The sequence below is a fragment of the Nerophis lumbriciformis genome, linkage group LG18, assembly GCF_033978685.3.
Source record: "Nerophis lumbriciformis linkage group LG18, RoL_Nlum_v2.1, whole genome shotgun sequence".
NCBI lineage: Eukaryota > Metazoa > Chordata > Actinopteri > Syngnathiformes > Syngnathidae > Nerophis > Nerophis lumbriciformis.
Window position 1 is genome coordinate 27382501 of NC_084565.2, and position 54495 is coordinate 27436995.

Sequence of the window (54495 nt, forward strand, 5' to 3'; positions counted from 1 at the left end):
CAATTGAATGCACTACAAAGACAAGATATTTGATGTTCAAACTCATAAACTTTATTTATTTTTTTGCAAATAATAATTAACTTAGAATTTCATGGCTGCAACACGTGCTAAAGTAGTTGGGAAAGGGCATGTTCACCACTGTGTTACATGACTTTTCCTTTTAACAACACTCAGTAAACGTTTGGGAACTGAGGAGACACATTTTTTGAAGCTTCTCAGGTGGAATTATTTCCCATTCTTGCTTGATGTACAGCTTAAGTTGTTCAACAGTCCGGGGGTCTCCGTTGTGGTATTTTAGGCTTCATAATGCGCCACACATTTTCAATGGGAGACAGGTCTGGACTACAGGCAGGCCAGTCTAGTACCCGCACTCTTTTACTATGAAGCCACGTTGATGTAACACGTGGCTTGGCATTGTCTTGCTGAAATAAGCAGGGGCGTCCATGGTAACGTTGCTTGGATGGCAACATATGTTGCTCCAAAACCTGTATGTACCTTTCAGCATTAATGGTGCCTTCACAGATGTGTAGGTTACCCATGTCTTGGGCACTAATACACCCCCATACCATCACAGATGCTGGCTTTTCAACTTTGCGCCTATAACAATCCGGATGGTTCTTTTCCTCTTTGGTCCGGAGGACACGATGTCCACAGTTTCCAAAAACAATTTGAAATGTGGACTCGTCAGACCACAGAACACTTTTCCACTTTGTATCAGTCCATCTTAGATGAGCTCAGGCCCAGCGAAGCCGACGGCGTTTCTAAGTGTTGTTGATAAACGGTTTTCGCCTTGCATAGGAGAGTTTTAACTTGCACTTACAGATGTTACCAAGTGTAGTTACTGACAGTGGGTTTCTGAAGTGTTCCTGAGCCCATGTGGTGATATCCTTTACACACTGATGTCGCTTGTTGATGCAGTACAGCCTGAGGGATCGAAGGTCACGGGCTTAGCTCCTTACGTGCAGTGATTTCTCCAGATTCTCTGAACCCTTTGATGATATTACGGACCGTACATGGTGAAATCCCTAAATTCCTTGCAATAGCTGGTTGAGAAAGGTTTTTCTTAAACTGTTCAACAATTTGCTCACGCATTTGTTGACAAAGTGGTCTATCTAACACAATTTCCCAACTCCTATGGAAACAGGGTTTGTATATATACATATAAATAATAATTGAGACAATAACTTTTAAGCAAGTGGCAAACAGACACTTTAATGTTGAGTGATGACCGAAGTGTTTTAAAGTTAGTTTTAATTTACTGATTGGCTAGCCGCCTTCCGTCCGATTGTAGCTGAGATAGGCTCCAGCGCCCCCCGCGCCCCCGAAGGGAATAAGCGGTAGGAAATGGATGGATGGATGGATGGATGGCTATGAAATTCATTACAGTTAATGTATGCATATTAAAATACAGCATGCAGATAAACAATATTGTTAGTGCTGTTTTAATACAAAATGTGAGTTTTTGTTCATGTTCTGGGCAAAACAAGCTAAGATAAGCAGGCATGTGATTTTTCCGTCTAAAGTCGGAATTTCGTCTTTTAATCTCGGGAAGAAAAAAAAATTATCTCCCGTTTTTCCGGTTTTTTTTTCCGACCCTAAATCAAGATTCGAGACGTAGTTTATATTACGCCGTAGTTGATTGGTCGATATGTTCCTTGTGACCAATCAGGACATCTGTTATGAATGATGACATTAATAACATCATTCATAATGGTTATTACCGCCATTTTCCATATGTAAACGATGTCGGTTCTCGAGAGAAAGGACGCTTTACGAGTAAAAGAAATTGATAAACATGTCAAAAATAAGTTTTGATGGGACTGGATGGAAAGGGAAATCACTGATACTGTTGGGAAGAAGGAAGTTACGACTTTGTTCGGTGATTTTATTCGGAAAATCGATCGTCCCGGAAAGGTTTTGTGCACGTGGTGTCATGATAATATTGACTATGGATCACGAGGTTTCAAGGCTTTGGAAGTACATGCGAAACGCCAAAAACATATGAAACAACTTGAAGCAAGGAAAACAAACTTTTCACTAGCTGGTACTTTTGGATGTCAACCGAAAGTGAGCAAACCTTACGGACTTCATCCTTTGTTTACATCGACAACTGCCGTAGACATCAAGAGGAAAGATCCGTCCAAACAACCCACTTCAGTTGCAGACAGGGTTGTTAATAATGAGGTAAGCTAAAAAATATTTGCTTGCGAAATACGCATGTTTGTTTTAAATATTAACCAATTATTGCTTTGCGAAATATAAATGGTTTTTTCTAAAAAATAAAAAGCCACGTGAAAATATATTATGAAATTACAGAAATTCAAAGAGTTGCATTATTGATTCCAGTTAACAATTTATTTGAAATAAATTTGCATATAATACTATTTTGTAACATTAAGTTCTTATGTAGTCTCTTGAAACAATATTGTCAGTGGTGTAACAATCTTGAAGGTAAATATTTTCACACTTGTTTCATGCAATATGTCAGTGTCCTCACATTATTATTATTTCCTATTTTCAAATATGAGTAAACAATACTAAACATGTTTAATTATTTTCATAAATGTATATCCTATTTTGGCGAAAAGAATGAAATGTTTACATTTGGTATTTTGTTATATTTATAACTAAACTTGTAGGCAATTAGGCATATACATTAAAACTGTGAATTGTTATTAGTGGTTATGTATTTTACAATTTATGCTACTTTCTGATAGCATATATCATGTAATAGTCTTAATTTTAAAATATATTTTGTATAATAATAAATCTTGGCAAACCTGTTACACAACTGATAATTTTTTAGTGACTAAATACTGTTGGGACTGAACCATATACAGTGATTCATTAGGATAATTGGGTTATGTATGTTCTATTAATGATGTTTTCATGTCTTTAAACACTAAAATATTTTCTTCAAATGGTGCTGTCTTTGTTAATTTTAGCATGTTAAATTGGTGAAAAACCAGGAGCTTCGGGGGGCATCGCCCCCCCTCGCCCCCCAGACCCCCGGAATTTTTTTCAGTCTTTTTCATTGTGGTCAAATCACATGCCTGGATAAGTGAGGAGAATACAGGTTACTAAAATAAGTAGCTCTCAGCCATTTTTAGTTTGTCAAAGGAGCTTTTTAGAATAGAAAATGTTGGGGACCTCTGCTCTCGTGTCAATAAATAGTCTTGCAGCACCTTCTCTTGCTCCAGACAAGGATTTATGCTCTGGATGCACAGCGACAGCTGGTAATCAGGCAGGTGGTAAAAATGCACAATTTACCCATTAGAATGTCACAACATCATGCAGAATATAATAGCAGTTTGACTCTGGGGGGTACAGTTTAGTCTGCACTTCCAATCATTTAAGGTGTCACCAAGTTCTATGGTTCTCTTCGTGTGTGTGTGTGTGTGTGTGTGTGTGTGTGTGTGTGTGTGTGTGTGTGTGTGTGTGTGTGTGTGTGTGTGTGTGTGTGTGTGTGTGTGTGTGCGCCTCAAAAGGTTTTTGATGCACTCTTGCTTCCTCCCTGAAAAAGACACTCTGCATCTTTCTTACAACACCAAGGTTTAACTTCTCCCTTTTAACAGCACACCTGAGGCCGTGCATTACATTTACCGCCCTCGACAGAAAAATAAGGAATAAAAAAGGTGCTGCTGGTCCTTTAACAAGTCGCCTCCAGCTGGCTACAAAGAGTAGTGATAGAGGTCGATGCTCTCCCAAGGCTGCCTCAACCGTGCAGGCTACCCTTCAAAAACGCTTCAGACAGCCATCAAAGCCCCCCTGGAGACCACCAAGCTTCCAACACACACACACACACACACACACACACACACACGCACACACAGTTCACAACAGTGTGTGTGAGTAAGGTGGAAAGGTTGCACCTCAACGTCAGAAAATGACAAAACATCTGAGATGAATGAAGCAAGTCAAAAAGTTGCATTAGCCGGAAGTTAAGATAAATTCAACAAAATAAAACGTGATCTTAAATTACTAGTAGCTATACGAAGGTAAGAGTGTGACATAAACGCGGGTTACTTCGGTTTTACATCCACAGTTTGGTTAGTTTTGGTTACAGAAAAAGAAAATGCAGACCTTAAAACTAAGCTTGCGGTGTTAACCCTTTGGGGATTTATTAATACAGTTTTGCAGGTAACTCCATTAAAATAAGTGTAAAAAATATATATTCAAATTATTTTCATAATAATTTACAACAGGGGTCTCAGACTTTTTTCTGAGAGCTCCTTTCAGTAAACGAAGAAAATAAAGTTTTTGGGTTTTTTTTCTACTTTCTACTATGTATTTCAACACAAGCAAAAGATAGTAAGCTTCTTTTGCCAAATCATTGACAAAATGTTTGTACCTACAACTCACAGTTTGTATTAAAGTATGCATTTATTTCTAGTTTAGTTTGTTTTGTTTTGTTAAATACATCACAAGCTGCTAAAGGAGGAGATTTTGGGGGGTCACGATTCGATTATAAATCGAATTTTTTTTTTTTTTTCGATTCAACGCGATTCTTAAAAATGATATTTTTCAGATTAAAAACGATTCTCTATTCATTCAATACATAGGATTTCAGCAGGATCTACCCCAGTCTGCTGACATGCAAGCAGAGTAGTAGATTTTTGTAAAAAGCTTTTATAATTGTAAAGGACAATGTTTTTTCAACTGATTGCAATAATGTAAATTTGTTTCAACTATTAAATGAACCAAAAATATGACTTATTTTACCTTTGTGAAAATATTGGACACAGTGTGTTGTCAAGCTTTTGAGATGCGATGCAAGTGTAAGCCACTGACACAATTGTTCATTTTTATTTTTATTTATTTATTTTTTTTAATAAATCTCTAATGATAATGTCAATGAGGGATCTTTAATCACTGCTATGTTGAAATTGTAACTAATATTGATACTGTTAATATTCATTTTTTTTTCACTACTTTTGGTTTGTTCTGTGTCGTGTTTGTGTCACCTCTCAATTGCTCTGTTTATTGCTGTTCTGAGTGTTGCTGGGCCGGGTTTGGTTTTGGAATTGGATTGCATTGTTATGGTATTGCTGTGTATTGTTTTGTTGGATTGATTAATTAAAAAAAAAAAAAAAGATTTAAAAAAAAATGAGAATCGATACTGATTCACACACATATATATATATATATATATATATATATATATATATATATATATATATATATATATATAACATACATACATACATACATATATACACATGCATACTGTATGTATGTGTATATATAAATGTATATATATATATGTGTGTGTGTATATATATACACATACATATATATACATACATACACATGTATGTATACATGTGTATGTATATTTATATATATATATATATGTATGTATATATATGTATATATGTATGTGTATATATATATATGTATGTATGTGTATATATATATGTATGTATGTGTATATATATATGTATGTATGTATATATATATATATATATATGTGTGTGTATGTATGTATGTATATATATATATATATATGTATATGTATATACCGTATTTTCCGCACTATAAGGCGCACCTAAAAACCACAAATTTTCTCAAAAGCTGACAGTGCGCCTTATAACCCGGTGCGCTTTATATATGGATTAATATTAAGATTCATTTTCATAAAGTTTCGGTCTCGCAACTACGGTAAACAGCCGCCATCTTTTTTCCCCGTAGAAGAGGAAGTGCTTCTTCTTCTACGCAAGCAACCGCCAAGGTAAGCACCCACCCCCATAGAACAGGAAGCGCTTCTTCTACTGTAAGCAACCACCCGCCCGCGTAGAAGAAGAAGAAGCGCGCGGATATTACCGTACGTTTCATTTCCTTTGTGTGTTTACATCTGTAAAGACCACAAAATGGCTCCTACTAAGCGACAGGGATCCGGTTCATGAAAAGACGCAATCTCTCCATCCGCACACGGATTACTATTTCACAGCAACTGCCTAAAGACTTTCAAGAAAAGCTGGCTACTTTCCGTGCATATTGTAAAAACAAGATAGCTGAAAAAAAGATCCGGCCAGAGAACATTATCAACATGGACGAGGTTCCACTGACATTTGATATTCCTGTGAACCGCACTGTGGATACAACGGGAGCACGTACGGTGAATATTCGCACCACAGGGAATGAGAAGTCATCCTTCACTGTGGTTCTAGCTTGCCATGCTAATGGCCAGAAACTTCCACCCATGGTGATATTCAAAAGGAAGACCTTGCCAAAAGAGACCTTTCCAGCCGGCGTTATCATAAAAGCTAACTCGAAGGGATGGATGAAGAAAAGATGAGCGAGTGGTTAAGGTAAGTTTACGGGAAGAGGCCGGGTGGCTTTTTTCACGCAGCTCCGTCCATGTTGATATACGACTCCATGCGCGCCCACATCACGCTGGTTTTTAATATATTATTAAAGTTTGACTGACCTGACTGTTTTTTTGACATTCCTTTAGCGCAGTTAGATGCGGCTTATAACACGGGGCGTCTTATAGGTGGACAAAGTTTTGAAATATGCCGTTCATTGAAGGCGCGGCTTATAACCCAGGGCGCCTTATGGTGCGGAAAATACGGTATATATATACATATATATGTGTGGATGTGTGTATATACAGGTAAAAGCCAGTAAATTAGAATATTTTGAAAAACTTGATTTATTTCAGTAATTGCATTCAAAAGGTGTAACTTGTACATTATATTTATTCATTGCACACAGAGTGATGCATTCAAATGTTTATTTCATTTAATTTTGATGATTTGAAGTGGCAACAATTGCGTTGACCCTGGATCTCAGGAAACAGAGTGGACCGACACCAGCTGGAGTGCTGCTGAGTGGTCCAAAGTCATGTTTTCTGACGAAAGCAAATTTTGCATTTCCTTTGGAAATCGAGGTCCCAGAGTCTGGAAGAAGACAGGAGAGGGACAGGATCCACATTGCCTGAAGTCTAGTGTAAAGTTTCCACCATCAGTGATGGTTTGGGGTGCCATGTCATCTGCTGGTGTCGGTCCACTCTGTTTCCTGAGATCCAGGGTCAACGCAGCCGTCTACCAGCAAGTTTTAGAGCACTTCATGCTTCCTGCTGCTGACCTGCTCTATGGAGATGGAGATTTCAAGTTCCAACAGGACTTGGCGCCTGCACACAGCGCAAAATCTACCCGTGCCTGGTTTACGGACCATGGTATTTCTGTTCTAAATTGGCCCGCCAACTCCCCTGACCTTAGCCCCATAGAAAATCTGTGGGGTATTGTGAAAAGGAAGATGCAGAATGCCAGACCCAAAAACGCAGAAGAGTTGAAGGCCACTATCAGAGCAACCTGGGCTCTCATAACACCTGAGCAGTGCCAGAAACTCATCGACTCCATGCCACACCGCATTAACGCAGTAATTGAGGCAAAAGGAGCTCCAACCAAGTATTGAGTATTGTACATGCTCATATTTTTCATTTTCATACTTCTCAGTTGGCCAACATTTCTAAAAATCCCTTTTTTGTATTAGCCTTAAGTAATATTCTAATTTTGTGACACACGGAATTTTGGATTTTCATTTGTTGCCACTTCAAATCATCAAAATTAAATGAAATAAACATTTGAATGCATCAGTCTGTGTGCAATGAATAAATATAATGTACAAGTTACACCTTTTGAATGCAATTACTGAAATAAATCAAGTTTTTCAAAATATTCTAATTTACTGGCTTTTACCTGTATGTATATATATATATATATATATATATAAATAATCTTCCATACAACTTGTTAGTGGACAAGCCATGTGTACCTTAAGTAACATCCTCCACTGTCATTCAAGTGTCCAAAGTCACTGCATGAATTAAAATGTAATAAAAACCAGCAATTCAAGCAAAAACTATAAAGTGTCTACCTTTGCACTAAACTTGTGAAAAATTCCAGGAAGTTTACTAAGAGCATTGTGTGGAGCTGTGCTTCCTGGTTAAAGTAGTTTAAAAACGTTGCCAGTCGTGTGTGTAATTTAAATAATTTTTCGGACTATAAGTCGCAGTTTTTTTTTCATAGTTTGGCCTGGCTTCAGTGCGATTTATATATGGTTTTTTTTCCTTCTTTATTATGCATTTTCGGCAGGTGCGACTTATACTCTGAAAAATACGGTATATATATATATATATATATATATATATACACACACACTTTTTTTTTTGTGAATAGTATTTTTCTCGACACTATGAGCTTTGCAGTGAGAACCCATACTTTGGGGGTGGTAAGCTACATTTGTAGCCACTGCTGACCAGGTAAAGTACGTCGACTGCCTCTAACCGGCAAATAATTCCAGTGTGCACTGAAGTGTCTTGTCCAAGGACAATGGCAGAATCTGGATTTGTACCAGGAACCCTCAAGTTACTGGACGGCCGCGCTACCCTCTGAGCCACTTCCATGTATTAAAAGGATAAATCATGTTAGGCAGTGGCAGGGTTTGGCTCCACAAAGATCAAATCTTTCTTCTAGAAGATGACACCAGCAAGACTGCAAACTTCAGGAGCCCCAAAATAGCTCTGAGGTTAGAATAAGTTAAGGAGCTGCTAATTTCACAGGCTTAGTCGCACTCACGAGCTTGTGGAATTTTGGGAGAGGGAGGGGGTTCCTATTTAGCATGCTGGATTATAGCCGGTTCATTCCAAAGCTTCCCTCTGCCTCTCAAGTGTACATGTGTACATAAAGAGAAGGAAACGTGAAGGTAAAAGAACCAAGAGCTGCTCCATGACTGACGTACAAGTCAAAAGCAAATGATCCTGTGTGGGTTGGTGCTGATATAGCTGTCAAAGGGCACTAAAAGGGTACCTACATGTTACAAACACACCTCATACAGATTGCCTTGAGGTGTACAAAGAAAATGTCTGAAATGATTCCAAAAAGTCACATGGCAACATTAAAAACACAAGCAGTAAAGATGGATGCACAGATCAAGCACTTGAAACAAAGCCATGTTTGCTTCATCACTCTTGCTTAATGCTGCACCAATTTTTCAATGAAAAACTACACAAATTACTCAACACGTTTGAGACTTGCATATTTTCTAAATCCAAACAATTACTGCCATCTAGTGGCAGCAAAGTGAACATCAAACTGTTCAACTAGAATAGCCTTAGCTCAGCTGCAAACAGGTAAATACAACTTGTCATGAACGAGACATTACTACTTAAATTAAGTTTAGTCTGTTTAACAAACCAAAGTCCACATTTGCATTGGTTTTGTCAGAAACGAAGTAGAGCCACAAATTGTCAATTTCACCTAACGTTTCCTTAAGTAAAAAAATTAAGTTAAGTCCCACTAGGTGTGGTGAAATGATCCTCCACATTTCACCCATCCCCATGTTGACCCCCTGGGATGTGAGGGGAGCAGTGAGCAGCAGCGGTGGCCACGCTCAGGAACCATTTGGGGATTTAACCCCCAAAGATGCGGAGTACCAAACAGGGAGGCAATGGGTCCCATTGTTATAGTTTGGTATGACTCGGCGGGGTTTAAACTCACGACCTTCCAGTCTCAGGGCAGACACTCTAACCACAATGCCACTGAGCAGGTAAATATTGGGAAAACAACAGACTTGTGGCCCTACATTTCCTTTAAAAAGCAATTCAAAAGTGGAATCAAAAATATTGCGCGCGTGTGATGTGTTAAATTCAGTAAGTTTTATTGCAAATGATAAAACTTACATTATACAAAAAGACATGACTTCAAACATCAGGACAGGCTTAAGATGGCAGCAAAGCATCCTGCAAATGTAAACAAAAACGGCATAAGTCTTCAGTTGTATTTAACCGCAAACTACTTAAATGACACAAGTGTATCCAAGTAGATCTCACCGTGTTGACATCCTCAACCAAGACTAGGGTTTTGCCCTGAACCTCCAGGTCGCCCTCAGCGCTGTTGTGAGAGCTGTACTCCTCACTCACCGTCTCTACAGAACTGGGCTGGAAACATTTGAGGGATAGAAAGTGGAGGTTTGCACATGCGCTTGTTAAACGACAGTCTCACAGCCAACCTTGACTTCACTAGTAAAGTAACCATGCGGTAATTCGCTGATAGACTATTCAAGCATGACTTGCAATACGTTACACCGTTGCAGCCTGCTGGACATGTGCAATACGTTACCAAATATATTTAATAAAAATATGTATTTTTGCATGTTTAGCAGTCTTGTAGAGCTGAAACAATTCCTCAAGTAATTTGATTACAAAATATATTCCAGGAATATTCGCTGCCTCGAGGCGTCAGTGTTTTTTTGGGGTTTTTTTCTATGACATTTTGCCTCGTTTAGTGAACAGTAGTCAAAGCTCACGTTTCGCACGGACTGTTTAGATCAGTGCTTCTTAACCTGGGTTCGATGAAACCCTAGTGGTTCGGTGGAGGTCAAAACACACCCGACTCATCGTGTAAATACAAACTTCTCCCTATCGGCGTATTACGGATATGGCAACAGCAGAAGTCAGACTGATTTGCAGGTGTGTAATTTGTTGTGAGTTTATGCACTGTGTTGGTTTTGTTGTTTGAACAAGGTGATGTTCATGCACGGTTCATTTTGTGCTCCAGTAAAAAAAACCTGGTAACACTTTAGTATGGGGAACATATTCACCATTAATTAGTTGCTTATTAACATGCAAATTAGTAACATATTGGCTCTTAACTAGTCATTATTAAGTACTTATTAGGCATGGCCTTATAACCCTAACCCCCTAACCAAATAACTCTAAATTAAGTCTTTTTTACTTAGAATATGTTCTCCATACTAAAGTGTTACCAAAAACATAACTTTGTCTTGAATTTGAAAAAAACATTTTATTTTTCACTAAAGAAGGGTTCGGTGAATGCGCATATGATACTGGCGGGGTTCGGTACCTCCAACAAGGTTAAGAACCACTGCTTTAGATATTGCACAGTGTGTTTACGTCACAGATCATACGCCCCCGGCACTGCATAACACCGCTCTTTTAAATACGCTTGAGTTTAGAAACATTTTTCGCCGACATAACTCGCAATGGCAGACGCCGCAGAAAGCCAAGGACAAGAGCCACAGCAAAACGAGGGAATTAAGATGTGACAAAAGTTGTCTAAGGTGTGGGAACACTTCACACTAAAATCGCAGTAGTATGCAAACATAGCAAAGTGGAGCTCGCATACCACAATAGCACAAGTTCGATGCTGTAGCACTTGTCGAGAAAGCATCCGATTGAGGGACATCCGGAGGCGAGGTAAGTCATCTATTATGAAATGTAAATGCAAAAGTTGTCTTAGTAAAATAAATGCAATTCATTATGATAACCAAGATGTGTTCTTTCACTCCCGCGAAATCATCAAATGCAGCCAAAAGGTGTTGAAAACGCTATCCGAGCAGTCGTGTTCAATTAGCCTTTCATTAGTAACCACGCGAAAGTAGTCGTGCAAAGTTATTTGGTTATTCAAGTCATGCAACCACAGGCTACTTGGATAGCTCACACTTGCAGCCACTATAGTCTCTGTAGAATGTAAGAGTGCCAGGCCCTTGTTCAGTGTTCACACTTGTGTGCCAAGTTCCTGTCAGCCATATTGGTTCTGAATATGAAGTTGCACATTTCAAATTCAGTATTAAAGGCTCTACCTAATCCACTTTTAATGTTTGATATTATGAACGGTTCTTGTTTTATTTTTGATACTAATATAGTTTTATTTTAACTTTCTCAGGGAATAATTTGTGTTTTCATCTCAAAAATGTTATGATGGAAACATTTACATTGATTACTATTTTGCATGCAATGAACTGCATTGCATTCTTAAAAATTAAAACTGTTATTTTATATTGTTTATGTATTGGCAGGTTGAAAACAGCTCAGCGGATTTGCGTGGAGAAACCAACATTTAAACGGCACCGTATAATCATCAAAAACGCACAAGAGCCAAGAACTTCATTTATGCGGTCACACCACAGGGCTGTGAGCGCACACGAAAATGGCACAATCAACCACGGACGCATTTGAGCTGTGTGTGTCAGCCTTCAATAATGAAAACAGCCGTTTAGGAAATAAGACAATTAGGCCAAACGAAATAATTGAAGGCACTTCTTAACATGCATAATTAAACCTTAATTTAGCAAAAATATGATTTATTCGATTACTCAATCGATCAGGATATTCTATAGAATACTCGATTACTAAAATACTCGATAGCTGCAGCTCTACAGTCTTGCCACTGTTTTGTCTCTTGCGCTCTGGGTGGTGAGCGCCCCACCCAGCCCTTTGTTGCTATGCATAATGACAAAGCCCATTTAACAGTTTAGGATCTCAGAGAGCCCTAAAGTAAAGTGCAATTACTAACTTCATAGTCTGGATCCTCCTCAGAATCTTCATCAGTGAGCTCTTGAGAAAGCACCTCCACCCAGGTCTGATGTTCTTCCTCATCATCCAAATCTTCCTGCTTCCGCTTGCTGCCCTTCCCACACGGTTTAATGGGAGAGACGCTTTTTTCTGTTAAGGGAAAAAAGGCTTTAGGAATAATCAAAATGCATCCCTTTTGTCTAAATTAGACGCAGGTCGGCACTACTCACCTGGGGAGAGGGAGCGGCCGATGCCAGTCGAGAGAGGGTAACCCAGGGCGCCGTGCACCCAGCGTGGAAGGATCTTCAACAGCAGGCGGGTGACCTTGCGCAGACGCTTGCGACCGGTTAGGCTCTGCCGTGCAGGACTGGAGGTCAGGACTGTCTGTTGCTTAGGCTGCCTGTAGCCCAGCACCCACCAAAAACCACGCCAAGCATGGACCTACAAGAAAGCATCGACATGGTTTTATGATCCACTGATGCTTTAAAGGGGTTATTTTCCCCTACTCAAAACACTTCCTTGTGGTCTACATCAGTGGTCCCCAACCTTTTTGTAACTGCGGACCGGTCAACGCTTGAACATTTTTGTCCCACGGACTGGGGGGGGAATATGTTTTTTTTTTTTTGTCATAAAAAAAATACAATCATGCGTGCTTACGGACTGTATCCCTGCAGACTGTATTGATATACGTATAATGTAGGAACCAGAAATATTAACAGAAAGAAACAACCCTTTTGTGCGAATTAGTGTGAAAGTGTAAATGGGGGAGGGAGGTTTTTTGAGTTGATGCACTAATTGTAAGTGTATCTTGTGTTTATGTTGATTTAATAATTTTTTTTTTTTTTTTTTTTTTTAAGTTTCTTGTGCGGCCCGGTACCAATCAATCCACGAACCGGTACCGGGCCGCGGCTCGGTGGTTGGGGACCAATGGTCTACATAATGTAATGGTGGTCCTTTGGTCAAAATTGTGCATAAATTGTTTGCCAGACCATTTAAGCCACTTTGACCGTCTCATCAGAACGCGCCGTTCAGTGGGTATTCTTGAGGTGGCTCCACTGCGACAGTCTTATCCCCGCTATCTTTGTTTTTAAAAAAAACACTTCAATAGCAAGTCTACTGGCAGATTAAGTTAGAACAATACGCTACTTTGTATTGCAAATGGCAACAGCAGCGGATACATGTGCAAACCAATCTGCCCCACTTCAACAAGGTTAGCAAAAAAGGAGCCAATTGACGACATCATACGACTACAATGGCAGCCATGCGCAAAAGTTTCCTGGAAGTATGAAGGAAGGCACAATAGTTTATAAATATCTCCACTAGGGCTAGACAGATAAAACGATATGCATATGAAGATGCAATCGATAAAACATCCCATACATTTATATTTTTGGGTTGGAAAGGGAAAATTATGAAGCAATATTTATTGCATGAAGTCACTTGCCCTCTGGGAACCCAGCAAACATTAAATGTCACTGCAGTGGGAGGGACAAGCGAACAGCCAATCATGTAATAGAATCAACTACCAAGATTGTTTGCGCCATCTCTGTCTCGCTGTGGCAGTGTGGAATCTCTGCATGGAGAGTAGAGAAACCATAATATCTTGATGGATCAACCCAACATATATCTTTAGTTTTGTTGGTTTTAATACAGACAGTGTGGCAATTTAACCGGACACTTCCAATGTGTCGGTTAAATTAGTTGCTTCCAAACTACTGTGTAGTGTTTGATGGCTTATATACTACTGCCATCTAGTGTCTCAAAACTGAAACCAACTATAATCGACTGCATTTATTGTACTGTCGTAGCTGATTGATTGAGACTTTTATTAGTAGATTGCACAGTACAGTACATATTCCGCACAATTGACCACTAAATGGTAACACCCGAATAAGTTTTTCAACTATAAATATATACAGTACTATCACCATAATACAGTCATCACACAAGTTAATCATCAGAGTATATACTTTGAATTATTTACAATCCAGGGGGTGGGATGTGGAGGGGGTTGGTTGATATTAGCACTTCAGTCGTCAACAATTATATCATCTGAGAAATGGACATTGAAATAGCGTAGGTCTGACTTGGTAGGATATGTACAGCGAGCAGTGAGCTCAGAAAGCATAAGAACAAGTATATATACATTTCATTATTTACAATCCGAGGAGGTGGGATGTGGTGGGGGGAGGGTGTTAGTCTAGGGTTGTAGTTGCCTGGAGGTGTTCTTTTAGTGCGGTTTTGAAGGAGGGTAGAGATGCACTTTCTTTTACACCTGTTGGGAGCGCATTCCATATTGATCCTATCTTGCTACCAGACACCTTCTCCGCTGATAGCTAGCACACTTGGCAAGTAGGAAATTGCATTAACAGGCTTGAATAAGTCAAAAAAATATCAATTGTCGATATCGATCAATATAACAAAACGTGATACTGTTTTCAGCGACACTGCCTAGCTTTCATCTCCACAATCCGTCCATAGTGTGATTTCAAAATTTTAGGACACCAAATACACAACAGTAGGTACCAACGGGTAAGGAAATTTAGTTTTGCATAATAATAATTAAAAACCAATGTTCTGAAAATTACTCAACTTCACCAAAAAAGTAAATTAAACTATCAATCGGGAAAGTAAGTTTACACACACAAAAAAAACCTATCCGGCCTGTTGCCAAGTTTAGTGACGTCAGCAAGAACGCACTCAAAGCAGCATTTTAGCTCAGCTTTGTTTGTCAGCTGACCAGCAGCAGTTCACAGATAGCTCTATTGAATCTTTTCAGTCTCAGCACTAATTAATAGGAGACTGGATGTGCTTCGATGGCCATCTTGTGTCCTGTCCACAAATAGGGTATTATAGGGTTGAAAGCTTGTCACCTCAATAATTGATGTAGTTATTCCCACGTGGTAGAAGTGTGTGTATGTGTACATGTATGCTGTGTAATGTTGCCCCTTCCTATTTAATATAAAAGGTCATTTTCACGTGGTGCTGGTTGTTGCTTTCCTTAGTAAAGTTACTTCCTGCATTACCTTGTAGCGTTTTGGACGCCGTCTTGAGCTAGAACCACATCAAAAGTAGTGTGCCACATTACATCGAACGCATTGTGACGCATGTAAACGTAGCCATGCAAGGCGCTAACCACGACCCATCAGGAGCAAGGGTGAAGTGACTTGCTCAAGGATGCAATGGACTTGAATAGGATGGAGGAAGCTGGAACCCTAGGTCACGCATTTGGCCAACTAAGCATTTAGAGCAGGGGTCACCAACCTTTTTGAAACCAAGAGCTACTTCTTGGGTACTGATTAATGCGAAGGGCTACCAGTTTGATACACACTTAAATAAATTGCCAGAAATAGCCAATTTGCTCAATTTACCTTTAACTCTATGTTATTATTAATAATTAATTATATTTATCTTTGTGGAAACACTGATCATCTTAATGATTTCTCACAATAAATATATATAGAAACAGATAAATATCAATATGCAACACTTTATTTTTATATTTTCTCTAAGTGCACATTTTTCAAATTGAACATTTTCAAGACAGTCTTGTGAAATCACAATATCCCATTTTAACTAGCAAGCTACTAACATTTTTTAACAAATCATGAATTACTTTGCACCATGTTTGTACAAATAATAACTCATGTAAAATACAAATGTCAACTCTCAAATTTTTAAATAAATCATGTCACACTTTGAACTGGACACCAAATCTGTTATCTGTTTCTTGGTCAGTTAGTGAAGACCAAGTCTTTAAAATATTTTCTTGGATTTTCAAATTCTATTTGAGTTTTAACTCTCTTAGAATTAAAAATGTAGAGCAAAGCGAGACCAGCTTGCTAGTAAATAAATACAATTTAAAAAATAGAGGCAGCTCACTGGTAAGGGCTGCTATTTGAGCTATTTTTAGAACAGGCCAGCGGGCTACTCATCTGGTCCTTACGGGCGACCTGGTGCCCGCGGGCACCTCGTTGGTGACCCCTGATTTAGAGGTTTAAAGCAGTGCATGATTTGCTTACTGCTACGTTTTCTGACATCTGCAAACAAGAAGTATTGTACTGAAATATAGTTGTGCATGCTTTAAAAATTGCCATTTGGAATTCAATGAACTGAAAAGTAGTTATATTGAACGTGTGTAGCCTACATTTAGTCCAATATGTCAATCCGTATCAAAAACAGTTTAGTCTCATTATTTTGTGCAAAAATGGTGAATGGATTACACTTGTAAACAGTGGCACAGTTGAGTCGGTCCATAGGTTGCCTGTAGGGATTTTCAATGTCCAGCAGATGTCAGTATTTAATGATACAGTATCGACACAGTTTTGCAATGTGTCGAAAACGCTTCATGACGCCTCGTCAACCCATTACTAATATACACACACACACATATACATACATATATACACACACACACACATACATATATACACACACACACACATATATATACACACACACACACACACACACACACACACACATATATATAAATAAATGATAAATGGGTTGTACTTGTATAGCGCTTTTCTACCTTCAAGGTACTCAAAGCGCTTTGACACTACTTCCACATTTACCCATTCACACACTGATGGAGGGAGCTGCCATGCAAGGCGCTAACCAGCACCCATCAGGAGCAAGGGTGAAGTGTCCTGAGCAAGACACAACGGACATGACAAGTTGGTACTAGGTGGGGATTGAACCAGGGACCCTCGGGTCGCGCACGGCCACTCTACCACTGCGCCATATATATACATACACACACACACACACACACACACACACACACACACACATTTCTATATATACATACATATTAATTATCTTCAGTTATCAGGGGGCAAGTTGAAAAACTTATTCGGGTGTTACCATTTAGTGGTCAATTGTACGGAATATGTACTGTACTGTACTATCTACTAATAAACGTTTCAATCAATTCAATCAAAGCCATAATCTAATCTTCCTCTCAAAAAGTAGATATTAAGTAAACCAGCACACACTTCAGACGCGCATACAAAAGAATACAGACTTAAAAGATGCAGTTTGTGTTGAAGTTCGTAACAATTCAGCGGCACGTACCACGATGCCAAACGGCCAGAAGAGGCCCCGCAGCACGGCGCGAAGCACTCCATGTCTTCTCACCTCCACCGCGCCCTGTTTCAGAGGGCGGCAAACTAACAGTTAAAACCAGGCTTCCTCCTAAATAAGAAATATGTCGTTACCTCGGTGTTTTCGTCCTGCGCCATTGCTTCACCGCGGGGCTCAGCCGTCATTCTGTCGCCGTGTCAGAGGTGCGCTGGACCGAAGAGGCCTGCCGAATTGGGCCGAACGGACGCTTCTTTAATGGCGGCCTACCAACCCGCTCCAATGTACCCAGAAGCCCTCGGACAGCAGCCAATCACAGCACACACTCGCACCTGCTGCAATCAGCGCCAGCCAATCAGGAGGCGGAAACAATCAAGCAGGCAGCAACAAGCTATCACGTGACCAACGCCCCGCGTCATGCCCGGAAGTAGTGATTGTAAACAATTGGCGTACAGACCATAATAGTAAAAGTAAACAATAGTCTTGATAGATGGATGGATACAATACAAATATTTCAACACATTATCTTAAGTGGTATTAGAATGCCTTTATCTAACCTCGTAAGGTCCAAGCTGTTTGTTTACATGCTTTTTTTTTTTTTTTTCTCTTTGCTATTTGGGCTTATTGGACCCTAATAAGAATAAATAAACTAAGAATCATCTTTTTATATGATGTACTTAGTCCATAAGTAACAAACGTGTACTTCATGTTCAGTGACATGCTCATTTTTATTTTTACACTTTTTTTTTCCAAATTCCATTGTATGTTATACTCTTCAGAAACCACAAGATGGGAGTATAAGTGTCCACATAAGCACTTAAGACCCCAATTCAGTAGTGTACACAATTTTGGAAATAAGAGCTAAAAGGTGCTGTCCACGCATGTGGCCACTAAGCCTTTAGAGCAGGGGGTCCCCAAACTACGGCCAGCGGGCCGGATCCAGCCCCCCCAGCATCCAAAATCCAGCCCACGGGAAGTCCCAAGTTTAAAAAAAAAGTGTTTTAATTATTTATTTTTTTTAATCTTTCCTTTCTAATCCATTTTATACCGCGTGTTACACTCGGTGTCTCCTGGCCGCTCAGGCAAATCATATTGTCTAAAAATTAATTTTCCCATCGATAACGTGACAATGTTAAATGTTGATGAACATCAATGTTAATTGATGTTAAATGACAAAACGGATTAACTCGCTGGAATATAAAGACAATGTATATATATATATATATATATATATATATATATATATATATATATATATATATATATATATATATATATATAAACACTTCCACACTGACAATCTACAATGTAAATAGTCATGAAAATAAAGAAAACGCATTGAATGAGAAGGTATGTCCAAACTTTTGGCCTGTACTGTATATGAAACCTTAATGAAGTTGTTTGGCTGTTTTTTAAGTACTTAGAATAGAGCAGCTCCATTGTAAGCGGACTCTTGATCGCATTTATTCAATATTTAGAATGCATTAAAAAAAATGCATCCGTTGTATTGTCTTTCATAATGATTGTGAACAATAGGAAAACTCCCCCCAAAAAGTGCAGTTCCCCTTTATTGTGTATCAACTTGCCTGAAAAAAAATCCTTATTTAAACTACAAAATACATTTGACTGACTTGAGCCATTTGACACTGAAAAATAAACTCAATAAATAATGATGAATTCAAAATGATCAGCAACATCAATACAATATATACAGTCGTGGTCAAAAGTTTACATACACTTGTAAAGAACATAATGTCATGGCTGTCTTGAGTTTCCAATCATTTCTACAACTCTTGTTTTTTGTGATAGAGTGATTGGAGCACATACTTGTTGGTCACAAAAAACATTCATGAAGTTTGGTTCTTTTATGAATTTATTTCGGGTCTACTGAAAATGTGACCACAGAACTTTCCTCCAGAAGGTCTTATCTTTGTCCATGTAATGTCAGATGAAACAAAAATTTAGCTTTTTGGCCACAATACCCAGCAATATGTTTGGAGGAGAAAAGGTGAGGCTTATAATCCCAGGAACATCATTCCTACCGTCAAGCATGGTGGTGGTAGTATTATGCTCTGGGCCTGTTTTGCTGCCAATGGAACCGGTGCTTTATAGAGAGGAAATGGGACAATGAAAAAGGAGGATTACCTCCAAATTCTTCAGGACAACCTAAAATCATCAGCCCAGAGGTTGGGTCTTGGGCGCAGTTGGGTGTTCCAACAGGACAATGACCCCAAACACACGTCAAAAGTGGTAAAGGAAAGGCTAAATCAGGCTAGAATTAAAGTTTTAGAATGGCCTTCCCAAAGTCCTGACAATGCTGAAGAAACAAGTCCATGTCAGAAAACCAACAAATTTAGCTGAACTGCACCAATCTTGTCAAGAAGAGTGGTCAACAATTCAACCAGAAGCTTGTGGATGGCTACCAAAAGCGCCTTATTGCAGTGAAACTTGCCAAAGGACATGTAACCAAATATTAACATTGCTGTATGTATACTTTTGACCCAGCAGATTTGGTCACATTTTCAGTAGACCCATAATAAATTCAGAAAAGAACCAAACTTCATGAATGTTTTTTGTGACCAACAAGTATGTGCTCCAATCACTCTATCACAAAAACATAAGAGTTGTAGAAAGTATTGGAAACTCAAGACAGCCATGACATTATGTTCTTTACAAGTGTATGTAAACTTTTGACCACGACTGTACAACTTTAACCTAAAAAATTAATGAATGCAACAACTTGTGCTGATATTTTCCGAATAAAAATGAGGAAGCTTTGAGCACGTTTTGTAGTGCACAGCTTTTTGAAGCAAGGTTTGATACCCTCCCCCCTCCACATCCCACCTCCCCGGATTGTAAATAATCAAATGTAAATAATCAAATGTAGATACTTTTTCTTATGCTTTCTGAACTCGCTATGTTCACTGCTCGCTGTACATATCCTACCAAGTCAGACCTACACTGTTTCAATGTCCATTTCTCAGATGATGCAATTGTTGATGACTGAAGTGCTGAGTCCATGGTTCTCACCCGGAAAAGGGTGGAATGCCATCTCCGGGTTGGGGAGGAGATCTTGCCCCAAGTGGAGGAGTTCAAGTACCTCGGAGTCTTGTTCACGAGTGAGGGAAGAGTGGATCGTGAGATCGACAGGCGGCGTCTTCAGTAATGCGGACGCTGCATCGATCCGTTGTGGTGAAGAAGGAGCTGAGCCGGAAGGCAAAGCTCTCAATTTACCGGTCGATCTACGTTCCCATCCTTACCTATGCTCATGAGCTTTGGGTTATGACCGAAAGGACAAGATCACGGGTACAAGCGGCCGAAATGAGTTTCCTCCGCCGGGTGGCAGGGCTCTCCCTTAGAGATAGGGTGAGAAGCTCTGTCATCCGAGGTGAGCTCAAAGTAAAGCCGCTACTCCTCCACATCGAGAGGAGCCAGATGAGGTGGTTCGGGCATCTGGTCAGGATGCCACCCGAACGCCTCCCTAGGGAGGTGTTTAGGGCACGTCCGACCGGTAGGAGGCCACGGGGAAGACCCAGGACACGTTGGGAAGACTATGTCTCCCGGCTGGCCTGGGAAGGCCTCGGGATCCCCCGGGAAGAGCTGGACGAGGTGGCTGGGAAGAGGGAAGTCTGGGCTTTTCTGCTTAGGCTGCTGCCCCCGCAACCCGACCTCGGATAAGCGGAAGAAGATGGATGATGGATGGATGAAGTGCTGATATCAACCAAACCTAACCCCCACCCACGCCCCAACCTCCCACCCCCCGGATTGTAAATAATGTAAGTAATTCAATGTATATACTCTGATGATTAACTTGTGTGATGACTGTATTATGCTGATAGTATATATTTGTACTATGAATTGATTTACGTTAAACAAGTTGAAAAACTTATTCGGGTGTTACCATTTAGTGGTCAATTGTACGTAATATGTAGTTTTCAGTCCATGCATGCATGATACTGATAAAGCATGTTTCCCCCACCCTCCACTATTTGGGAAAGACTGGCGTAATCTAAGTTGTCATGTTTGCGTCATATGAGCGCTTATTTTTAGAACGCTGTATTTCCGCAGCACGACGGAGGAACATTCTCAGTGGCGATTGGCTGCTGTCCCTCATGCTTGGAAGCTTCATTCATGCAACACTCTTATTAACATATGAAGAGGGGAAGGCCATTATACGTCCATTGTCCGCAGCCCCCTTAACAGATGACGATTTCCGCCTCTTGCTTTGGTCACAGTCACGTGTCCGTGGAGGGCAACGTGCGCCGCGTGGACGAGTATTTAAGCCGGCACACGCAACTATTTCTAAGGCAGAGATGGCGAGGAACGCAGTCACAAGGACCGTCAGCCACGGGGCCATCAGCAGCGTCCGAGCAGACGATTACGCCGTGGAGCGCAGGCACAGCAGCGCAGGCCTCCGTGCACTTTTGTGGGCCACCAGCAAATCCTTCGGATGTTCCCTGGGGTCCAGCCGGGAGAGCAGCTTCCCGAACATCCTCACCCCTGACAGCATCCCTCAGTTCACCATCCCCAGTCTGCTGGTGCAGAACGCCTTCAGGTCTCAGGAGAGCGACGGGGAACCGTCGGACGGATCGGAGAGTTCCGGGAACGAGTCGTCCGCGTCCTCTTCTTCTTTGAGGTCCGGGTTGGAGGTGTCGGAGCGCAAGGCCGAGCGCAGCGTCTCGGCCCCACTGACCCAGAGGAGAGGGAGCCGCCTCCAGAGGGAGATGTCGGACCCGTGGCCGGACGCCGGGGCCCAGCACCGCTTCGACCCGGCCAGCAGGGCGGCGCTCTCCCTGCCGCACTTAACCAAGGTGACCACCCCGTACGGCTTCATCACCTTAGGTCAGAGCCCGCAGATGGCCAACGAGGAGGAGCTGCTCTGCCAACATCGGCGGGCGAACTTGGACGAGGCGAGTACTCGCGACGCCTCGGAGGACGTCAAAGCCAGCGGGAGTCAAAGCCAGGACTCAGAAACCGACAGGACGTCGTCTTCTCGCAGACAATCCGACAGCAAGCTGAAACGGCGCCTCCGTGTGGCCATAAAGAAACACATGCCCTTCTGCCACTAACTACTTCTTGTTGCTAAGGAAACCGAGTGTGTTCTTGTGTGGCGTCCGAAATAAACCAGCATTGCATTGTTGCGGCCTCTCTTCTCACATTCACACTATTTATACTTGTAATATTTGACTTCATAAAGCTATTTTCAGCGCATTATTGGAACACCATTTTAATTTCAATTAAGTTTAGAATTTTGTATTTGCTAAATCATCCAACTGACTCTTTAAATTGCAGCAAAGTTTGGGACAAGTGTTTTAACCCTTTTTTTTTTAGCCCAGAAACATGCATGTAAAAATGTTGGATTTTACTCCTACTAACTTTTTACAGGACAGGAAGTCCCTTTTCGTTTGCAATCCGTTCCGATAAAGACTGAATTGTACAATAACAGAATAAATGTAAATCTGATGAATACGTTACAGACACCAAAAATTATGAACACAAACACTTAATATATAATAATTATAGTTTTACATGCAGAAAAAAAATGCACAATATGCACTTTTACCTTTATTGAAGACTCTACCTGCTGAAGACGTGCGTATTTCGTGCTTTGCGACAAGTTATATTTTGGAATTCAATAGTGTTTGTCCCCTTCTTTACTCAAGTGCTGGCACTCGCAACTTTTTTTTGGCCCCATGGTGGCTTTTGCAGTAATAATAAATAAATAAATACATTGAAAGCACACAGCAGTTTAGAGTCCAGGGGGGGTTAATATTAAGCCCCCCTAAATAATTGCATGTTTTTAAAAAATATGAACAAAAAATATGTTTAAAAAAAAAATAAAAGTGATGAAAAATGCAATATAAAGTGGCCACAGTATGAGTCAAAATAAATATTACATAAATACAGTATGGTTATAAAGATTTGGTTTTAATTTTGATTCTTGGGGTGATGATTTGATTCAGAATCAATTCTCGCATCACAGCATTTTTCGATTGAAACTGGTTTTCGTAATAGATTATTTGGTTGGTAAATATGATAATACAACTTTATTTAAAACAAGTTGTCGTTTACAAAAGCTCTACTTGGCTGCTGGCGTACGATGTATATATGCATCTATTAAGATGCATGCATACGAATTTACACATTTTAAAAATTGATTCTTAATAAAAATGTTATTAATTTTTTTTCAAATTATGAATTGATTTTCACTTGCAATAAATGAGAATCTTGTTTCGGATGTGAATCAATTTTTGTACATGGGTGCTTTTGTAAATTTGAAAATGTATTTTTGGTTCGTGTACGGTCCGTGATCTATTTCCAATTCTGAAACGCAAATCAAAAAATAAAATTAGGGCCGTTTTTCGATTTTTATTTTATATGGCAGATTTTAAAACAAACAAAAAAGGTGTTGAATTTCATTAAAATATTGCCATAAAATTGGATGTTGTGCTGTTTTGCTTTTATGGATTTGAATTTTTCCAGATAAACACAAAAAACATTTGCAAAAATGTGTGTTTATCTGTGATGACAAAGTGAACCGGAAGCAGTATTTTAGCCTTTCCTTTGCGTTTAGCATGTTTTTAGCATAACTTTGTTCAGCAGGAGTCCTATGTGTCAGGTTCAAACACTGATGACATCTATTAAACAAGACAAGAAGCAAGGAATTAAACAGAGACAGAATTAAACTTGGCTCAATTGAGGAGAGCGCGTCTGGGTTGTACTCTTGTACAGTCTCCATCACGTTCTGGCGAAAGATTGTACGCCTCCTCTTTTATTTGGACTTTCCCTGATTACATGGCAACAGCTGTTTCTAAGGGTCGGGGGTCGTAAACAGCCATCGCCTTTGATTACAAATAGTTCAAAGAAAAGGTTGTAAAACAGTTCAAAGAAGAGGTCCCTGGAGGGGAGTCAGGTCCTGCTTCCTCTTCGCTTTATAGATCTCGGGTCAAGACAATATCTTTCTGTTGATTACAATACATGAAAGAAACAGAACACCTTCATGTTGCTTCCCATCCTACACAGTGGAGTTTTACAAGCCTTCTTCTTGGTAGGTTCGAAGACAGCTTTTGCCTTCTAGCCGGGAACTCATTGAAACACAAAGTTTTGTGATAACTTAGATACAATTATTCTGACACTATGTATAAAAAAGTGTCATTAAATAGTTGTCCAACTTTTGTTTCAGAAATTAAAATAGAACAAAATGGTCCGTAACTTGTTTTTTAGGACTCCTGCTGAACAAAGATGTTACCGTTGTGCTAAAAACATGCCAAACGCAAATTAAAGGCTAAAATACTGCTTCCGGTTCAATTTGTCATCACACAGATAACTACGCATTTTTGCTAATTTTTTTCGATTTCTGTGTTTATCTGGAAAAATAAAACTCCATAAAAGGAAAACAGCACAAAATCCAATTTTATGGCAATATTTTTATGAAAATCAACCCCTTTTTGTTTGTTTTCAAATCTGCCATATGTAATAAAAATCGAAAAACGGCCCTAATTTAATTTTTTGATTTGCGTTAAAAAATTGGAAATAGAATGAACGGAAGGAAGGTACACGCACCTTTTTTACCCATTTAAATATGTAAGTTATAAAAAAAGACATCATAAATGTTAATATAAAATAAATACAGCAGATACATTTGAATAATAAGGCTGTTTGAAATAAATGAAGAATCTGTCAAAAAAACAAAATGGTTTATTTCACTTTTATAACGGCAAATTAACTTTGAACACTTCGCTCAACACAGACGTCATAAGGTCATCAAAGTTCACCTTTAAGCATTCACACACAGCACCAACATTTTGGATCAAGGTGATGGAAAAAAAGGTGAAAAGATAATAATGTATATACAGTACAGGCCAAAAGTTTGGACACGCCTTCTCATTTCAATGCCTTTTCTTTATTTTCATGACTATTTATCAATCAATCAATCAATCAATGTTTATTTATATAGCCCTAAATCACAAGTGTCTCAAAGAGCTGCACAAGCCACAACGACATCCTCGGTACAAAGCCCACATAAGGGCAAGGAAAAACTCACCCCAGTGGGACGTCGATGTGAATGACTATGAGAAACCTTGGAGAGGACCGCATATGTGGGTAACCCCCCCCCCCCTCTAGGGGAGACCGAAAGCAATGGATGTCGAGTGGGTCTGACATAATATTGTGAGAGTCCAGTCCATAGTGGATCCAATCTACAATTTACATTGTAGATTGTCACTGAAGGCATCACAACTATGACACCTGTGAAGTGAAAACCATTTCAGGTTACTACCTCTTGAAGCTCATCGAGAGAATGCCAAGAGTGTGCAAAAAAGTAATCAGAGCAAAAGGGTGGCTATTTTGAAGAAACTAGAATATAAAACGTGTTTTCAGTTATTTCACCTTTTTTTTGTTAAGTACATAACTCCACATGTGTACATTCATAGTTGTGATGCCTTCAGTGACAATCTGCAATGTAAATAGTCATGAAAATAAAGAAAACGCATTGAATTGAGAAGGTGTGTCCAAACTTTTGGCTTGTACTGTACGTCAGCAGCCAAGGGGAGCTTTTGTAACCTGTATCCTGTTTTAAAAGGTTTTATTATCATTTCTATCGCACATAATATCAGAATCAGAATCAGCTTTATTGTCATTACGCAAGGTAACGAGATTGAGGCCATTCCATACAGTGCGATGTGTGCATGCTAGAAAAACAATGTGCAAATATATAAAAATTTAAAAAATGTAGAAGTGCAATGAATATGGTGTGAAATGAATATATACATGAAAAAACAAAACAAAAACAGGGTGGTTGGTGGAATGGGTTATTGCACCGAAGAGAAGGCAGTTATGAGGGACAATGGGGCAGTCCGTTCAGGATGGTTATGGCCCTGGGGAAGAAGCTGTTCTTTAGCCTGTTTGTTTTGGTTTTAATGCACCTGTAGCGCTTCCCAGAGGGCAGCAGGTGGAACAGGTCAGAGCCAGGGTGGGTGCTGTCTTTGATGATGGCACTGGCTCTGTTGAGGCAGCGGGAGGTGTAGATGTCCGTCAGAGAGGGGAGAGGGCGGCCGATGATCTTCTGAGCCGTCTTGACCACTCTTTGCAGCCTCTTCCTGTCTGCTGCAGTGCAGCTGCCGTACCATACCGTAATACAGTAGGTCAGCAGGCTCTCGATGGACGAGCGGTAGAAGGTCAGCAGCAGGTCAGGCTTCAGGTTGTACTTCCCGAGGACTCTAAGGAAGTGTAGCCGCTGCTGAGCCTTCTTGATGATTGATGTGGTGTTGACTGTCCAGGAGAAGTCATTAGAGATGTGGACTCCAAGGTACCTGAAGGTGTGGACCCTCTCTACACGCTCGCCGTTGATGTAGAGGGGGGCAGGGTATTGTGAGATTTAATTTGAATCGAGGATAGTGTTGAATGTAAGAGAACCCAAAATCCAATCGTAACTTGTTGTAAGACTCACATCCCAAATAACTTGTTTTTTTGTCCCGCTATCGTACTTAATAATCGTTTTTTCAACTGGGTAAAAAAACAAGTTACTTTTATACATTTTCAACGCTAGTTTTGAAAATAGAATAGAATAGAATAGAATATATCTTTATTGTCATTTTTCATTGTACAACAAAATTGTACAATGAAAACAATTCAAAGTGAACTTAGATTGACATTAGAGATGTTCGATAATATCGGACTGCCGATATTATCGACCGATAAATGCTTTAAAATGTAATATCGGAAATTATCGGTATCGGTTTCAAAAAGTAAAATTTATGCCTTTTTAAAACGCCGCTGTACAGAGTGGTACACGGACGTAGGGAGAAGTACAGAGCGCCGTTAAACTTTAAAGGCACTGCCTTTGCGTGCCGGCCCAATCACATAATATTTACGGCTTTTCACACACACAAGTGAATGCAACGCATACTTGATCAACAGCCATATAGGTCACCCTGAGGGTGGCCGTATAAACAACTTTAACACTGTTACAAATATGCGCCACACTGTGAACCCACACCAAACAAGAATGACAAACACATTTCGGGAGAACATCCGCACCGTAACACAACATAAACACAACAGAACAAACACCCAGAACCCCTTGCAGCACTAACTCTTCCGGGACGCTACAATATACACCCCCCCCCCCCCCCCCCGCTACCCCCCACTCCCCACCCCCACCCCGCCCACCTCAACCTCCTCATGCTCTCTCAGGGAGAGCATGTCCCAAATTCCAAGCTGCTGTTTTGAGGCATGTTAAAAAAAATAATGCACTTTGTGACTTCAATAATAAATATGGCAGTGCCATGTTGGCATTTTTTTCCATAACATGAGTTGGTTTATTTTGGAAAACCTTGTTACATTGTTTAATGCATCCAGCGGGGCATCACAACAAAATTAGGCATCATAATGTGTTAATTCTACGACTGTATATATCGGTATCGGTTGATATCAGAATCAGTAATTAAGAGTTGGACAATATCGGCAAAAAAGCCATTATCGGACATCTCTAATTGACATCACTATACCGCTCATATTTGCATAGGGATTGCTATGATATGCTGTGATGTGTCAACCAGCCTCATCAGCTTCCTTGTTGTTTCAGCTCAAGACGACACAAAAAAAACCCCAGTAACTTTTCAAAGGTGAAAATATTTGGCTCGTTCTGAATATTACCTTTCTGTAGAAATAAATATTCTAAACGTTTGGGTTTGTTCTGTGCACACCTGCGTGTTACCTGCACGGTGTGACTGCTATGATGTGTTGTGATAGCGTGAATTATTTGATGTCTCCGCATGAACGCTCAATCTGCTTAGGTCGGGTTTAAGGTTAATTCCTCATCTAAAATCTTGCTCGGTTAGGTCTCAGAATCCAGCTGCGGGCGCTGGATGCGTCCATCTTAGCATATGAAGGGCCTGAGTGGCGAGGCCTCGCAAATGATGGCCCCGCTAATGCGTCCTCACATCTCCCACGCACACCAAACAACGCTGAGGGGTGATGTATAAACACAACAGTCGCCATTTTGTTTGTTATGCGGCCTTTTTTTGAAGTGAAGTGAAGTGAATTATATTTATATAGCGCTTTTCTCTAGTGACTCAAAGCGCTTTACATAGTCAAACCCAATATCTAAGTTACATTTAAACCAATGTGGGTGGCACTGGGAGCAGGTGGGTAAAGTGTCTTGCCCAAGGACACAACGGCAGTGACTAGGATGGCGGAAGCTGGAATCGAACCTGGAACCCTCAAGTTGCTGGCGCGGCCGCTCTACCAACCGAGCTATACCGACCCTATACCGTTGTTTTTTTTCTGTAGCGTCTTGGTTACAAATTGGTGATAAAATGTAAGAGTTGTCTTTTAAATGAGTTTAAAGCTGCATCAATAATAAGGTTCCTATAATGTTCTTTTTGTTGGTTTTCTGACATGGACTTGTTTCTTCAGCATTGTCCACACATTTAAGTCAGGACTTTAGGAAGGCCATTCTTACACCTTAATTCTAGCCTGATTTAGCCATTCCTTTACCACTTTTGACGTGTGTTTGGGGTCATTGGACCCAATCTGACATCACATGGTCAGATGAAACAAAAATGGAGCTGTTTGGCCACAATACCCAGCGATATGTTTGGAGGAGAAAAGGTGAGGCCTTTAATCCCAGGAACACCAATTCCTACCGTCAAGCATGGTGGTGGTAGTATTATGCTCTGGGCCTGTTTTGCTGCCAATGGAACTGGTGCTTTACAGAGAGTAAATGGGACAATGAAAAAGGAGGATTACCTCCAAATTCTTCAGGACAACCTAAAATCATCAGCCCGGAGGTTGGGTCTTGGGCGCAGTTGGGTGTTCCAACAGGACAATGACCCCCAAACACAGGTCAAAAGTGGTAAAGGACTGGCTAAATCAGGCTAGAATTGAGGTTTTAGAATGGCCTTCCCAAAGTCCTGACTTAAATGTGTGGACAATGCTGAAGAAACAAGTCCATGTCAGAAAACCAACAAATTCAGCTGAGCTGCACCAATTTTGTCAAGAGGAGTGGTCAACAATTCAAGCAGAAGCTTGTGGATGGCTACCAAAAGCGCCTTATTGCAGTGAAACTTGCCAAGGGACATGTAACCAAATATTAACATTGCTGTATGTATACTTTTGACCCAGCAGATTTGCTCACATTTTCAGTAGAGCCATAATAAATTCATAAAAGAAACAAACTTCATGAATGTTTTTTGTGACCAACAAATATGTGCTCCAATCAAAAAAATAAGAGTTGTAGAAATGATGAATATGTTCTTTACAGGTGTATGTAAACCGTGTGTGTGTTCTGGCAATGCTTACTTAATGGGGACATCGTTCTGTTTACACAGTCACCTTTAGGGGACCTCTGACGGTATGGGGACAAAAAAAACAGGTCCCCTAAAGGGAAACCTTTTTAAATGATAGTCAGATCCATTCTGAAGATGCCTAAGTGATTTTTAAGCTTCGGCCCATAAAACATGTTTAGAGAGAAAATGAATTTTCTTGAAAAGTGAAACATTTGTTATCCTGGCATTGATAGTACTGTGAATCTGTATGGTATCCATCCTTAGTTAAAACTAATATATTTTTCCAAAAACAAAATCTGGTTTAGTGTTCTTTAGGATGACATTTTCATACAGCACGATTATAAAACATTATTACCTTAAAGTATGATTCACATTCAGAATTGTCCATCCTTCTATATATAGTAGTTGGAGTTGCAGACAACTTCATTACTGCTAAATAGCAGTTTTCAATTTTCAGTAATGTCACAGAAGATGCAGGATTTGCTTTAACATTTAAGTGGTGAAACTTCCTATAAGAGGACAGCTGTAGTGCTGTATTCTGAGGATCATGTCATATTTTTTTTTTTTTAATGGTCCTCAGTAGTCACGTACACATTTGTGTGAATTATGCAAAATTATTTAAATTTGGTCCCCATGAACCATATTAACTCTTTTTCCCCAGGGTCGCCAGTAAGAATGATTAGCACATTACTTCATCAATTTAGAGATTTAAAGACGTGTATGAGCTAACTGGGCAGTGGCCATTTTACCATTTTTTTTATGCCTCCACAACCTGTAGAAAGGGTGGTACCCACAAGTGATGATCAAAAACATGGTCCCCATTCCAAATAATAACCAGTGTGTGTGTGTGTGTGTGTGTGCGTACTTCATCAGCAAACACTTACCCCTCAAGAGACCACTCCAGCACAAAATGTGACTCAAACTGAGAATAAAATATGAGCGTTGCATAAAATAAACATGCATTATGTGTTTCTTTTCAAGCCTGATTGCCTCCGTCATTAGCCTTATTTAGTGCAGCTACACAAGCGCTGATGCAAGGATTGGAGGAAAAGTGTGTTGTCAGGCTCCTTTTCACCATTTCTCTCAGCCTGTCCCTTATATAAACCAAGCAATAGCAGTTGTATTTCCTCTTTTCTGTTTATTGAATCAAGCACAAGCAGACAATGTTATAGTCTGTGCCCTTTTAAACTGAGCACAAGCAATGGGTCTCTTCTTCTTTGTTCATCCCCTCTTAAATTAAGCTAAACCAAGCACTAGCAGATAGTGATGTATTGCTGTTACGTTTTTTTCTCTTTGTCGAGACCATCTTAAATTAAGCACTGGCAGACATGCCGTATTTTGCTATTTCTACATGTCCCCTATTAAACCAAGCACTAGTAAAGTCTGTGTATCTGATGATACTATTCGTTTGGCTGCCCCTTACTTTTAACAAATCACTCGATGTTAGTTGTTGCTTTTTGATTTGTCCGTCCTTTTTAACCAAGTACTATCACATTGTTTGGTCTTTGTCCCCTCTCAAACCAATACTAGCAAATAGTTTGGTCTTTGTCCCCTCTTAAACCAAGTACTAGCAAATTGTTTGGTCTTTGTCCCCTCTTAAACCAAGTACGAGCAAATTGTTTGGTATTTTTCCCCTCTTAATACCAAGTACTAGCAAATTGTTTGGTCTTTGTCCCCTCTTAATACCAAGTACTAGCAAATGGTTTGGTCTTTGTCCCCTCTTAAACCAAAGTATTAGCAAATTGTTTGGTCTTTGTCCCCTCTTAAACCAAAGTACTAGCAAATTGTTTGGTCTTTGTCCCCTCTTAAATCAAGTCCTAGCAAATTGTTTGGTCTTTGTCCCCTCTTAATACCAAGTACTATCAAATTGTTTGGTCTTTGTCCCCTCTTAAACAAAGTACTAGCAAATTGTTTTGTTTGTTGTCTCCTCTTTAACCAATTACTAGAAAATTGTTTTGTTTTGTATCCCCTCTTAAACTAAGTACTAGCACATTGTTCTGTTCTCTGTACCTTCTTAAACCCAGAACTAGCAAATTGTTTAGTTTGTGTCCCCTTTTAAACCATCCATCCATCCATTTTCTATCGCTTGTCCCTTTTGGAGTCGCGGGCCAAGCACTAGCAAATTGTTTTGTTCTTTGAACCTTCTTAAACCCAGAACTAGCAAATTGTTTAGTTTGTGTCCCCTTTTAAACCAAGCACTAGCAGCTATTTATGTTTGTTATTTGTTGTTCTTAAACCAAGCACAAGCAGCTTTTAACATGTGTTTCTTAATCTTAAACCATGTACTTACATTATGTGTTGCCTTCATTAAAACACTTCTATAAGGATTTTAATTTTTGCGACTCCTGACAGATTTTTTGTGTGTGTATTTTTGGTCCAATATGGCTCTACATTTTGAGTAGTCTTAAACTAAACGCTATCAAAGTTTGTTATTTGTCCCCTCTTAAATCAAGTATTGGCAAATTGTTTTGTTCTTTGTCCCCTCTTAAAACAAGCACGAGCAAATTGCTTTGTTGTATTCTCCCTGCAATAGAACATGTTATTTGTTCCCTTTTGAACCACGCACTAGCAAATTGTTTTGTTAGTCCCCTCTTTAACCAAGCACTAGCAAATAGTTTTTTTTCCTTAGCCCCCCTTTTAAACCAAGCACTCGCAGCCTTACACATTTGTTAGTTTTTTTGTTCTGTCATTAACACTAGCAAACTGTTTTTGTTGTACCCTTTTAAAAACCATGCACAAGCAAATGTTGGTCTTTGTCCCCTCTTAAACCTAGAACTAGCACATTTTCTTTGTCCCCCCTTCAGCAAAGTACTAGCGGCCAGAGATGTATTTATTGCTTTTTGTTCCATATTAAAGTTAAGCCAAGCACTAGCAACGTCCGTGTTTTTGATGTTGCACGAGCAAATTGTGTAATTCTCTGTCCCCTCTTAAACCAAGTATTAGCACATTTTTTCTACACTCTCAAAGCCAGCGCTTGCAAATTGTTTAGTTGTATTCTCCCTGCATTACAACATGTACTTTGTTCCCTTTTGAACCACACACTAGCAAATTGTTTTGTTAGTCCCCTCTTTAACCAAGCACCAACAAATTGTTTTTTTCTTTGCCCCCCTTTTAAACCAAGCACTAGCAGCCTTACACATTTGTTAGTTTTTTTGTTCTGTCATTAACACTAGCACACTGTTTTTGCTGTTCCCTTTTAAACCATGTACAAGCAAATGTTCTTTGTCCCCTCTTAAACTAGGAACTAGCAAATTTTCTTTGTTCCCCCTTCAGCAAAGTACTAGCAGCCAGAGATGTATCTATTGCTTTATGTTCCATATTAAAGTTAAGGCAAACACTAGCAACGTCCATGTATTTGATGTTGCATGAACACAGTCCCCTCTTAAATCAAGTACTAGCAAAAAAAAATTTCTGGTCTTAAAGCCAGCACTTGCAAATTGTTTAGTTTGTGTCCCCTTTCAAACCAAGCACGAGCAGGTATTCTCATTTATTTTTTGTTCTGTCCTCCTAGACCAGACCTGGGCAAATTAAGGCCCGGGGGCCACATGCGGCCTGTTAAGCTTTTCAATCTGGCCCGCTGGACATTCCCAAATCATTTTGTTAGATCTTTAAGATGGAAACTGTAGCTGCCATTATGATGTGCAGTGATGTTTTCTAATGACCGTAAGTCTTCAACTATACAAACTATTTAAATGGTTGAAATCTGCGCCTATGGCTGATATACCAGTTACTATGGTAATCTAATTAGTTACTATGGTCATCTACATCACAGCAGCTCAGACGAGGCAACAAGCAGTGTGAGCGGGAAGTGTTTCCACAGACGCGGAAGGAGATTTTCACAAAAAAGTTCTGAAGCTTAGTGATATATCAGATGTATCAGATTGTAGGTGGGTTTATTTTGTACCCTTCACGTTCATATTTCACTGTTTGTTGCATTTTTGTTGCGTTTTACTTGATTGTGAAATATGTCGATCGAAAGGGGGTGTGACGTTCATATTTTGTCAATATTCAGTGTTTTATCGTTCATAGAAAAATGTAAAATTCCATTATGTTTTTAAGACGGTCTGTCATAACGTTTTTAGCATTCAATCAGACATTATTGTGAGGTTTTGTATTAGCGTTCCTAAAAATAGATATACCGGCCCCCAGACACATATTTTTCTCTAAATGTGGCCCCGAGTCAAAATAATTGCCCAGGCCTGTCCTAGACCAGTGGTTCTTAACCTTGTTGGAGGTACCGAACCCCACCAGTTTCATATGCGCATTCACCGAACCCTTCTTTAGTGAAAAATAAAAAAATATTTTTTTTTTTTTTTTTTTTAAATTCAAGACAAAGTTATGTTTTTGGTAACACTTTAGTATGGGGAACATATTCTAAGTAACAAAGACTTAATTTAGAGTTATTTGGTTAGGGTAAGGGTCAGGGTTAGATGGTTAGGGTTATAATAAGGCCATGCCGAATAAGGTATTAATAAGTCATTAATAATGACTAGTTAAGAGCCAATATGTTACTAATTTGACCCGAGGGTCCCTGGTTCAATCCCCACCTAGTACCAACCTCGTCATGTCCGTTGTGTCCTGAGCAAGACACTTCACCCTTGCTCCTGATGGGTGCTGGTTAGCGCCTTGCATGGCAGCTCCCTCCATCAGTGTGTGAATGTGTGTGTGAATGGGTAAATGTGGAAGTAGTGTCAAAGCGCTTTGAGTACCTTGAAGGTAGAAAAGCGCTATACAAGTACAACCCATTTATCATTTATCATTTATAATTTGCATGTTAATAAGCAACTAATTAATGGTGAATATGTTCCCCATACTAAAGTGTTACCATGTTTTTTTTACTGGTGCATAAAATGAACCGTGCATGAACATCACCTTGTTCAAAACAACAAAACCAACACAGTGCATAAACTCACAACAAATTACACACCTGCAAACCAGTCAGCTGTTGCCGTATCCGTAATACGCCGATAGGGAGAAGTTTGTATTTACACGATGAGTCGGGTGTGTTTTGACCTGAGGCCGACTCACCGAACCCCTAGGGTTCGATCGAACCCAGGTTAAGAACCACTGTCCTAGACCAAACAAGCAATCAATGGTGTTTGTGTTATTGGTCTCCTGTCCCCTTTAAAACCAATCACTGTTAAAAATAACTAATAGTTTAGGCTACCTTATCTGTGAGTGCCATTTTGACTGTTTTTGGCTGCCCTGTTCAGTTTGAAAACTATTGAAGGGAATGTTGACAAGACTTTTACACAAAAAAACAACTTTCCTAAATAGAAATTTCTGCTAAATGACCACAAACAAGGACTTCAGTGTAAAGTGAGTACTTTTAATGGGTTCAGTTTCAACATGCAAGAGTTCTATCAAGTCAACCAAAGCAACAAATGAAAATCATGCGCACAGAAAACAAAAACAAGTAATCAGCATAAACAGGAGAATCAACTCACAATCACTAGAAAAACAAATCTACTTCCAAGAGTAAGATGAACAAATTCCAATGTAATCTTAAATATAATCAGCCTGTGCAGACGATGGTGAACAGGAAGTGGTCACAGGAAGTACAACAGTGGCCCACATGTCCCGTGCTTGTTGTTGACTTTCCTGGCCTCAAACACAGCACAAGGCAGGTCACACGCTTTGATTATTACGTCTACTAAAGGTGGTGAATTGGTGAAGGGGAGGAGAAAGGACCATCTGGAAGGACCAGGTGTGTTTCCTCCCCATTTTCATTTAATCATCATCTGAGGAGTCTCGCTCGATGCTGTAAGCCATGAAGAAAGCGTCAGGGCGGGATGGGACGAGGGGATGACCCGGTCTCACAATCTCAAAGCCCAGGAAACTGAAGGTGCGCAGCAGGGATGCTGAGAACGGACACACAAATGTCACTAAAGACTGCAGACCACTAAGTACTTCTCCTAGCAAAGTTGGGGACACTTTACCTCGATCGTCACGGCTCTTGTGGAAACAAATGAAGACGTGGTCGCCTTGCAGCTGCTCTTCTGCGAACTCCAGCAGGAGAGCAAAACTGGAAAGAAAACCATGTTTGTTGAAACACTTCATGGCAGTGAAGTGAATATATGTATTTAGATAGCGCTTTTTGTCGAGAGACTCAAAGCGCTATACATAGTGAACCCCATTATCGACATCTTTAAGCTAGGTTTAAACAAGTGTGGGTAAAGTGTCTTGCTCAAGGACACAACGGCAGTGACTAAGGCCATGTCCACACAAACAGATACTTAATAAAGGCATACTTATCTTTGTGTTTAGGCCTCTTGTCCACACGCAAATGCATATTTTGTCTTTAAAAACGCAGACTTTTGAAAAAGCTGGCCAAGGTGAAGAGATCCAAAACTTTCCGCTTAGCGTGTGCGTGTACACGGCACAAACGGAAAATAGCAGCATGTTTACATTCAAACATACATTAAGTCCTCTTATAGTGTGTTTTAAAGGCAGTGTTGTTGAGCTTTGGAAATGACAGCGCACAACCGTGACGTCACAACTAGCAAAAAGGGCTTTGAGACACTCCCGCTGGCGCTAATGACAGTCAGCTGTTTAGGATACGATCGCTGTGGAACCTCCACCTGATGGGACAATTTTGACAAGCAAGACTTTGCTCTGTGTCATAAGAAAAATGCAACATTATCTTGTTTTTAGTCCTTATTTAATGACAAATCATGAAGTTAACTCACGTGTCTTGCTTCCATTTTTGAAGATGTAGATGTACATGCTCGTGCGTAAAAAGCGACAAAGCAACTTAAAAAAAAACATAATGTAGCGTCCTCCTTGTAGTGTGTACTGATGTTAAAGACAATACACACTTCATTACACATGTACCATATCACTATATCCATGATTAAATGCTTTATAATTCCCTTAAACAAGCAAAAGGGTTTCGTTAGTGCGTGCTGATTTTAGAAATAATGTACACTTCACTGCAGATGTAATACATCACCATGTTGCTGAACATGTTATAATTCTATAAGTGTTGGGTTTCAGCAGCAAAGGCGTGCATTCGCTCTTTAAAAATGTTCCCAGGGTTCTGTGTAGGCGCAGGCTGGTTTTAAAGATAATGTACATGTCATTGTACGTCTAATGTATATCAAAATAAACATAATAGGAGGTTTAATGCTACCAAGTCAGATATTGCTGCTTTTTCCAGGCTTCTGATTGGACAAAATGTGCCTGACAGCAGGTGTATGCGTTTGTGTGTAGACAGAGACACTTTTGAAACTACACTTGTGTGGACGGAGATTGTTTTAACCCCAAATCTGAGTTTTTGAAACTCTCCGTGTTCGTGTGGACATGGCCTAACATGGCAGAAGCAGGAATCGAAACTGGAACTAGGGCTGGGCGATATGGCCTTTTTTTAATATCTTGATATTTTTAGGCCATATCGCGATACACGATATATATCGCGATATTTTGCCTTAGCCTTGAATGAACACTTGATGCATATAATCACAACATTATGATGATTCTATGTGTCTACATTAAAACATTCTTGTTCATACTGCATTAATATATGCTCATTTTAAACTTTCATGCAGAGAGGGAAATCACAACTAAGTCAATTGACCAAAACTGTATTTATTAAACAGTTATTAAGCAGTGGCACAAACATTCATGTCATTTCAAAACAGAAAGTGCAAGATTGTCAGAGACATTTTAAAACAAGCTATTAGTGCACTTTTGTGCATGATGTCCTCAAGATTACAAATCAAAACAACACTAAATTAAAGTTCACTTTTTGTACAGAACGCCACTACAATAGTTTAAAACAAATAAAGTGCACTTTTGTGCATGATGTCACACAAGATATTTCAATAAGTGTCAAATAAAAATGAGCTGCATAATAGGAAATCAAATTGTGTACGTCCTTCGTTATGTGGTAGGTTCCGGCGGACGTTATTTCCTTATGTCGTTTTTTTTTTCATACGGTGTTGATGTGGAAATGGTTGCCTCGGCATTTTGTTGGTGTGGCACCGAACGGAGATGTTGACATGCGGAGTAAGCACTCTTCATTCTCGAGCGGGTGACTTTTCAAATGATGCTACATATTAGCAGTAATGCTACTTTTTATAGCAACGCTTTCGCCCCACACTTGACAAATTACGGTTGTCTGTTCGACATATTCCCACTTGAAGCCAAACCACCGCCAGACGATGGACCCCCTGCTGTTTTTTGGGGGAATTAATTATTCCTTCATTTGTTACCAGACTCGCACCTTCTTTCTCTCGTATTACCGCTAGCATCACAGCTAACGTTACCCATGCTGCTACCTCTTTGCTGCGCGAGGGCGTATACGTATGTAACGTATGACGTGACAGTATGTGACGTGTGTAAGAAGGTACGCTTGTTGTCTGTGAGAAGGAGACACAGGAAAGAGTGAGAAATGCCTGTAGTGTAATGCCAGCAGCTAAAAGCAACTGCGTGAGAACGTATACTCGAATATCACGATATAGTCATTTTCTATATCGCACAGAGACAAACCCGCGATATATCGCGTATATCGATATATCGCCCAGCCCTAACTGGAACCCTCAAGTTTCTGGCACGGTCACTCTACCAAGCAAGTCACACCACCCCATCCATTTTCTACCGCTAGTCCCTCTCGGGGTCATGGGCGTGGCTGGAGCCTATCCCAGCTGCATTCCGCCAGAAGGCAAGGTACACCCTGGACAAGTCCCCACCTCATCGCAGGGCCAACACAGATAGACAGACAACATTCACACTCACATTCACACACTAGGGCCAATTTAGTGTTGCCAATCAACCTATCCCCAGGTGCATGTCTTTGGAGGTGGGAGGAAGCCGAAGTACCCGGAGGGAACCCACGCAGTCACGGGGAGAACATGCAAACTCCACACAGAAATACCCGAGACCGGGGATCAAACCCCTAACCTTCTTACTGTGAGGTACACGCACTAACCCCTGTTCCAACATGCTGCTGCCACGCCGCCCCAAATGCTAAAACCGTATTTTCCGGATTATAAGGCGAACTTAAAATCCTTTTTTCCCTCAAAACTCGACAGTGCGCCTTATACCCGGTGCGCTTAATGTAAGGAATAATTTTGGTTGAGCTTACCCACCTCGAAGCTATTTTATTTGGTACATGGTGTAATGATAAGTGTGACCAGCAGATGGCAGTCACACATAAGAGATAAGTGTAGACTGCAATATAACTCAAGTAAACAACACCAACATTTTATATGTTCCATTGAAAATACAGAACACTACACACGGCGCTCAAAAATCTATCAAAATGTTTTAGTACAACTTTGGTAAGCTATGAAGCCGCACCGCTTGATGTGCTTCAACATAGGAGTATTATTATGGTGTGTGTATAAGCTAAGACATATTATCTGGCATTTTGTTTCGCAATATTATGCTGATCTCAATCAATCAATCAATCAATCAATCAATGTTTATTTATATAGCCCTAAATCACAAGTGATCTGTATTTGGGATCTGCATAAATTCTGAAAAATGGCGCGCGTCCGCCTTTGTAGACCGACACTGTACTCGATATGATAAGCTTCTTCTTCTTCTCTATCTTCTTCTTATGTGGCATTCATCCTCCGCTGTTGCCATTTCTAATATAAAGTAGTGTAAAGTTCTTACTTATATCGGTCAGTAAACTCGCCATGAAAGCGCTAAAACATACTGGTGTAGTGGGTTTACATTATTCACCCAAGGAACTTTAGTTATTAGAGAGTTCCGGTCGGACGTATTTTCACCGGACACATTTCCGACCTTGTTGTTTACGGAGATCCTGAGCCGTTATTGATTTAAGTAAAGTCTGAATGTCATTAAAACAGTTAGCTCCATCTTTTGACACTTCTTCCACTGCCGTCCTTGCACGCTACACCGCTACAACAAAGATGACGGGGAGAAGACGCTGTTGAAGGTGAGCCACATAAATAAGACCGCCCACAAAACAGCGCATCCGGAAGCGACAGTCAGAAAGCGGCTTGAAGATGATCTGTAAAACATCATCTATGAAACATTTTGACCAAAGAACCACCATTACATGTTATGTAGACCACAAGGAAGTGTTTTCCATTTAGAAAAAATAAAATAATAATATGACTCCTTTAATGCGCCCTATAATCCGGTGTGCCTTATATATGAAAATAGACCATTCATCATCGGCAGTGCGCCTTATAATCCGGTGTACCCTATGGTCCGGTGTGCTCTATGGTCCGGTAAATACATATGGCACCGATTGATTTTACGTGAATTCGCACTCGGTAGTACCGACAGAATTTGGTCGGTTCCTATAAAAGTACCGAATTCGGTACCCATTCCTAGTCAGCACTGATTTACATAACAGCATATCATAGCAACAGTCAGAGGCTTCCATCAGGCGGTCTATTTGGTTTGCGACGCAATTTATCGCTTTTCCTTTGTAAAATATTGGTTCCCATTTTGTCGGGTTCATTAATAATAATAATGTGCTACACATGCAGAGGGCGGAGCCAGAAACACTGCTCTCTGGTGATTGGTCGACAGAGAAAAGTAAGAATTGTTTACTGTATTTGTTGCTGCTCTTTGTTTATATTCTTCAGTGAACCCTAGGATGGCCAACTGGTCTAAATTCGACCACCTGGTGGAAAAAGCCGGAATTACACTGGTGCTTTAAAGCAACATTGTACCAAATCATTGACACATTATTGGTTCTTTGTTAGATTTTACCAGTGAAAGTCTTTTATTTAGCTTTTGACTACTAATTTAGTTTAAGTATGTTATCATATAATTAATATAAACTAAAACTTATAGCTTAAAGGCCAAAACAAAAAGTAAGACGTCTACCCCACACATAGGAGTATGCCGTGTTCCCCCCACTTACCTGTCTTTGCTGCCCTCGGGCAAAGCACCAGGGGGGATTTCAACGTAGAGGTTGCCTCCTTTGAGCGCCGCCCTCCACACGCAGTTCTTGCCTTCGGTGAAGCGAGGCTCAAAGAGCAAGAAGCGAACTCTGCTGGTGGCAGGGGGAAGTGGCTCCTCAAGAACCAGCAACTGAGCATCCTGCACAGGGTGAAAGACCACACAAAGTTCGTAAAAAGGAATAAGACAACAAAAATAGCAAAGTCACAGTTGGTTGTAGATGACCACAGTGTATCCTACTGTGCATCTTCTGGATTTTGTCATCATTTCACAAGAGAGTAGGCAAACACACAATGCTCTAGAAGTTTCCATTTAAATAATAACATGTATTTATTTAAAAAATACAAAGTTTATTGTTTATTTAAACTATTTTCCCAGAAAAACGCATTTTGGCTTTAAAGTGTATGTTAGCCGAATATATAAACAAACTAATCGATCGATTATCAAAAAAATCGATAGCCGCAGCCTTAGTAGTTATTCTGTACTATTATTGACTATGTTTTTCTCAAACACAATAACGTAATATAAGAGAATAAGAAAATACTTGAAATACTGCATTGATATTGTTACACTGTCAGTAGTACTCACCAATAATACAACACGTGATCGGTATCGGACGATTTTAATCATGATCAGTATCAGAACATCCCTATCCCTAACAAATAAGAGGTTTTGTGTAAATGTTTTTATGGGGTTTTCAAAAATAAAAGTGAAACTTATGTGAAAGTGTACTCCTGTGGAAAGAAACTTCAAAACATTTACAGTACTGTATATTCAACTTCAAAGGATTTATATGTACAGGGTATATCCAAATCCTTTGAAGTTGAATATACAGGTTTACAAGGTATACAGATTTATATGTACAGGGTATATCCAGGGGCAGCACGGTGGAAGAGGGGTTAGTGCGTCTGCCTCACAATATGAAGGTCCTGAGGAGTCGTGAGTTCAATCCCGGCCTCGGGATCTTTCTGTGTGAAGTTTGCATGTTCTCCCCGTGACTGCGTGGGTTTCCTCCGGGTACTCCGGCTTCCTCCCACCTCCAAAGACATGCACCTGGGGATAGGTTGATTGGCAACACTAAATGGTCCCTAGTGTATGAATGTGAGTGTGAATGTTGTCTGTCTATCTGTGTTGGCCCTGCGATGAGGTGGCGACTTGTCCAGGGTGTACCCCGCCTTCCGCCCGATTGTAGCTGAGATGGGCTCCAGCGCCCCCCGCGACCCCGAAGGGAATAAGCGGTAGAAAATGGATGGGTATATCCAGTGGGTAGGGAAAGTATTCACACTCCTTTAAATCTTTTAAAAACTCACTAAAAAAACATTCAAAAAGCACCAACAATACTCCAATTACATTTCGTGACCTGAATATTATTAACCACGTATTAGCAATATTGTTCTTATAACCACTAACGATAAGGGCCTACTTTTAGCGGCGCATTAATCACAGAGCGCTAACTAACTTATGCTGCTATATTGACATACTGAGCTGATAAGCTGCTCTCTTGCCTTTGAGCTGCTAAAAGTTAATTCTAAATTATAACCATCACTGATTGGTTTGGGGTGGAACCTTAAACCATGACTGACTGTGGAAACGTTGCTGTTAAGTTTGGGGTGCCATGTCATCTGCTGGTGTTGGTCCACTGTGGTCCACAGGCACTGCAGCCGTTTACTGTAGAGGTTTGAGAGCATTTCATGCTTTCTGCTGCTGACCAACTTTATGGAAATGCAGATTTCATTTTCCAACAGGACTTGTCACCTGCACACAGTGCCAAAACTACCAGTACCTGGTTTAAGAACCATGGTATCCCTGTCCTTAATTGGCCCGTAAACTCGCCTGACCTCAACCACAAACAAAATCTATGGGGTATTGTTAAGAGGAAAATGCAAAACGCCAAACCCAACAATGCAGAAGAGCTGAAGGCCACTATCAGAGCAACATGGTCTCTCGTATCACCTGAGGAGTTCCACAGACTGATCGACTCCATGTCACGCCGTGTTGCTGCAGTAATTCACGCAAAAGGAACCTCAACCAAGTATTGAGTGCCGCACATTTTCATAATTTTCATATTCTTCCTTTAAGTTGGCCAACATTTCTAAAATACTTTTTTATTGGTCAGAAGTAATAATCTATTTTTCTGTGATACTGAATTTGGAATTTTCATTAGTTTTCAGTTATAATTTTAAAAATTAAAAGAAATAAACACTTAAAATATACATCACTTTGTATGTAATTAAAGTACCGTAAATTCCGGACTATAAGCCGCTACTTTTTTCCTAGGTTGTAAAACCAACTGGAAGTAAAAGTCCTATTCGATCTTCTAGCCGTCCATAGCTTTTCTACTGTAACTCGTATGGATTCTTCATTAATCACTCCAAGCAACGTTTATAAGATTTACAGTATAACAAACAATTCGTACTTACTAAACCGTCCTGTGAGTGATGTCTATAGTTATGTTTTCATTCATATGTGTACGTGCTATCGTAATGTAAAATGGTAAATGGGTTATACTTGTATAGCGCTTTTCTACCTTTTTTTTTTTTAAGGAACTCAAAAGCGCTTTGACACTATTTCCACATTCACACACTGATGGCGGGAGCTGCCATGCAAGGCGCTAACCAGGACCCATCAGGAGCAAGGGTGAAGTGTCTTGCTCAAGGACACAACGGACGTGACTAGGATGGTAGAAGGTGGGGATTGAACCAGGAACCCTCAGGTTGCTGGCACAGCCACTCTCCCAGCTGCACCACGCCGTCAAGCTAGCGTTGTTAGCATTAACTAATATGCTAAGACATTTACCGGTACAAGAGTATTTGTTAGTATTATTAACTTACAATGGCATTCTTGCTGTATTGTTTCCGTTTTGTAAATTCACCAAATCGTCACTATGGACTTATTGAGGTCCATGACGATGACTTCTGTTTTGTGTGATCAGCTGTTTTAATGCTGTGTTACAGACACCCTTTGGAAACAAATAAGGTATGTAAATAAACATGTACAAAATCTTTCCGTGTAAATAACTTATTCCACAACGAATACATCTGTGACTTACAGTCCGGTTCGGCTAATATAAGGAAAACATTTTTTTCTATGAAGAGGGTGCAGCTTATATCCGATGTGCTCCATAGTACAGAAATACTGTATACAATAAACAAGTTTTCACTTTAAAAAAATTAAATTACTAAAATAAATACACTTCTTAGTCATATTCTAATTTATTGAGCAGCCCCTGTATACCGTATACTTACAGCATGTACTGTATATAACACAATGATGGAGGTTATTGGAGGTTTTTAGAGCGCTTTATAGGCGGAATAGAACGACACCCATTACCTCCTTTTTTAGCTGAAAGGAAAACATGTCTCACATAATGATTGTAAATGATAGGCAAAAAAAAATAAAAATAAAAAAATAAAAAGTGCAGTTCCCCTTTAAAGAATCTGAATCAACAACTGAATTGTCCAAATATAAACAATGCCTAACCGACAGCTGTCGTAAACAGGATCTTTGTTTTTGTGCAGCAGTTCTTTTAACTTTTAGGAGTCCAGTGTTCATTTTGACAGTAGTTTTCACATTACTTCTACTCGGTCTTTTGACTAGTTTGTAGAGATTGGAGACAACATGCAGGAGGTGCATTTGTGAACTCCAGGGGGCTGCGTGTCTTGCCAAAACATTGGCTTAAATTTGAGAGGAAGTTGCAATGAATTAAAGTACTAATCCTCGCCAACGGGCTTCTTCCAAGTATTATTATCATTTTGCTGGAAAGTGGAAAAGGAATAGCTAAGCAGTTAGTGTACAAAAAAAAACATAAAAGCTACCTAGACTCCATCCGTACACCCATTTTCTACCACTTGTCTGTATCAGGGTCACAGTGGGGCTGGAGCCTATCCTAGCTGTACTCGGGCGGAAGGCAGGGTACACCCTGGACAAGTCGCCACCTCATCGCAGGGCCAACGCAGATAGACAGACAACATTCACACTCATTCACACACTACGACCAATTTAGTGTTGCCAATCAACCTATCCTCAGGTGCATGTTTTTGGAGGTGGGAGGAAGCCGAAGTACCCGGGGGGACCCACGCAGTCAAGGGGAGAACATGCACATTCAACACAAAAAGAACCGAGTCTGGGAATTGAACCCAGGACCTTCTTATTGTGAGGTACGAGAACTAACCACTGCTCCAAAAGGTTAAAAACAACACAGCACTGCAGTCATATAGCGCAGGGGTTCTTAAACTTTATGACCTTGAGGCCCAATCAAATATTAAAACTAAATCAGTAATCTTACTCTTGGTTTTACTCGTATTCACTCTAACCTACTTAGTTTACAACCTTGTCGAATGATATAACAACCATGCGTTAATCGCAAAGATGATTATTTATTTAACACATAAATCTTAGGTCAGGCTGATTAGAAAAATAAATACTAATCAAATATACCGCATAAAAAAGGGACTCAAATAATTTACATACAATTACGTTGTGCTAAAATAAATAAAATAAATTATGAATGATTAAAGTGTAAATGAAAATACAGCTTCACCACTTTAGTCATAATTTTTGTGCTTCAGAAACTTCTCTATGACTTAGCTGCAGACTTTTTGTGTGTTTAATATTGTCATTACTGCCACAAGTGGTAGAAAAATGTATTACAACTGAGTACCGCTGCGGCCCATACGGATTACAGCTGAGAAACATATATTTTTTATATTTCTATACAAGAAACACTGATATAGAGGATCTTTGACTAGTTTTTGCAGTCGGTCCTAAAAACAGCACCAAAAAACTATTTTCTATAAGATCTTTGACAATTGTCAAAGGCGAGTTATATTGTATAGTTGCCCAAAAAAATGCTCTTTGAAAACTGACAATGTTACAGTATACTTTGCAGGAAGAATAGTGCCAACTCACTGAGTAGAATAGCTTAGCTGAAAGATTGCGATCCCGCTGGTCATTCCCTCGCCCACCTGGGATCTTCAGGGGTGGGTGAGGGGCATCAGGAGCACCACAGAGGCCCCGGACACGGGTTACTGCAACAGCGGGAGCACCTCCTGGGATTGGAGATACTGCAAGGAGAGAGCAGCAGACATGAAGCCATCGCAGAGTGGAAGAAATCAAATTGATTTTAAATCGCAGACTTGGTGCCCCTTTTACTGCCAAGTGACTCATTTGGGAAGTCAAACATTTACCAATTCTTCTATAATCATATTCAGTTTAATCAGTGACTGGCCACCATCTTGAAAATATAAAAGAGTATCACATAGCTGCTGACAAAAACCGCCAAATATGATATAGATTCAGAGAGCTATAGTTTATAACACGCCATTTTCCCGTGACAAAGTCTGGAATAAGAGTTGAGTCGTCGAGTTATATTTTAGAGATTTATACATGCAAATTAACAACTTCTCCCGAGCGAGCCGGAGCATTTCTTCCTGTCGCTCACATGCACCTGTCTCAAAAGTTTTTAGCAAACAGCAGAGGAGTTATGATGCCATTTTTAGGTAGGGCTGTCAAATGATTGCAATCTTTACCCAGATTAATTGACCATTTTCAATCACCATTTACAACTACTTTTGAAACATTCACAGTATCATATAGCATTAACAGAAAGCTAAGTGACAGGACACAATTCTATATTTTGTATTTAACGAACAACTCTACATCAAAGGAAAATAATAATCGAGCTAAAACGTACGCCACAATTTAAATAACCATATGTTGCTTTTGGTTGTGATTTTTATTCAAGTGCTACATTTTGCTAACCCACAAAGTATATTTTATTATTATTTGTTTAATTGAAATTGGAGACTTAAAAGTTTACATTCCAATTCCAATGTTAAAATATACAAGAAATACATTGCATTTCAATCATTACAAGCATTTTTATTACATCAGTGGTTAATTTGGTCTCACAAAATGGCAACAATATCGTTTATCAGCAATAATTTGTAGATATATCGTCGAGCAAAGTTTGTTATCGGCCCAGGCCTACACACCGTCCTAAAAAAACATACTTGTGTGCCTTGGCTTTGGTAGTTTATCACATCACTGATGACAGGAAGCGGTTTAAAAAACACACAAAGGAAAATGTTTGTCTAACATTTGCCAAGTTCAGTCACGCAGAAACAAGGTTGCTTGGAGTTTATGGCAGCAAAGGACGACCAGCTAGCTATGTTTTATACCCAGTTTGGTCTGTGTGTGTGTGTGCAGTCACATTTGTCAAATTAACATGAGAGCTGCTACAGCAACGCCACACTTGCGTCAATGACACCGATGTGTTATATGTGGAGCAGCAGTGCGAAACCAAGTCAGAGTAATTGGATGACCAAGCAGTGCAGATGATATGATTGGTGATACTGCAGCGTCCACTGATGTCACAATGTCAGCAAGCGCCATCTTAGGCAAAACTATTTGGCAAAACTATTCTAACAGTTTTTGAAAAAAAATTTACAAGTGAGGAAAAAACTTTGACTTCAGTTTTTGAAGCAGGTCCTCAGAAACAGAGTATCTTTGACTAGTTATTTGTAATAGGCTCTTAGATACAGCAAATAGAAACAGAGTATCTATGACTAGTTATTTGTAATAGGCTCTTAGATACAGCAAATAGTTCCTGTCATACACAGGCTGGTGTTTTGCATTACCAAAAGAAGATCATTTATATCACATAGCAGGGTTTCTCCTTAATGTAATTGAATGTGTTGCGCCGCCACGGCATTTTTATTACCGCCACACGCGGCCTAACCTGGCCCGCGGGCCGTACGTTTGTCATAGATCTTTAAAAACACAACACATTCCTAACGCATATAGGATCTTTGATTAGCATAGATGCCTACAAAGCAGAGCACTCTAGCCATATAGAGTATATTTGACTAGAATCCTTGTTATAGGTCCTTAAAAAAATAAGGGGTGCTGCTGCCATATAGAGGATCTTTGACTAGAACAATTGTCATATGTCCTTAAAAGAGTTCTCTTGCCTTATAAAGGATTGTTGACTTGCATTCTGGCAATATGTGCTTAAAAAACACACTCCTGTCAATTAGATAATCTTTGACTAGCATCCTTGTCATAGGTCCTTAAAAAAAGTAGAGCACTCCTTCCATACTGAGGACCTTTGACTAGCCTTGCCATAACTCTTTAAAAAAACAACAACGCATTCCTAACGTATATAGGATCCTTGATTAGCATAGATGCTTACAAAGCAGAGCACTCCTGCCATATAGAGTATATTTGACTAGAATCCTTGTTATAGGTCCTTTTAAAAAATAAAATAAAAATAAAATAAAAAGAGTGCTCCTGCCATATAGAGCAGGGGTGTCAAATGTACAAAAACATTTTTAATGAAAGAAGCCGCTGTTCTAAATGTGTCCACTAGATGTCGCAATAGCAATTCTTTGTACCTTTGTAGATGACGCTACATATGTACAAAAAAATGTACCACTTGATGTAAGTGCACCAGTCGAGGAAAATGAGCAAACTACATAAATAACATCCTGTAATTTGATTTTGATATTTTTTTTTTTTATCTTGATAGAATGAAAATGAACACCAATGAGTTGACTGATGAACATTATCACATAACTTATTCAGAAAGTATAAATAACGACAAATAAAGATAAAATATTATCAAACGCAACATGTAAGTGTAAATGAAACCCCAACAACATTATGATTTGTACAATTTCAGAATGTGCTTGTTCTATTTTTAAACAAAGAAAACAATCTGAAGTTGTCTTTATTTTTAAGTTATCGTGCCGTGATTTTACCAGTCCGGCCCACTTCGGAGTAGATTGTTCTCCATCTACCCGCTATCTTACATGAGTTTGACACCCCTGATATAGAGGATCTTTGACTAGAACAATTGTCATATGTCCTTAAAAGAGTTCTCTTGCCATATAAGGGAATTTTTTACTTGCATTCTTGCAATAAGTGCTTAAAAAAACACTCCTGTCAAATAGATCATCTTTGACTAGCGTCCTTGTCATAGATCAGGGGTGTCAACAGAGGATCTTTGAATAGCACACTTGTCATAGATCTTTTAAAAAAAAAAACACATTCCTAACGTATATAGGATCTTTGATTAGCATAGATGCTTACAAAGCAGAGCACTTCTGCCATATAGAGTATATTTGACTAGAATCCTTGTTATACGTCCTTTAAAAAGAGTATTCCTCCCATATAGAGGATCTTTGACTAGAACATTTGTCATATGTCCTTAAAAGAGTGCTCCTGCCATATAAAGGATTTTTGACTTGCATTCTTGCAGTAAGTGCTTTAAAAAAACACTCCTGTCTAATAGATAATCTTTGACTAGCGACCTCGTCATAGGTTCTTTAAAAAAGTAAAGCGCTCCTGCCATATCAAAAATCTTTCACTAGCATCTTTGCAAGAGTGCCTTGCAAACTGCAGCATAAGCAGATTGCATTGACTTTATATTTAAAAAAAAGAAATACAATTAGCACTTTGTACCTTATAAGTGTCTGGTGCCCGTCATTCTCAAGCATTTATACAATTGAACGACTGAAATAAAAACAGTCTGGTGTCTCACAAACGAGCAGTAAAAGAGAATGATTAGCCTCTATGTTCAATATATGACATCACAAAATCAACCCCCCCTCCATCCTCCCCTTTTAGTCGCACTGCAGTGGAAATTTCCAAAGCTTCTTTCACAACAACAACCGCTACACAAAACCTGAAAGACATCATTTTCCCCGAGTTTGGTCAGGACAAGAAGCGACACCTGGCCTGACAGGTTACTGAGCCCCTGGTTGCCGTCTTTTCACCCCCAATTCCAGCATGCAAACACTCAAGTCTAAAATAAATGACAATGCAACGAAGTAGTTTAAATTCAGTTTCCTGTTGCAAAAGAGATTAATTTAATCCCCCGGTGGCTTTGCAGCAGGGTAATTTAATGTTGGCTAATGAGATCGCGGAGCAGATGGCCGAATGGAAAAATACCGTACAAGTCTACATACAACACGAACGAATAGTTAAATCATTGCAATTATCGTCATGTATGCTTAGAATACCTTAAGACGAGAAAAGGTCGTTTTTTTGTTGTTGTTTTTTGTTCAATGTCAATATTTTTAATAGCCTTCATAATTAAAGACTACATTTGAGAGAGAAATATTTTTGTTTTTTTGCAAAACTGATACATAACAGGAGATTGCACGTGACATTCGATTAAATGGCTTGGAATTTCTCACACCAATTAGCTAAACAAAATGGCTTATTTAGAAAAAAAAAATCCCCAAACCCATAAAAATGCACAATAATACAATTTTCTCCCTCAAGACCTTCACATATCACTTGAAAAGTGCACATGAAGGGGAGAAGGTCGTATGAGCATCATTGCGGGCGTTGTGACGTAACCTAACAAGTGCTATATTAAATAACGATTTAGACATGGCATTCAAGAAAATTATTAAAAATTAAATTATAATGGTGTAACATTAAAGCAATTGTGACAATATAACTCGTTATGCTGGACTTAACCTCACTCATTAGCATGTCACTTTAGCATGTATAATGTACACATTTAGCTTTGAAAACCAATACGTCCACATTTAACAAAAAAGTATTATTATTATTATAAATAACAGTTTTATGCTAAACAGTTGAACTAAATGGAACACTGGACATATTATGGTTGAAAATGAGTTACGTAAGCAAAAAAAAAAAACATAGCCAGAGTCACTCCAGGAAATAGACGGCGCCTTTTTGACAAGGCCGCGGCTAGCTTTTAGCTTGTTAGCTTCAATGAAAAGCGACAGGACGACAAACATACCTTTCACTTTCCGGTTTATTATTAACGGACTGTTCGATCACAGGCATCTTGGTTAAGTTTCTCTCCTTTTCCCTAGCAAAACAGTGACTATTCAAAATCGTCTGTAGGTTAGATTTAACCATCCGGACTGCGTCCTCACTTGGCTGCCTCTCTCTGCCTCCCCTCCGGCCGCTGTGAACGCGCTGACGGGCGACAGGCTGGCTAACGCCGGGCTGGGTGAGGAGGAGTGTCCGCCGAATTATGACGAGCCAGCTGATGGATGACGCACTTCTTTAAATTTCCATTAAACGTAGAAAATCGTCCACAACGAGGATGTTCATTCCAAACATAGTTATATAGCGTGACATTGTTTTTGTGTTTTTTACTTAACAGTAACCCAAATGTCAACATTTATATAAATACACATTTCCCGAACTTGTGTGTTAAAAAAGAACCCCCAAACATAATTGGGTCATTACAATCAGAGAATAAATATAATAGTATGTAGTAAAAATACCAACCACTTTGTTAATGTGTGTTTACTGTACATACCTGGACCAATTTGGCGTCTGTTTACATACAGTACAACTGTTTACATGCAGTGTTGGACTTTAGCTGTTCCCTATATTGCATTGGACCTAGGGCTGGGCGATATGGCCTTTTTTTAATATCTCGATATTTTTAGGCCATATCGCGATACACGATATATATCTCGATATTTTGCCTTAGCCTTGAATGAACATTTGATGCATATAATCACAGCAGTATGATGATTCTATGTGTCTACATTAAAACATTCTTATATGCTACTTTTAAACTTTCAGGCAGAGAAGGAAATCACAACTAAGTCAATTTACCAAAACTGTATTTATTAAACAGTTATTAAGCAGTGGCACAAACATTCATGTCATTTCCCAAACAGAAAGTGCAAGATTGTCAGAGACATTTTAAAACAATCTATGAGTGCACTTTTGTGCATGACGTCACTAAGATGACTTATCAAAACAACACTAAATTAAAGTGCACTTTTTGTACAGAACGCCACTACAATAGTTTAAAAACATGATGTCACACAAGATATTTCAATAAGTGTCAAATAAAAATGAGCTGCATAATAGGAAATCAAATAGGGTACGTCATTTGCTATGTGGTAGGTTCCTGCGGACATTATCTCCTTTTGTCGTGGACTCTTTTTTTCATACGGTGTTGATCTGGAAATGTTTGCCTCGGCATTTTGATGGTGTGGGCGTGTGGCACCGAACTGAGATGTTGACATGCCGAGTAAGCACTCTTCATTCTCTAGCGGGTGACTTTTCAAACGATGCTACATATAAGCAGTAATGCTACTTTTTGTAGAAACGCTTTTGCCCCACACTTGACAAATTACCAGTGTTGGGACTAACGCGTTACAAAGTAACGCGTTACTGTAACGCCGTTAGTTTCGGCGGTAACTAGTAATCTAACGCGTTATTTTTTTTTATTCAGTAATTTAGTTACCGTTACTACATGATGCGTTACTGCGTTATTTTACGTTACTTTTGATGTATCATCGGCTAGAAACAGAAGCGCTGCGGTGTCGTTCTTCTGAATCTTCCTCTGTCACAAGCCGGAGAGAAGAAAAGAGGCGCGGTCTATGTGTGTGTGTGGTTTGATATATGAAACAAACAAAAAAAGTTGTTGGCACGTTCAGTCCACACACAGCGTGGTCATGGCGAGCGGAGTAACGGAGGAGCTTGTACGCCCCCGCCATTGAATCGGTGTGTTTATAAGTGCAGACTCGGTTGTGCAAAACGAGGGTTTTAAACACATGCTGAACGTGCTTGAACCACGTTACGACATCCCGTCGCGCACCCACTTCAGCAATAAGATTGTGCCAGATCTTTATGAGCAGGAGAAGAAAAAAGTTGTGGATGAACTATCCCGAGCATCATCTGTTGCGCTCATGACAGACGGTTGGACATCCAGCGGAACTATAAGCGCTCACTTCATCACAGCAGACTGGGAGATGAGAAGACACGCCCCCTCTACGAGAGTCACCTTGCGCAGGTACTGACACAAGCAGTGGAGGAATGGAAGATAAAGATATCCCAGTCACACGTGATAATGCCAAAAATCAAATAATTACAGAGAATGAGGCAGGACTGGGACCACAGATAGGTGCTTTGCACATGTAGTGAATTTGGCATCACAGAAGGGAATCTCAGTCAATAGGATGGAGCGCCTCTTTGGGAGGATCAGGAAGGTTTCCTACTTCCACCCAAGCACAACAGCTGCTCATGTGCTTAAGACAAAGCAAGAAATGCTAAAGCTGCCTGCTCATACATGATGTCCCAACGAGGTGGAACTCCACTTATGATATGTTGGAGCAGCAGGCAGCTATATACTCTGCATTGACCCACAACACCCTGAAGACAAATGTCACCCTGTCTGATGATGATGTGAGAGTGGCAGATGAGGTCCTCTAGGTGCTTAAACCCCTCAAAAGTGTTCCATCTCTACTGAGCACTGAAACTTCACCATCTGTGTCAATGATCCTGCCACTGAAAACAAGTATTCTACAATCCATGGCTCCAAGTGTGGAAGACAGCAGCATCACTCCAGATGTCAGGCTTTATTTCACTACCTATGTTATTATTATATTATTATATTTTTGGGGCGGCATGGCGTAGTGGGTAGAGCAACCGTGCCAGAAACCTGAGGGTTGCAGGTTCGCTCCCCACCTCTTACCATCCAAAAATCGCTGCCGTTGTGTCCTTGGGCGGGACACTTCACCCTTTGCCCCCGGTGCCACTCACACCGGTGAATTGAATGATGAATGACAGGTGGTGGTCGGAGGGGAAGTTGGCGCAAATTGCAGCCACGCTTCCGTCAGTCTACCCCAGGGCAGCTGTGGCTATGAAAGTAGCTTACCACCACCAGGTGTGAACGAATGATGGGTTCTACATGTAAAGCGACTTTGGGTACTTAGAAAAGCGCTATATAAATCCCAGTTATTATTATTATTATTATTATGTTTCAAGGAAGATGATGTTTCTTCTTATGTTGCACTTAAACTTGTTTTTTATTAATGGTCATTGGTCCAAGTTTAAAGAAAGGAGGAATGCCTTTTTATGTTGCACTGATTTTCATTAATTATGTTAAAAGGAAAATAAAAATGCATGTCAAGTTGATCAACAGATTGTATTATTCTCCAGTGCAATAACAGTACTGAAATGAAGGCTAAAAGGGCATTAATGGGAGCTTTAAAAAAAAAAAGAAGAAAAAAAGAAGTAACTAAATAGTTACTTTTCACAGTAACGCATTACTTTTTGGTGTAAGTAACTGAGTTAGTAACTGAGTTACTTTTGAAATAAAGTAACTAGTAACTGTAACTAGTTACTGGTTTTCAGTAACTAACCCAACACTGCAAATTACGGTTGTCTGTTCGACATATTCCCACTTGAAGCCAAACCACCACCAGACGATAGACTCCCTGCGGTTTTTCTTGGGAAATAATTCTTCCTTCATTTGTTACCAGATTCGCACCTTTTTTCTCTCGTATTACCACTCGCACCACAGCTAACTTTAGCCATGCTGCTACGTCTCTGTGCCGCGAGGGCGTATACGTATGTGACGTATGACGTGACCGTATGTGACGTATGTAAGAATGTGCGCTTGCTGTCTGAGAAGGAGACACAAGAAAGAGTGGGAAGAGCTTGTAGTCTAATGCCAGCAGCTAAAAGCAACTGCGTGAGAACGTATACTCCAATATCACGATATAGTCATTTTCTATATTGCACAGAGACAAACCCGCGATATATCGCGTATATCGATATATCGCCCAGCCCTAATTGGACCAATGCTCACATTAATGATGAAAAAACTAATTTGTATACTCTAGCCTTTAAATAGACCCCCTTTTTAGACCAGTTGATCTGCCGTTTCTTTTCTTTTCTGCCCCCCTCTCCCTTGTGGAAGGGGGGGCACAGGTCCGGTGGCCATGGATGAAGTGCTGGCTGTCCAGAGTCGGGACCCGGGGTGGACCGCTCGCCTGTGCATCGGTTGGGGACATCTCTGCGCTGCTGACCTGTCTCCGCTCGGGATGGTCTCTTGCTGGCCCCACTATGGACTGGACACTCACTATTATGTTAGATCCACTATGGACTGGACTTTCA

At 39.9% G+C, this 54495-nt stretch overlaps 2 protein-coding genes across 2 annotated transcripts; both read right to left on the reverse strand.

Annotated features, from left to right (window-relative positions):
* Nucleotides 1–9639: 9639 nt before the first annotated feature.
* org (oogenesis-related gene) lies at nucleotides 9640–17707 on the reverse strand. Its single transcript, XM_061978574.1, has 6 exons — nucleotides 17542–17707; nucleotides 17399–17473; nucleotides 12550–12760; nucleotides 12321–12469; nucleotides 9836–9943; nucleotides 9640–9745 (listed from the first exon to the last, which is right to left on the reverse strand). Exons 1-6 carry the CDS (start codon nucleotides 17590–17592, stop codon nucleotides 9725–9727), a joined length of 615 nt encoding a protein of 204 aa, XP_061834558.1. The 5' UTR covers nucleotides 17593–17707; the 3' UTR covers nucleotides 9640–9724.
* A 17295-nt stretch (nucleotides 17708–35002) lies between these two features.
* Nucleotides 35003–50588, reverse strand: oaz1a (ornithine decarboxylase antizyme 1a). Its single transcript, XM_061977926.1, is given in 6 exon segments — nucleotides 35003–35555; nucleotides 35634–35719; nucleotides 40544–40722; nucleotides 45490–45576; nucleotides 45578–45644; nucleotides 50363–50588. Coding segments are annotated over 6 exon segments (672 nt in total). The 5' UTR covers nucleotides 50485–50588; the 3' UTR covers nucleotides 35003–35424.
* Nucleotides 50589–54495: the final 3907 nt, after the last annotated feature.

Bases quoted from the DNA above. Each gene is read 5' to 3' on its own strand.
- org (XM_061978574.1), bottom strand. From the start codon at position 17,592: ATGACGGCTGAGCCCCGCGGTGAAGCAATGGCGCAGGACGAAAACACC. The intron at 17,474-17,541 runs GTAACGACATAT...CCTCTGAAACAG, and splicing joins CGCAGGACGAAAACACCGAG to GGCGCGGTGGAGGTGAGAAG. The intron at 12,470-12,549 runs GTGAGTAGTGCC...TTCCCTTAACAG, and splicing joins CGGCCGCTCCCTCTCCCCAG to AAAAAAGCGTCTCTCCCATT.